The sequence below is a fragment of the Sminthopsis crassicaudata genome, chromosome 1, assembly GCF_048593235.1.
Source record: "Sminthopsis crassicaudata isolate SCR6 chromosome 1, ASM4859323v1, whole genome shotgun sequence".
Classification (NCBI taxonomy): Eukaryota; Metazoa; Chordata; class Mammalia; order Dasyuromorphia; family Dasyuridae; genus Sminthopsis; species Sminthopsis crassicaudata.
In genome coordinates, this window is record NC_133617.1 from 399,896,762 (window position 1) to 399,968,850 (window position 72,089).

The window sequence follows — 72,089 nt, forward strand, 5'->3', positions numbered from 1 at the left end:
AGTGTGTTTAATTTGGAAGTTGTATCTTTCTTTTACAGGTAAAAATATGATCATCACTATCATCATTGTGATAATAGTTTATATTTATGTAATTGAACTTTCTACTTAGAAAGCACTTTTTGTGTGTGTGTGTGTGTGTGTGTGTGTGTGTGTGTGTGTGTGTGTGTGTGTGTTTTCAGGTAATCAAACCAACCAACAATTTTGTGAGGTAGGTGGTACAAGTTCTATCATCTCCATTTACAATTAAGGAAACAGAAGTTGAAAAAAATGGTTACTTGTCCAAAGTCATCCTGCTAATATGTCTGGGAATTGAACCCAGGTACCTCAGATCTACTAAGAATGTGCTTAGTCGCTGTATTATAAAAACCCAGATCTGAGGAATGCCAAACTTAGAAACACCCTAACTGGAAGAAATGACAGTATAGTTATATATTTGCAACTTTAAAATGTCAAGAACTCATGAAATGAAAGCATTTCAAAAGCCCTATTTCCTCTTTATACATAGCAGGTGAATGAGTCAGGTGTATCTGTGTGCATTATTGCACATAAATAGCACATGTGGCTATTTAAAATGTTGAATGTCTTCCTTCATAAGTGAAGTTCTTGATCAGAGGAATTCCCTACTCCTTTGGATGAGCTTTATAGGTCAGTGAGCCTTTGGGGCATCTGATAGCCATGTTGGACAGTGATAATATGCCTATCACATGTTCCCTGATATCCAAATGATCAGAAAATTTCCTTGCACTCAGCAAATCTTGTCCTTAGAAGTTATCTTTATACTTTCAAGTGCCTTATAGAAAGAGTTAGGTGACTTACAGAGAATAGGACAATTTAATCATTCCTCCTCTGATCTTTCTGATAGGGGAATGGTTTTTTAGATGCAAAGTCCTCCTATTGCTTGTGGTTTATCTTTGACATGAAAGTAACTTTATTGGCTTGAAAAGAAAGAAAAGCAGCATGCTCATAAGACATGGTTATTCTACAAACACTTTCAGGAAACTTTTTTTCTTTTTTAATATCATGGGCCTATTTATTACTGAACCAATCAACTCTATTTATAAAAAACCAAAAAGGCAGGAACAGTCTCTTCAACAAGTTTTTGGGTTTTAAAAAAAATGTCTGTACCTTTACCAAAAGCTTCCAGAATGGGAGGGCATTGGCATTTACTTATCAGAGTTTGTAGTATGCTAAGGTGTTTGAACTTAGTATGGAATAAGTTGCTACTTCATTACGCTGGCAATTCCTTATAAACTTAGCTTGGGTTTTGGCCTGTCCCTGTTTCTTCTTTGAGTTGTACTTGATTTTAATGTCATGCAAATCTTATTTTGCTTTAGCTTCTCAAGAAATCTCTTGATTCTGAAAATTTTGTGGGAAGGGTGGTCATCTCAACCCTTGTTTTACAATGGCTAGATACACTAAAAAGTTGGTTTTGCTTTTTTCACACAGTCCTTTTATGTGCTCTCCAAAGTCCTAGGTCTCCAAGGCCGCATCAGTGGATAATAGATTTTATAAGGCAATGTGAGCAGAGAGCAAATACTAAAGGATTCTACTATGCAGGAAAATATATGTGTGTTGAGTTTATTTCTTAATTGATTGATGGAAGTTAAAAGTCTTAGAAGAAGGCCTCCAACATGTTATGTAGATCTACTATAGAGCATTTCTAGGTGGCACATAGCCCTAGAATTTGATTGTGTTTCCTTTCTGACAATTAAACTTGCTAAGTACAGAGAGGTTTATCACTAGTAAACTGATAGTTTGGTGATGATTTTTTTTTTTGGCTATGACAATCTATGAAACAAACAAAAAAAAATGTAAAATGACCCTTAGTAATTCCCCTTTTGCTTCTGCAAGGATGATATCAGAACGGTGAAAAAGATGACAGAAGGTGTAAGAACTACCCAATTCTGAGATAGACTGTGACCTGGCATTGGTGCTCTAAATGCAATTTCATTGTCCAAGGACTAATAAATAGACTATTGGAAGAACTGAATGATATCCATCTTCATATTCTTGATATAAATGAAACTAGAAGAAGTAAAAGGTTGCAAATAAATGAAAGGAAGGCATACTGGCTCTCTTCTGAGAGAAGACAGGAACTGATAAAAGTTAGTTTCTCTATCTGCCTCAAACAAGACATTTCACTACATGAAATATATGATCATCTTCAATTATAGTGCTTATAAAATAAGTATTTGCAAAAGACCACTATGAAAATAATTTCAGCTTATGCTCCAACATTGAATGCTAATGTGCTAAAGATGAAAGGGTAGAGAAAAATCTATGAAAAGCTTCAAAAAGCTCTCCAGTTTAAAACAACTATGATACTTGTGACTGTGTTAGTACCCTGGATATCTTAGAATCAGCTGGAGTCAGGATAAGCAAAAGTCTTTATTCTTGGTCTTTTGGGGTCACTGTCAGGGGATTAGATATAGGAATATACACACCTCCTTCCTCTCTCTCCACTGCCCAAGAATGATCCTACTTGTCTTACTCTACCCTCTGATTTCTCTCCCCCTTCTCTGTCCACACCCACAGATTGAGCCAGCACAAAGTTGTAGAGTAAGGTCATCCTCCAAGCATATGCTAATAGAGTATTGTCCAATTGGTAATTAGCCTTAAATGCTAGGTTGTCCAAGTGCTCAGAGTTTCAGCCCTTTATAATACTTAGTGAGGTCAAAGATTTATTATCAAGAATAATTTTAGAAAAGAAAATCAGAAGTCACTGGACATATTGAGCTCTAAATCACATCATAAAAATGAAATCAAATGTATATATTTTGATCCATAATTTAAAAATCAATAAGCATTATGTTTTTTCCCCTTTTTCATCTCTTCACTCATTGAAAAAGAAAACCCTCATAAAAATATGCACAGTTAAGCAAAACAAATGTTCACAATGACTACGTCAAAAATACATGAATCATTCTCCATCTTGAATCCATCATCTCTGTCAAGATGTGGGTAGAAATGTTTTATCACCTGTCTAGAAATATGGTTGATGATTTCATTAATGGAGTTCTTAAATTCTTTAATAGTTGTTTGGAAATGACTCATTTCTGTAATTTTACTAAATTGATAAGTCATTACTGAAATAGCTGTCTGTGAACACTAAAACTATCAGTTTGTTGAATCAAAGATCAAAATTAGTACAAAACAAGAATAAGAGAAAAATATGGCATGTATTTCAATCCTGATCTATTCAAACAAATAATTGATAATGAAAAATGGTTAATAGATGAAAGAAGAACCATTATTAAGAGTTATATACAAAGCTCTGTGCTAAGTGGTGGGAATACAAATAGAAAAGCAAGATATATTTTTTTTCCAAAGGAGCTTACATAGGTTTCAGCTTCATTTATGGTTCCAAGGTTCTTAGGGTGTAGCAGCAAAGTAGTTAATAATATCTTTTCTATAATGTTCCACTGATGGCATGAGAGCAGTTTCTGATGCTGAGTTATCTTACAATGCTGTGGACTTAAGTGGCAAGAACTTTCTTTTTGGGATCTTTGGTAACACTTGCAAAAGCATTTTCCACAAGGGCTGCATCTCCACAAGGGCTACTTCTCTGAATGATGGCTGTAAGGGCTGACCTAGATATATAATTACTTTTGAAGCTACTGGGCTTACCTGTCTATTAGTTATAGATATTCAGCCATAAATGTTATTGTTTGTAAGGAAGGTGAGATTCTTCTCCACAGTGACTTTTCCCTTTATTAATGACAGCAGGGTTTGAGCTGGAATCTGGACCCACTGTTCTTTCCTAAGTTATTGAGTTCAGGGTCCTGGGTCCTCTTCCTCAGGATTGAAAAGGATGCCACAATCAGGGTGGTGATGAGTTTGATTTACCTAGTATATGCTGCCTCTGTCTCTCTTTTAGGATGCTTTGTTGCTTCAGCTAGGATGACTTGCTACAAGTTGGTGAAAATGGCTGATTGCTTCTCCATGAGAGTTGCTTCTCTGAATAATGGCTGTGAGGAATAGTTATGAGGGCAGAGTTTGAAACAGGACTGGTGATCTGGGGCACATTACTATTCCCAAGTCAGACTCTAGGCTGTTTCCATTCAGATTTCAGAGGCAGTGACAGTCAAGATGGCAGTAGTGGTTTAATTCAATCGTAGCAGCTGCCAGCTCTCTCTCAGGAAGAGAGAATAGTAATTTCACATACAAGTTTAATCAAAGTAAGTCAATGGTCATAATAAGATCAAAAGAGTAAAAGAATATAATTTAAGTGTACATGTAAGCCCCCAAGATTCACCCGTCAGTGTGTGCTTACAGAGAAGCTACCCAGTGCTTGAGACACTAATGGGTCAGCATCTACTCAAACTGTAGTTCATAATCCTCCTCTGATATGTTTCCTCTTACAAATCATCCGGAAGACACAATATTTCAAAACAAAAGACATTTATATCAAATAGCAAAGCAAATAAGTCATGATAACATGAAGTACATCTCCTACAAATTACCACATCATCGGTGAAAGACGCATGGACACACATAGAATGCTTGGGGCCAACATACCACCAGAGAATGAACATGGAGAGTACAAATACAGAATACGCATGGCCAGGGAATAAGCACGAAGGAGCACATACCAAGAATCCATATGGCTTGAATATTTATGTAGCTCCAGGAACTCATCCCTTCAAAAACCAAGCTCCCAGCATCTTCTGTCCATGTGTTGGGCTGTTCTCTGCCAGATAGGTCACCTCTGTTGTGTGTATCACCTCTGCTAGTTGTAGCTTGCTAAGTAGCTAAGCTACTATCATAGCTAGGAGTTAGCTGTTCCTTCTGTTATCATCAGGATGTATGGCTATGCGCCAGAGCTACAGTGGGTTTTTTTGTTTGTTTTTAACAGCATAATTGAAGACAACAAGATATCACATGTGGTTAGATTACAATTGTAACCATTTCTGATGTGGATTCAAAGTCTATGGTCCCAGACCACAATCTGACATCCCGTTAGGAACTTTCTGTAACTCTTGCTGACTCCCTGTTAGGGTTCTCAAAGAACCCTGCTTAAGAACAATGATAATTGCACAATAGTTATATGAAGGTTGAAACATCAAAGTAGACTTCTAACCATTTCTCTATTCTATCCCATAACTGTTCTCCTAAGAACCTTTTTGATTGGCATGCAAGTAAAGTTAGATTAAGCTAGATTGAAGATAGTAGAGTTCTATATCCCTAAGCTCTTTGGTCCCCATTTCCTTATTATGCATATCTAGCACAAACAAAATCTTCTGGTTCCCTTTTTATCAACCTCTATTCAATACCTTATGAAATAGACAATAAGAAGCATGGAGGAATTGTAGTGGAAAGAGTATAAGATTTTAGAGTCATAGAGCCTGAGTTTGAATTTTAGCTTTGCCATTTACTACCTGTATGTCTTAGGATATCCCCTGTCTTGAGCCTCAGTTTTTTCAAGTTTTTTTTTTTTTTTTTTTTAAGAACTGCATTTGATTTCTAGGATTTCTGCCAGGCCTAGAGATAGGATGCTATGTACATTCGAAAACCCTGATCCCTATGATCAAAGTCTTCTGACCATGGTATTATCTCTGTAAACCACAATCCCAACAGAAATATCTGGGTACACTGGGATAGCAATATTCACCATAACTTCAGTAATTGGTCCTTATGATTAAAAGGCTAGCAAGGTAGGACTCCATACTCAGAAGACCCAAACTCAAAAATTAGTGACAACTGGCTGACATGAATTAGAGTAAAAGTAACTGGATATGAGTGAAACATAGAGAAAAGGGCCTTATCTAGGGAAGGGGGGGAATTGGAACACAAGGTTTTGAAAGGATTAATGCTGAAAAAGTATCCATGCATATGTTTTGAAAATAAAAAGCTTTAGGAGCAGCTAGGTGTCACTGTGGATAGAGCACCAGCTCAGAAATCAGGAGTACCTGAGTTCAAATTTGGTCTCAGATACTTAACATTTCCTGGCTGTATGACCCTGGGCAAGTTATTTAACCCCAATTGCCTCAGGAAAAAAAAAAAGCTTTAATAAAAAAAAAAGAAAAAAAGGGAAGAGGGCCTTGAAGAGATCATTTAACAATCATTGATACAAATCAAATTTAGCCATGACTAGTTCCTTTTCATTTCCACTCAGGATTGAAGAAATGGGATTAAGCAGAAACAAAATTAAGCTATTCACAAATGAAAAATTTTGCAATATTGAACAAGTGCTGTGTATGCAGTTACCTTGATACCATTGCTTTCCATTCAGGAGATGGCTAATAAGGAACATAATTGTGCATCTTCTAAAAGAAGATGAGGATGGATTGGGGATGTAGGATTAACTCCAACATCTGGTTTAAAAGCTTAGGACCTTGGGAGCCAAGATGATGGAATAGAGGAAGCAACCCAGATGACCTTTTGGACCTCTCAGCCCATAAGTGATAAAGGAGTTAGACAACTGATCAGAAAGAGATTGAAGAACCTTTGCTAGCACTGGGTACAGCTGGCACTAATTGGTGACTTTATTGCTAACATGCAGCTCTTAGTTACAGTTCCAGAGCAAAGAAGAGCATTTGTACTTGCGACTGCAAGAAGGTAGGGAACCTGGGTACATTTCTAGATCCAGGAGGAACACCAGTGCCTGTAACTGCAGGAGAGCAAAGCTCCTTTCTGGGTAAAGGTAAAAAGACCAGAGTATAGACTAGGAGATCCGTGACTACACTTCTTGCTGGATCACACCACTTTGGAAGCACAGAAAACTTTCATACCCCTAGAACTAGCTCTGAAAGCAGCAGCACACAAAGGACTAAAGTTTGAGGCAGTGTCTTCCCACCCTCAACTAAGCTGAGCCTAACTTTAGCATACATGTCAAAGTAAAGACATAGGTTGGGAAAATGAGCAAACCATAAAATAACTTGATCGTGAAAATCTACTTCAGTGACAGAGAAGACCAACACACAAACTCAGAATGAAAACAGTTACAAGCGAAGCCTCAAATAAAAATGCTAATTGATCCCAAGCTCAAGAAAAATTTCTGTAAGAGTTAAGGAAAAAGATAAGAACAACAGAGGACAAATTGGGAAAAGAAATGAGCAATGCAAGGAAATTCTGAAAAGAGCACTTACAGCTTGGTAAAAGAGGCATAAAAAATACTGAAGAAAACAACAGAATTAAAACAAAACAAAACAAACAAACAAACAAAAAAAAAAAAACAACAGATGTAGCCTAATGAAAAGAGGCAAAAAAATTCACTGAAGAACTCCCTAAAAAGAATTGGTCTGTGGTGATTCAAGGCAATGTCAATAGATTGCCTGCATTTCTGCATCCAGAGAGAACTATGGAGACTGAATATGGATTGAAACATAGTATTTCATATTTTTATTTTTTCCTCCTTTTTTGTTCCAATTTTTCTTGTACCAAGAGGTTAAATATGGAAATATTCTTAAAAGAAATGCATATATTTAACCAATCTTTACATATATATGAAAAAATAAAATACTATTTTAAAAAACTGGTCAAATGAAAGAGATACATTGAAGAAAATCCTTACAAATTAGAATTGGGCATGTAAAAGTTAATGATTGACTTCAAGAAAAAAAATAAAACAGAATCAAAAGAATGAAAAACAAATAGAAGAAAATGTGAAATATATCTGAACTGGAAAGATCAATCAAGGAGTGATCATTTAAGAATTATTGGACTACTTGAAAGCCAAGATTAAAAAAAACCTAGACATCATATTTCAAGAAATTATAAAGGAAAACTGCTCCAATATTTTATATCCAAACAGTAAAATGGAAATGAAAGAATTCACTGATCACCTCCTGTAAGGGGTCACCAAAATGAAACTCCCAGGAACATGTAGCCATATTCCAGAGCTCCCAGGTCAAGGAGAAAATATTACAAACAGCCAGGAAAAAAACAATCTACAGTCAGGATTACACAAGATTTAGCAATTTCCACATTAAAAAAGTAGAGGACTGGCAGTATTATTCAAGAGGGAAAAGAAGTTAGGATTACAACCCAAGAATGATCTATTCAGCATAATTGAGCATACTCCTTTAAGGTAAAAAAATGGCTAGTTAATGAAATAAATGATTTTCAAGCATTTCTGATGGGAATACCAGAACTGAATAGAAAATTTGACATTTAAACAGAAAGATTCAAGAGAAGGAGGAAAAGGTAAATATGAAAGAATAGTCATTAAGGATTCAATAAAGTGGAACTGTTTACATTTCTATGGGAGAAGATGAACTTTTATCATTATTAGTGCAGTTAGGAATGTACATAGATAGAGGACATGAGTATGAGTCAGGTTACGATGAGATGATCTAAAAAAGGGGGGAGAAAAGAAGAGGGATGTATTGAGAGAAAGTGGAAGGGAGAGGTAGAAGGGAGAAATTTTATTCCTTAAATTAGGCATGCAAGGAAAACTTAAATAGTGAAGGAGAAAATGGGGGTGGGGTGGGGATGATAGTGGGCAATGCTTGAATCTCACTCTCATTGGAATTTGTTCAGAGAGGGAAGAATGCACATATATACTCTCTCTTCCCCTGATACTAGAATCTATCTTAGCCAATAGGGAAAAATGAGGGGAAGGAGATAAGAGATATTGGTGGAGCAAATGGCAAAAGGGAGAGTAGGTTTAAGGGAGGTAGTGGTAAGAAGCAATTTTTGAAGAGGGACAGCATAAAGAGAGAGAAAGGGATAAACAGAATTATCTGGGATAGAGAAAATATGATTATACAGTAATCATAACTAAATGGAGGGGCAGCTAGATGGCAAAGAGGAAAGCCTCAAGCCCTAGACTTAAGAAGACCTGAGTTCAAATTTGGCCTTAGACTCCAGTTATATGACCCAGTGCAAGTCCCTTAACTTTGCCTCCCTTCCTAAATGTGAATGGAATGAATTAACCTATAAAGCAGAAGTAGATAGCAGACAGGATTAGAAAAATCAGAATTCAACATGTTTACAAGAAACATTTATAGTAAACACCTTTACTAGAAAGACAGACAGATGAGTAAAACCTTTGTTTGGAGTTGGAGTGAAAAAGCAAAGGTAACAATCATGATCTCAAACAAAGCAAAACCAAAAATAGATCTAATTAAGAGATAAAAAGGAAATCACATTTTGGTAAAAGGCACCACATGACAATGAAGTAATATTAAAAAATTGTTCCTAGAGTATATGGTAAGCTGCCAAATTTATAAAAGACCGACCCATTTCCTGATAAGAATAGTCAGTTTTTAAATCCAAGCTATTTATACTCAAATGAAAACATGCCCTAAATTACTGTCAGTTAGAGAAATGCAAATGAAACAATTCTGAGATACTACTTCATACTTATCAGAAATAATATATGCTGGGTGGGGATGAGGGAATGAATACAGGTATACTAATAAACTTGGTAGAGGTGTGAACTGACCAATCTGGAGAACAACTTTAATTTGTACTTACCATTTAACCCAGAAATACCACCACTAGATCTCTAGTAAGGAGATCAAATAAAAAAAAGGGAGTGGGGGCTATAGATAACCCCCCCCCCCCACAACAACAACAACAAAACATTTAGAGCAGTTCTTTTTGGTTTGGCAAAGAATTGAAAATAGAAGGGATGCTTATCAACTAGGGAATGGCTAAACAAGTGCCTTATGTTGTGATGGAATACTATTATGCTATAATAAATGATCAAAGAAAAGGTTTGGAAAAACATGTTCAGACATATAAGAACTGATGCAAAACAAAGTGATAAGAACCAGGAAATTAGTGCATACATTAACAGCCATGTTATAATGATGATCAACTGTAAAAGAATTGGCTGCTCTGATCAATACAATGATCCAAGACAATTTCAAAGGATTGATTCATGATGAAAAAAGGCTATATACTTCCAGAGAGACAGAGAGAGAGAGAGAGAGAGAGAGAGAGAGAGAGAGAGAGAGAGAGAGAGAGAGAATAAATGAACTGAGTGCAAATTGAAATTTAATTTACCTTGAAAATATTGTGAGTTCTGTTCCAGACCACTGCAATAAAGCAAGTTACATTAATTTTTTTGTTTCCCAGTGCATATATAAATTATGTTTATACTATATTGCAGTCTATTAAGTGTGCAATAGTATTGTCTAAAACTCCAATAAATGTATCTTAATTTAAAAAATTTATTACTTAAAAAATGGTAACTATCACCTGAGCCTTCAGTGAATCATAATCTTTTGCTAGTCAAGAAAAAATCTTGCCTCCATGTTGATATTTGTTGAATAATCATATGATGGTTGATGAAGGTGGCAGTGATTATGGCAATTTCTTAAAATAAGACAAAAAGGAAGTTGTTTATATAGATTGACATCTTTTTACTTAGAGGCCATTGTACAATTAGGTGTCCCAATTTCAATATTGTTGTGTTTAAGGGAATTTTTATAGCCCAAGGAGAGGTATAGAGATGAGGAACAGCTGGTTGGTGGAAGAGTCAGAACACAAAAATTTATTAAGTTCATCATCTCATGTAGATAATTGCAATAGTAACAACAAAGATCACTGATCACCTTGGCAAATATAATGATAATGAAAAAGTTTTAAACATTTTAAGAATTGCCATATGACACAGTTGGAAAAATGATCTTGCTAGAGGATTGCAACAAACCTTCCAATCTCTGAGAAAGATGACATCTGCAGAATATAATAAAGCGAATAAAATTAAGTCAGCCTGTATAGTTTTCTCACTTTTTTTTTTTTTGCTCTTTTTGTGATATATTAATATGGAAATGTGTTATTATTCTTGCAGATGTTATGGGCCAGAACTTGAGACAAGGTAATGTGCTTAGTTCACACCTTTAAAAGGAGTTTATACACCTTTAAAGCAGTTCATACACCTTTAAAGGCGTTAACACCTTTAAAGGAGTTTGCTCATTGGTTCTGTAAGGAGTTCCCACAAGCCCATTCTCTGGGCGGATTTAAGGAGCCAACATTGAGTGGGGGAGTGAGTCTGGAGTGAGTCAAGGGGAGAACTTCCGGGAAGCTCGAGGAATGATTATGTTCCTTATGTGTTATTCAGTGCATTCGCAAGTCTAGCAGATTCACCAGTTTAAAGGAAAAGCCTGCTCATGAACTTCCGGGAGATTCACAACTAGGATTGAATTCTGGGAAACCCACAATCCCACACTTGGAGGCAGAGTCTGATTCATTCCCACCTCTACCTTCGTGCTGGCTGGAGGCTTTGGATTCAGAGGGAGCTGGAGACTGAAGCTGGCTGGAGACATTCTGACAGGAAAAGATTCAAGACTTTGAAGGACCCAATATAGGATCTGGACTTTTAACTCCTGGCTGCATTTTGGGGATTACTGATACTGGAACTAAAACTAAGGCTGCCTCCCCAGAAGCTCCCCACAAGAGCTCCTCCCAGAGAACGATCATAATTTAGAGAAAAATAGAACATTATAGTAATGTTTTGCATTATTTCACATATATAATTGATATATAGCTTTGCCTTTTCTGTGGATGGGAGAGGGGTTTTGGGGAGGGAGAGAATTTGGAACTCAATATTTAAAAAAGAAATATTGAGAATAAATAACAAAAAAAACTCCATAAAAATCTCAGGACCCCTGGTTGAGCTTATTGAATGTGACAAAGTATACAGACTCTTTGCCCATTTCCTTTTGTCTGCCTGGAAACTCACGTGAACTCTGAGCTCCAATTTGTCTGTTCCCTTACCCAAGGAATAAGTGACCTCCTTGACTATACAACCTTTTCCTCACTTTTGGTCCTTCATATTGAGATTGTACAATTCTCCTCTAGCGCCACACAGCAAATCTGATGAGACCTCAGCTAGAAAGAACCACCTACTACAAGGGGACTAAAACATATTTAATAAGGAGTTGCTAATGGACATTGCAGGTGATTTCCTCCAGCTAGTCTTAGAATTCTGCTAAGTAGAAGGGAGTGAATATACACAGAAATAAAGATAAGAATCAGGGACAATAGGCCTTTACAATTGGACTGCAAAGCCATGAGGATGCAAATGCCTTTCTTTCCATGGTTATCTTTGTGTTGGGCTGATACACTTCCCACTTGGAGAAGGAATCCAGGTAGGCATGACTTGTATGTGTTCCCTTAATGTCTTGTGTGGCCATGACTTTTTCCACACTAGTGGTTAGCTGTCTGGAAGTCCTAGAAAGCCTAAGTACAATGTGAAAAAGGTGCTATGTTGAGAGGTTGGACAGATTTTTTTTAATCAATGAGAAACTGGAATTCCCTTATCTGATCATAACCTTCCATGCCACTTCTCTTTACACTTCACTCATGGGTGTCCTGGAACAAGCTTGAACTGGTTTTGAGAGCTGATGATTAAATTCTCAGTATGAGCATTTTATCAATGAAATTAGCAAATACTACAAATCAGGACCTGATGGTTTTGTTGACTATACAGACTTAAAGGGATGGAGAAAATATTAGTACAGATTGAATTTACAAGTACTACAATAAATTTTTGTCCCCAGAGTCAGATGTTAAAAATTTACCAACCTACCTTGGTTCACCCCTCTTAAATCTGTTCTTCACTCATCAAAACTTCCAGTAATAAAATTAAAGGAGCAATCATCTTAACAAAGAGAATACTTGATTAAAAAAAAAAAAAAAAGATTTTTTTGGTGGATGCAGGGCTACTTAAGAAGTTCCCTTCAAAAGTCAAATAAGGGTTTTTTTTGGAACAGGGCTTTGAGAACAGATGCTTTATAACTCTGGAGTTGTTTGAAAACTTAAGTGTGGCTAACATTCCAAATGCTTTCTAGCTCTACTTCATTCTAAAAAAGCTGTAATTCTTCCTTGAAAAACTCAACAAATAGAGGAAAGTGACTCTAGTGGCATTGAAACAAAGGAAGTTCTGTTCAAGAGACAGGAGATCCAAGGAGTAATGAGGCAGAGGACCTTAAGGAGGAGTTCATTTGGAACTTTGTTAACTCACTTAGCTTCATTCAAGGTAGTACTGAATCTTATGAACTATGTATACCCAGGGGATAGGATTTGTGGGTAATGAACCACAACTTTGTTCACTATCAAGTAGATGGGATAATGACAAAAAAATGAGAGGAGGTAAAAACATTCAAATATTACTCAAGAGCACTGAAACCAAAGATAAATGTAGAGATATAAAAAAGCAGTATGCAGACGATTTTTGAATAACTCAAATGTACCAGACCACAATTACAAAACAAGTGCTCTCTCATTCAGGTCTCAAAGACTTGTTCTACAAAAAACAAAACAAAACAAAACAAAATAACTTTTATCTGTCTCTTGAGGGGAACCTCTCAATTGGTCCTGAATCTATTCTTCTCCCTAAAAGTCAAATATTAGTTTTGCTGGCTAAGATGATGTTCATCCCAGGGTATTTTAAGAATAGACATATGTAAATGCTGGGTCTGTCAGTAATTTCTAAAAGATCACGGAGAAAAGGAGAAATGTCACAGAATTGACAAATTTGGGCAAATGATGCCAATTTTCAATAAAGCTTGCAAACTACAAGCTAATGAACTCCTTTGTCCCTTTGAAAAGTTGCAGTGAATGTATTACTAAAGTGGTTAACACACACCTTAAAAAAGAACAAGTCTTGCTAAGTTAACTTCTATTTTCTTTAACAAGGTTATTAGATTGAAGGGAAATGTTATATGTATAGTATTTAGATTTCAACAAAGCCTTTGACACAAGACCCTCATGCTATTTTTTGCAGTTAAAATGGGAGATAAGAGCTAGAAAATATCACCACTAAAGTGGACTCACGACTCACTGAATTCAAAACTAGTTACAGAATAGTTAAAAGTATCTTGTATTTGAAGTCAGAGGATTTGAGATCAAATACCTGTATAGTGTCACTAGTACTACCCATGTAAGCTCTTTGGGCTGGTATTTCCTAACCTGTAAAATTAGGAATTGGATTAAGTTAAGATCCTATAAATTACCAGATTCAAAGAGTAATTATTGGTATGTCAACTTGGAAAATTGGGAGACTACTACTGTGATCTGTGCTTGCTTCTTTGATGTTTGTTGATTATTTGATAGAGGGAATTCTCATTCAGGTATAAACTGAACTAATAATATATCTTGAGGTATCTCCTAATTCCAAGATTGTGGGAAACAAGGTGAAAAGATCTTTTAAAGGCAATTGAAAAGACACTAATAAAACTTTTATAAGAAGCTATTGCAATAAGTCTGGGCATGACTGCTTGGATGAGAGTGGTTAAGAAATGGAAAAAAAGGTTGAGACAGAAGAGCTAGCAACTGATTGGTTTCATGAGATAAAGCAGAAGTTTAAAGTTACAATCATGGGTGACTTGGAAAACGGTAGTAGTATTTAAGAGATCAAAGAGGTGGTTTAAGAAGGAAAGCCAAATCTTATATAACCTTATGTAAATGTGTATATATATACATACATATACATATTGATATTAATTGGACACTCAGCTCTAACTATTCAGTAGCAATTGGGTACTTATATCATTGCATACTGTTGACCTTAGGTTTTAGAAGACAAGAGTACAAATTCTGGCTGGACTTTCAAAATTTGAAAAGATCCGAGTTTTGCAGAGATTACAAAAAGTTTGTCTTGCAAATGATTAATCTGAAGTGCAGTGAGGGAAGCAATCCATAAAGTATATTTAAAACTTGGAAGGGCTAGGATCTCTAGGAAGGGAATTCCCATGGATCTTACATATACCTGAAGTTTCATGAGCAGGTCTCACGTTAAAAAAGTATTAAAAGGTATTAGCAGTATCCCTAACTGTAAGCACATTTACATACACATACATTTGTGTATATATATATGCACATACACATAAGCTAAAAATCATATATACCATTTATAGACTGAAAATCATACCTTTAAACTATAGTACTTATAGGTAGCATTTACCAAGTAGTTTCTACTCCTTTACATTCAATTTTGCATTTTCAATACTCTTAAAAAAAAAAAAAATCTGTTCACTACTACTTTTAGTAATAGACTGCACACTTTCAAAATTTTTGAAACTAATGTTGCTAGGGTCAACAGAAATTTCTCATAGGGCGGTTAATCTTTTGGTGATGAATCAGTTAAGATGGTTCTTGTTAGAATTTAGTCCTCAGTTTATAGCTGGATTCATACTCAAGTATTTGTAGGACCTGCTCCATCTTGTTCTGTGCAAGCACCTCCTTGGAGAACTCAGGCTTGGCCATAAGGTAAAAGAGGGGAAAAAAAAAAAAAAAGTTTTATAAAGTACTAATTTATGAAAGAACCCTTCACAATTGAAGAAATTTTTACATGAGAAAAGACAGATTGTAAAATTAAGGGAGAGAAGATAGTAACAGGGAAGGTGGGAGAGGTCAGATGTTTTAAAAGACCACAACATGCTCATCTTAAACCACATTATCTGACAAGTGTTCAAATTTATTTATTGGGGATTTTCCCCTTAGCAACGCTGCTACAATCATATTGAAACTTAATGGGGGGGGGGGGGAAATTCTTTATTAGCTTAATATGGCTATTTTAAAAACTTAAACATAACTTAGCATCTTACAGTCCTTTATTTATTATTCTGTTCCAATGTACAGAGATAACTAATCCCTTAAGGCTATATTTGAAAAGAATACTACAAGGTCTAAAAGGCCCTACACCAAGCTTTAATATCCTGGATGTACTACTTGAGAACCAACATAGTCAAAGGCATATATATATAAGTAAATTGGTTACTAGGTTGCAAATTTTGAAAACCTTCTAGCAAAATTTTCAAGTTCTCTGAAAAAGATTTCTATCACAAACATACCTAAGTTAACCCCAAATCCCAGGACTTAAAACTCAAAAAACTCATTTTCAAACTAGTTGCTATATATAATTTCTTTCTACATTATCGGAATTCACAGGAGAGAATAAGAACTGATAGCTATATACTTCCCTATCTATCTCCTCTACTCATAGAATCTAATTCAAATTTCTCATCCTAATTTCATCTCTTTTCCTTGGCATAAACCTTTTACTCCAAATTTATTTTCTTCATACTACTCTTCCCATCTAGAATATTTTTTTTTTACTCCTGAATTCTACCCTTTTAAATCCTCTTTGAATTAATTTTATTTGAACCAGTCCACACTGTGTGCTAAAGTGACATTTACATACTGGCATGCATTTTTTCCCACTGTTCTACCACAATGTGAAGTAACCTCTGGGGAGTAATAATAGCTATGCCATGGACATGTACTCTGGCAGATTGGAAAGATTACAGATGACTTTTAGAGGATGAAACTAGCTAATTAAAGGGTGGCCCACTGTTAGGGTATATTGGTCATGGCAATTCATAAAGACTACATTAAGGCATTAAAAAGGAAACCATCTGTTGGTAGAGGAGTGCCCACACCAAAGAAATCACGGACTTTTTGCTGAAGTACTTAAATTGTGTGCAACCAAAGAAAAAGTCAAATGACTTTTAGTGTTGTCATATTCCTACTATTAAGATTATTACATATCTAGGATTTCATTTCAGATAAAAATGCTATTGAATTTAAATATTAGGTGCTATTTTACCCTTTATCCATGGCATTGTACCTTAAGACTAGAATTGCAACCTCATTACATTAAAACCATTTTTATTTTTAATGAACAATGGATAGAGAAAGCTCTTTTCTTCATATCAGACTTACTAAAAGGAAAAACTTATGAATACACAGCCAGTTCAATGATGAAAATGTGATGACTGAATAAAGCAGTCATATTGTCTTTGTTATGATGTAAAATGGTGGTTGAAAAGCTTAGTTAAATATGGCAGATGTTCTGAACTTGGAAGTCAAAACAATGCACATATTTTGGTTTAGAACTTTATTGTCCTCCTAAAAGATGGAATAAAGATTTATTTTGTTGAGTGATAAGAGGTTTTTCTTTTTCATTTGCATTTTTACTACTAAAAGGACAATACATACACATTCAGGAAAAATGTTCTTGAAAATGATGAAAATCTATTGAAGGGTGCTTTTTGGGATTGGGTGATTTTTTGTTTTATGCAAATACAACACAATTGAAAAGTTTACTGAAAACTTTTATTGTAATCAAAAAGTGACATAACAGGGCTGTAATGAATTCTGCAAATCATTCTGCTGATATTTTAGAACGGATACCAGCTTTTCTGCCAGGCAATTAAAAAAATTCAAATGTGAAAATTTCACAGTACAGTAAACTCCACCCAAACTAATTAATGGTGGTTAAAAATAAGATGCCCCAGGCAAAACCTCTCATGTTACATGGTCACAACTCACAATTCTGTACAAAAAGTTCGTGTTATAAAGCTCTGATGTAAAAATCAAATAATCAAGCAGCAATATTTTAAGTGCAGCACAGGGTCTTCCATGTCATTATTTACAAAGCTTGAATCTGTTTACATTATAACAAAATTTAATACAGATGACTTAGTAATTAAGTCAATTTTTTAATCTGTCATTTTATACTGTGACAGATTTAACTTTTTGGTCATCCTTTTCCTTCTCCTTTTCTTTATCTTTGCTTTTCTTGGATTTTTTTTTCTTATGCTTGTGTTTTTGGCTCTTTTCCAATTCTAATTCAGTGCCTGTGTGTTTCTTATGTTTCTTATGTTTTTTATGTTTCTTGTGCTTCTTTTTTTCCTTTTTCTTTTTCTTCTTCTTGCTGTCCTGACTTTCTGCTGAGCTAGCGCTGCTGCTGTGGCTTCGTGTTTGGCTTCCAGAAGGGCTATGACTGCGACTTCGGCTAACACTAGGACTACTTTGACTCTGACTTCTTACACCTATTTGGGTAACTACTGTTGTATCCAGGGTCTCTTTAGCTTTTTCGGCCACCTTATCTTTCAGTTCCTTAGAATTTTTCCCCAAAGTTTCTTCTTCTTTTGCAGACACATTACTCTCACTGTCACTTTCATTATAGTCTGGTACAAAAGCAGCTTCATCAGTTTCTCTTGTTAAATCAGAAGAAAGTCTAGAAGAGTGGCTTAACTGGGGTTTAGGTTTGACAACAGTCTTATCATTCTGTCCAGTAACATGCTCTTTTTCAATTTGTGTATCTGGAGAGCTATGTCTACAAAATAATTTATTTCCACTTAACTCTTTCTCCTTATTAGTCTTTGTTTCTGATATATGCTTCTCTCGTTCTTTAACTGGGTTTTTGTCTACAGATTTATTGTCATCATTTGAACGTTTAGAATCGTGAGCAACTTTGTGATCATATGGTCTTCTGTCCTTTGAAGGACTAGAATTGCCTCTTTTTGATTCTCCTACTCCCTTTTTGGGCAAATCTGTCCTTTCATCCTTCAGTTTATTTTTCTGACCCAATGAAGATTCTGTTTTAGTTCGAGAAGGAGAATCTTTTCTTCTTGTTAAATCACTCCTTTCATCTCTCCGTTTGGAACCAGAGTGATCCCTATTATCATAGTCTACTTTTTTGTCTCTATTAGGGGTAAAGTCTTTACTTGAGGATCCACGCCCAGAATCATGCTTATCTGAAGTTCTAGTGTCTTTGGATGATTGAGAAAGACTTTTAAAGTTTCCTTGTTCATTTATACGATCTACACTAGTATCTTTTTCTGTCTGAATGCTGCTTTTCCTTTTTTCAGAGTTTTCCTTATCTGACACGGAATGATCCCGATCTTTGGTTTTTCCTTTTTCACTGGATGAACAAGTTTTTGAACTTTTGGCCTCATGCTGTACACCTTCATGGCTTACTTCTTTTGGGGGCTTCTGAATTTTCTCTGATGGCTCGCTTTCTTTTTCAGTATGTTTAACAGGATTTGATGGCTTAGTGCTAACATTCTTTATAACACTAGCAGGCTTTCCTACAGTGGACACAGCTTGTGTAGATTTTATATCTTCCTCTTCAGATTCAAAGTCATCTTTGTCCCACTTTGATTGAGGAACCTGAATCATAATAATAACATCTTCAGCAGGAGCTGTATTGTCATTATTATATTCTTCCATGGTCTTAATGACAGTTCGTTTTGTGTCTGTTTTTTCTTCAGACTTCCTTACAGGGCTGCCTCCGGTTGAGCTTGTACTAAAGGAAATTAAAACATTAATTGGTACCTAAAATTTAAACTCTTTTATAGAACAGTACATTTTCTTAAAACAAACAAACAAAAACAACAATACAAAAATATTTCATTTTATTCTTATGACAGCCCTGGGAATTAATTTCTATTATTATCCCCAGTTTTCAGATTAAAAAAACACAAAACTATGTTAAATGTCTTCGTCAGGGTAACAAAGCAACTAAGTATCTGAGGCTGGATTTGAATTTAGGTTTTGACTTTGGGTCATGCACTTATTTTTTTGAAAATATTTTTATAATTATATTTCAATACAATTGAAAGTACATTTTCTTTTAAAGATGACCAATGAAATATTTTTACTTAAAAGATTTATTTTGAAAATGTTTTATTGAGGAATATGCTGATAAGAGATACATAGAAATTAAATGTTAACTGATAATTAAATAATCCTATTTTATGTTCAACTCTGGAAGTACAGAGAATTTTTTCTTTTTCAGTAAAGTGTTTCATTGCTTTACTCTTGAGTAGGTGGCTGAGGCTATACCCCCATGGTTTTTATATGAATGGTAGGATTCCAATTAAATGAATATTAATAGCATTTGTTTTGATGTAAGGTAACTATGGACAGACAGGCCTCAATAATGATAGAAGAGATATATAATATTGCCCTGAACAATAACACTTTTACAATAACATCGATACACAATAAAGTGCTCTTATAACCATCATGAAATCCTGTTATGACAGTTTTTATTATATATATAATTCCTAAGGAACTAAAATATAATACTGATCCTTCTTGAATCATGCTTTCTCAGGTATCAAAGAATGATATTAGGCAAGATATTTCTTTACTCCATTAAACTGAAAAATTAGGTAACTGATCATTTTTATGCATGTGAACACAAAACACTGCCTAGATGTCTACTCCAAGATGTCTGTCATCGCTTCAACTTAAAACTATCAGTGGCAGGCACACTTGTAGCACCTAAATCCTTGATGGCTTTCTTCTACTTTCTAAGGCATATAAACCAATTCTTTTTTTTCCCCCGTATTAGTTGAAAAGCCAGATTTCTAAAAACAAATGTTTAAAAATGTTTTTGTTTTGTCTCACTGGGAACGTAGCCCAAACTATTTGACTTGTAAATTTCTAACTTTCCTGATGAGAAGTCATTAAGTTTCTGTTTAAGCACCTCCAATATTAGGAAATTACTACTTCCTGAAATTTTACTTTTGACCACTATCCATTAACAAGCTTTACTTTATGCTAAAGTTAGATTGGCTTCCCTATACCTTTCACTGTTTTATTGGTCTTGGTTCTGTTTTTAAAGATCAAGCAGAAAAATCTTTTCCCATAGGTAAATCACTCAGATGCTACATGGAAATCAAGAAAATATTAAATTGATCCACAAAATATTTGCATTTCCAAACCTGTTTCCCAGAGATACTACTAAAGTGAACCGGGCCAAAATTATCAAAAGTTCTCTATTAGTAGAATTTGTACAAATTAAATTGAATTGTATTACAGAATTGCAGTAATGAAAAAAAAAAAAAAAAATTTACCTGGTATAATCCACAAGAGTCGAGCTAGATCCTTCAGTGGTCGTTACTTTTCTTCTTACTTTCCCTTTAACTTTTTCTTGTTTAATTTTACTGGAAGTTGGCTCCAATTTTTCAGTGAGTTCTTTTGTACTGGGCAGGTTTTCGCCACTTCCAATTTTTTTCCCTGTTTCTCTGTTGAGTTTTATCTTTTTGGCTGGGGCAGTTAACACAGTTTTGTCTTTTTCTGGGGTCCTATCTGTTTTCTCAACATCTGGCTCAATTTTACGCTTTGGTGATGGCTTCATCATTTCAGCAACTTCTGGTTTAGAGTTTTTCAATGACAAAATCTCATGTTCTTTGTCTACACCCTTTTCTTCAGCTTTTCTTTTTCTTTTTTCTGGCTTGGCATCAGCTGGCTTACTTTTCTCATTAGTCTTTTTTGATTTTTCCTCCTTGTTAGCTAGTTTTTCTTGTTTGGCATCTTTTGAATATTCCTTTTTAGCTTTTTCCTCCTTGACGGATTTAGTTTCTTGATGTTCCTTTGTCATCTTGGGGTGAGCTTTTCTGGGTGTACTAATGGCCTTTTCATCTTTTTGGGAGGAGGATTTAGTACTCTCTGTCTTTGGCACCTCCTCTTTGGCTTTTTTGGATGGTGGTTCAGATCTTGGAGACTTTTCACGTTCTACGTCCACTTTTTCCTGGGATGCTTTGACAGGTTTTGCAGTGCTCTCTTTTTTGGAACTAGTAGTTCCTTCATTTTTACGTTTAGTTTTGTCACCTTTTGCTTTTGGTTTGTCTTTTTCTTTCTTTTCCTTTTCTGATACGGGTTTAAAAGTGATCGATTCTGCCTCCATTGGTTCATCTCTAACAGGAGTGGCATCATCTCTACTGGGGAGAATGAACAGGGAGTCTGTTTTAATTTCTTCTCCACCTACAGGTTCTCTTTGTTTTCTAGAACTCTCCAATAACTCTGTGTTAGGAAAGCCTTCATTTTCTTCCCCCTTCCTTCTCTTTCGATGTTTCTTATGTTTGTTTCCCTTTCCATCTCCTGGTGGATTTTCACTCTCCTTCTCTTTTGACTTGGCATTATCCTTCATGGTGTGACCATCTCTTGCCGAAAGCTTTTCTGGGTAACTACCACCTATGTTGCGACTTCGGTGACCTTGTACATTGGAATAATCCTCCCTGCGACCTCGAGCAAAGGGAGAATTCTCTCTTCTGTTGCCCAATGGTCCAAATCTCTCTGGAGAAAAATTCTCCCTATTTGCTGGAGGTCTAGGCTGTGCTCCAGCAGCATAACCTTTGTAATATTTTTCATACCACTCTCTGTAATTTCTTTCCCATTCTCTGTAACGTTCTTTTTCAAATGGGTCTCTAAAGTCAACATTCCTACCATAGTAAGCTTTTATATCATATGGTGGTGGAACTTCTCTGTATCTGTTGAAGTATTCACGTTCTGTTTCTCCTTGAGGTATATTTCGTTTATTAGGAGATTGCCCTCTAAAAACTGGAGGAGACCTTGATCGTGAATGGTATCGCCGATACGGGGGTGACCTTGACCTGGAGCGGTGATATCCATGAGACCTGGATCTTGAACGGTAATTTCGACTTTTTCCTCTACCTCTTCTGGGATATGGAGGTGATCGTGAATAAGAACGAGAGTGTGAACGACTAAAGGATCGAGAATAGGAACGTGAACGTGAGGAACCAGATCTTGACTTAGAATAAGTATATGAACTTCTTGAATAAGAGGAGCCACTATATGGGGATTTAGATCTGAAAATAAAACAAAACCCAGGATTGAGGAATATAAATCAAATGTAGTCATTCCAACTTCTAGTAACACTCTATTCAGTTTTCTGCTTTTTCTATTATCTATCTTATTTCAGTTTATCTAAAGAGATAGTGACATCTACTGGCATGTGGATGATAAACCACAAGAGTGGTCCACAGAAACAATTTGTTCAAGGGAGGCAAATTTCAACCAAATGGAATATATATAGTGCACTAAGCAGTAACATGCTGTGATGTACCTAGAGAAGGATATAAATTTTAGCAGTACACAAGACTGATAACTCTACTTAGCTTTATTCTCCATTTGAACATTTGTGACAATACTCCAATGATATAGCTAAATGAATAAAGTACAAAATATGTAATACCTAGTGCTAACTTCTAAAAACAATAAAATCACAATCAATTATAAATTTTAAAGATAAAATTCCTTTAACTAAACTTCTAGGGGAATGCTAACTCTACCTTGCTATTAATATGAAACAATTTAAATATACTATAGCTTCATAATTACTCATGTTAATGTTTCAGCAAAAAGCCAAAACTTTTATGTTGAAATACTGCTCAAAGATTTAACCTACTTCACCATATATATTCAAACTTCTACAAGGAACAACTCTATGGAAGAGTTATTCAATTCCTGTAAATCTCTTATTCTGGAAAATAGGATTTACAATGAATATTTAAATGAATCAATAGATGACAAGAAATGTTAGTTTTACATTTCTATCACTCTAGACTGAATTATAAAGACAAAAGTACAATCTTGCATTCAGATATTTCATTGAATATTCAGTTCCATTAAAAAAAAAAAATCTCCTATCTTGTGTCCTGCTAGATTACTTTTTATTCTATCATGAATGCTTACAAAACACTAACCTTGAAAATGAGCGCCTACGCTCCTTTTGAATCTTTTTGTATTCCATCAATTCCTTAGCAAAATCATTTGTAAACTCATCTAGTTTGGACTTTTTCTTTTCCCTAGTAAAATAAAGTTAAAGAGTAAACGTTAACAAAAACTGTGTAAGAACTAACAAGACAAATATAATTAGATCATGAAGCAAATGAATGAAATAGTCAAGTTTTTCATTTTAAAACAGTGACTAGGAATCCCTATTAAGTTTCTTGGATGCCTTGTTTTAAATCTTTATGTGGTTTACCTTTTTTTCTAAAGAGTATATACTAGAAAATGTTTTCACAAGCACCCATTTTAATATATACTTATCATCATTAAAAAAAAAAACTATAACTGTAAATTAACTACTCACTCCTCTTTTAGTCGTCTTTGCTCTCTGTAGAACTCTTCCCTGGATAAGGGTGGAGCTTGTGTTGTTGGGATAGTATTTGAATGAGCTGTTTGAACTGCAGTTGATACCCAAGGTGTTGATAAATTTGCAGGAGCTGGAGGGAAACCTGGAGGAGGGACACTGTAGCCAGCAGGTGGTGGTTGCCCAGGTGGAAACTGTGGAGGAAACTGTGGTGGAGGAACACCTGGAGGGAGAGGAAGTGTGTGGGGAGGTGGTGGATACAAAGGAGGTGGTGGTACAGGTACAAAGACGGGTGTTGCTGGTAGTGACGGGCCTTGAGTCCTCTGTGAGCGTTCACCATGGTGTCGTCCTCGATTTATGCTTCTAAAGAAAAAAAATTTCTCTTAAGTCATGACTAGTTCACATTCACTTTTGGGAGCAAAATGTAAAATTCCCTATGTTTTTAGGAATGGAAAAAACCCATTCTTTAGATTTTAATACATAGATTCCATTCAGAGTTGAACAGATTTCTTTGTTACGAATTTACTCAGTAAATCCGATTTTGTTAGTACAATTAACATAGGAAAAAATATTTAACCTACTTGGGAAAATAAATGATCATAAAAGTGTGAGTTTGTTATAATAATTCAATTAATCAATAAGTGTTTTTTAAACACCTACTGGTGATACAAAGACAATAATGAAGCCCTGATCTCAAGACATCATTCTCTCTAGAAAGAAGAAAGTAAGTGTACCTATATACAAAATATAGGAGGCATATTAAGATTACAAGGTAATTTGAAGGGAGGTGAGAGGAAAGCATTATCAGCTAGAAGGATCAGAAATAGCATCACATAAGATAGCATTTGAGATTAGTCTTGAAGTAAAGTAAGAATTGTTAAGATGTAGATGTGAAAAAGGAATTCCAGGCAAGGAAGGGAAGTACAGTCAATGAGAAGTTAATAGAGATAGGATGTTGAATTTCTTGTATGAGGAATGGTAAGAAGGCCAGTTTGTGCTGACAATGTAACCTTTGATATCTTCTAATCCAATCCCTTTATTTTATAAATGAAGCAATTGAAGCCCAAAAAGGAAAACTGATTTGATTAAGGTCATTATATATGACTGGCAACAGCACTGGGACTTGACCAAGGCATTCTGGCTTCTGGTTCAATTTTCATTAAGGTAGATCTTGACAAAATCTCTGTCCACACAGTAATAATTTGAAAATAAAACTGGATGCTTATGAGTAATAAAAAAATTGTACATCTAAAATATCCAATGACATTTTAATGACTTGGATGAGGCATTAATATATTCAAAATAAGGGAGATCTAATTAAATTAAAGTTTATTTATATTAAATTTGATCAAACTAAACATTTACAATGAATACTCAATAAATATGTAACAGATTTAAGTTTATATGTTCAATTACCTAACTTAAAATGTATCTATTTGATGACAATTTCCTTGCAAATATACTTACGGTTCCCAACCAGGCCTACCACCAGCAGAACGAGCAGCATTTATTCTTACTGGACCTTTGAATAGATAAATAACAAAGTACACATTAATTGAAGCTAAAAATAGATGTTAAAAAATGGTTTTAAACTAATGTTACGTTACTCACCAGTTGTAGGTATCAACTGCCCATGCAAAAGGGACTGTCCAAGCAAAGAAGGTGTTCCAAGTACAGGCACCTGATAGCCCTTGTGAAAAATCAATAAGGGGACAGAACAGCATAAAACAAAAACAAAATTGTCAAATATTACTGAAAAAATCCTAATAGCTTTAAAAATTCTTTTAGTCAAACAAATTTACCTTTTCTTCCATTAGTGCACTAATTGCTATTGATGAAGAAGCTTTAGGATGGTCTGATACCAAGGCTGCAGCAGGTATAATTTTATTATCAGGATCACTGGAAAACATAACATTATTTGTGACAAAATGAAGATCAATAGTAGTGATTTAGATAACAATATGGTGAATGTAGTTTTATGTGTTCCTGTAAATACTATTTGCTCAGAAAAGGATGTTTTCCAGAAGTTATGCCAAAATAAAAATTTCTAGAAAATGAGGATGTCTTTCAATCTTAAATCAACAATTAGTACTGTGCAGAATAGTATGTATCAGTTAAGGGACTGACATCATTATTGTAGACAGCAGCAACATGTAGGAGGAAAAAAATTGGTTTGAGAATCACAAGATTTGAATTCTAGTCATGATTTTTGCCTAGTACTAGTTATATGACTTTAGAACAGTTAATTTCTCCTGGTCTGTTCACTTTTTTACATAAAATGCAGGTGTTTAGGTGATTCTAAAGTTCTTTTTATTTGAAAAAAAATCAACTTTTTAGTAGTAACTGACAAAGAAATATTTAAGTACAATATACTAAATTAAAATGCTCCTTGCAAAAGCTAGAGGTCATCTGAGATAGTAGGAGATTAACTTACTTAGATTGGTTCATTTGAAAATTACTAATGTAGACAAAAATATCTGACCTTGGGAAGAGAAAAATGCATATTTAAGAAATAGAAACTTGGAAATGGGGAGAAGAAAGTAAACAATGATTCAAAAATTCCTATCTGATAGATAAGTAAAGGGACAGACGTCATTGTCAACAATGGTGGAAAATCTAAATTGGAAAAATTTTCAAGAAGGAATGCAAAGAAGAAAGAGACTCATTTCTTGTCCCCCAGGACCTTACAATCTAGTAAACATGGATGCAAATATACGTGATGGTGAAAAAACAAAGAAACAGGATTATATTTCAATTTCATATGAAAAGGGGTCCCCCGCATCCCCCCCCCAAAAAAAAAACCCGGCTAGAACAGAAAAATTGGATGGAATAACCTTTAGACATTAAAAAGTAATTATATACCTCCATCCCTGGCTTAAGAGAGAAAAGCACTAGATTAGAATTCAAGACAATTCCATTCTATTGTTCTCATTGCTTTTCTAAGTCCATCAGGGAGAAAAGTTTAAGCTCTGAAATATAGTTCCTTAAGTACTTCAACTATATGTAACTTCAACCTTTTCTGAATTTCCATAGCATTTATTATCTGCACAATTAGCTTGATATTTATCATTAACTAAGAGATTATAAGTTCTTTTCATGTCTTGCTGTTTTATGGCTGTACTCCCTTTTGACTTCATTAGCAGTGTTTACATATACCAAAAAATAATAGTGAGCAATATGCAGCTCAACAAGGGAAGCAGAAACAAAGGCAAAGAAAAATAATTACATTAACATTTTTTAGTTGTTTCCTAATAATATATTAAACACAAACATTTACCGGAAAGGTCCATCAGGTTTTTCTGAATGGACAGATATAGACACTGTGGCAGTTATATCAGGAACTGGTGCTGGAGTAGAAGGCTGATTTATAGGTACAGCAGATGATAGGGAAGACTGATTAGGAGTCATGGATGATGATATAGAAGTAGCAGCATGAGTAGATGCAGATGTCACAGGAATCATTAAAGGGTCCTGTTGTCTTGAAATTGGAGGTCTCATTAGAGGTTGTAGGTTCCGCTGAATCAGTGGTCTTGGAGGTGGAATTGGAGGTGGTGGTGGTGGTATCTGCTTTCGAAGTCTTTTAGTATAGCCAGTTTCATTTTTGAAGTTATTAACAGCCTATAGAAACCAAAAAGTTCATGTTAAAAAACAAAATTTAGATTAAAACAAGCAGAATTTTCTTAGTAGTCAATGGAAAGATGTCCTTTTACACTGAAGAGAATACATAAGATATATATTTACCTGGCGTAAAAATTTGTTGGCAATTAAAGCATCAGGAGATACATCATTCTGATGACAAGTTGGACATGTATGTTCATCTGATTCTAGCAATGCTGTTCTTATACCTGTATTTCAAGACAATTTGAGTTATAGAAAGGATAACTGGTCTTAGGTTCATGATTATACCACTGACCTTACAAACCGTTTTTATAAATTCTATGTTGATAATTTCTTTATCTAATAATCCTATACAAGAGTACTAAATCAGTTTCTCCCTTTAGATTTTGTAGTCCAAACTCTTCATTCTAAGATTCAGGATGTCAAATATTTCAGAAGTAGAGTTGATATTAACCATTAGTGAAGATGGATGAATAGAAACAGTAAAGAAACAATAGGGTTGACAATAGAATTGACTATGACTAGTTCACTGCCTAACTCTATAAGGCTGTCAACAGTGACAAATTTTTTGGGGGGAGGAGGGGTGAAGTAGGGGGGAAGGGGAAGAAAATCACATTCACTATAACAAATGGATAGGCTAACATCACAAAACTTTTAAAACACTAATCCTTGATATAACTATTAAAACATTTACTACTTTAGAATACAGGATAAAGATACTAGATAATAACTTAGGAGTTAGTGCTAGAAGGGATATCTCAAGAGATCATCCAGTTCTGACTCCCAAATTTTATAAATATAGGAAACTAAGGCCAAAGGAGGTTCAAATGCCTAAGATTATATGGAGAATAAATGGTAGAACTAGGATTCAAACTCATATCTCAATATATAATATATCCAAATATAATATTCTATTACCTTAGAAAATTACCTTATCTATAGGATTAAAAAAAAAAAAAGACTATCATGAAAAAGAAACCCTGCAAAATAAGATAAAATTCTTCCCCTCTGGGGGGTAAAGAATAAAACAAGCAAGGAAATAATGGTGGGACACAACATGGTTGTGAGCTATTAGGAGAAAACAGGACCAAAAAGGAATCTGGGGATTATCTTGCAAAAAAATTTAAGAGGTTAAAAATCTGCTAAAAAGAGGAAACCAATTAGACAATTAGGCATATTCCTTACAATTATAAGAGAAATCTAGGAACTAAAGATAATAATAGTGCATTCAACTTTCCTGAGAAAAACATTAATGAAATTCTTACTTGCAAAACGTATTCTAAAATAAACTACAATGATTTTTGGAAATCACAGGATATTCTAGATCTAATCCAGAAATTAGTTGTTAATGAATAGAACTAGGTAATATTTACTCAAGACTTTCAAAATGACTCTAGGGTGAAAATGGGAATCATAGGTTAACTGTTGTCTTTTTCTTTGGCCACTGTGCTAGAAAACTGGCAGATTGCCACAATTCTTAAGCTGAAGAGAAAATGAATTAACTATATAGACCAGGAAGTTTTTTCCATATTGGATGAGTCAAAAGAAAAGGATCACAAAGAATATAATTTCTGAACAGTATTGGGCAAATAAGTCTATAGGGAAGGGGGAGCAAAAATCATGTTTTTAATATGGAAATCTCACCTAATTAATCTGCTAAAATACTTCAAGAAAGCAAATTAGTTTTCTGATTAGAAAGAAACAGGTCCATACAATTTAAGTAGTTTGAAATTAAGTAGTTTAATAAGGTTCCACAAAAAACCCCTCTTATTTTGAAGAAAACACTGAATCATCCTAATATAAAGATACTGTTTTTATTACAGACAAAAAATGGCTTAAGAGACAGTTAAAGCATAGGGAATAAATAGGTTACCTCTGACCTATGAAACCTAATTTATATCATTTCCCAGGTAGCATTGAGACTAAATCATAAATGGCACTATGGTATTTAGATAATAAAATTACAGGAAGAGACTTACAGAAGGGATGAATGATGGAAAAGACAGTCTGTGTTATAAACAGTAGGTAGTGGATATTTCTTCATTATAGTGTGGGGTAAGGGTAGGAAGGAAAAAGGGGTCTATGAAATATCTTGTTATGGGAAAAAGGTATTTTGGGATTAAAAATGAAGTGAATTAAAAACAAAGTATTGTTATAAATAACAGGTAAAAGAATTACCATCTCTGAAAGCTTAATTAAATTAATAGATAAGACTTGCAAGCTAATAAAAAGAAAACCAGGATGATATGTCATCACTTTTCCTTAACTTTTTAAAGTAGATAGCAGGAATAACCTACCAGGAAATACCTACAATATTGTCCAAGAATGGATAGGACTAGCTGAAACAAATGATAGGTTTGACATTATAAATTATTCTTACAAACCAGAATTCTCACTGGTTAAAATTATATCAAAAATGTTTTAGGCAAAACGGTGATATTATAACTGGTTCAAAACTATCACCACTGCAAAAATATACAAAAAGAAAATGGAAATCCAAAAGAATATAGTTAATACTCATGAAAGTAGATTTTACTTTGCCAAACACTTATCCACTTAACATAATTTCTTACCTTTGATAAAGGCCAGTATTTCACATTTCCGCATTTTTAGTTAACATATTCACTTGCAAAATCTGGGATACATAAAATGGCATGGGCATATCCCAATGAAACTATTTTGAAATATATACCACTTCTAGGTTTAACTGAACTTACATTCATCACAATAACTGTTTCCACAGCAAGGTATGACAACTGCATCAGTCATTATATCTTTGCAGATTAGACATAACAATTCATCTGGGATAGGGTCATCCTCTTCTGATGAAGAGGATGGTTCCTCTGGTAGGAAAGGTGGCTTTTCTTTCTTCCCTATGGCATATGCCTCTCTGAAATAAAAGAATTTAGACCTTTAAAAAGACTTTTGTCAGTAAGTTATAGCATTTCCCTAAAACATGCCACAAATTCCATTACAAAATGGAGAGCAAATGTAATACCAAGCAATGAATTACAGCCACTTGAGTCATTCAACAAAAGAGCAAGTTGGACAAATACCATATGTTCAAAATGATCAGGGAAGCAATTTCTTTAAGTAGCTCTTTGTAAAATATGCAAATGTTCTGGGGCAGTGATTAATGCTAGGTGAATCAAAATCATAATTTTTTTTGGGGGGGGGAGGGAAGAGAAACAATGACAATGACTTCAAAGATCCTTTAGTAATTTTCACAAATGAGTTAAAGTCCAGAGTTACTAAATTCCCATAAAGCTGTTAGTAATAAAATATAGATTAAGTCAAATCTCTGGAAACATAAATCAATCTATTATATTGTCAAGACTAATTTTTATTTATTTTCTTTGAATTTTTTTCTATAGCCTTTACCACGGCACCAATACCAGTCTTTTGTCAAGTTAACACAAAATAAAAACTATAATTAGTATTTATTTATATCACAATACACAAGAAGAGACAGTTTTAAGGGAAATATTTATATCATCACCATGCATATCTATTCATAGTAAGCAGCAGCAGATTTCAAGACAGGTCTACATTATGATCAGTGTTGAAAGAATGTATTCATCTATTCATAGTCAACATTATGGAATATTATTGCCTTATAATTGACTAAATGACTGGGATTTTGAACATGTGCTACAAAGAGATGAAATGACACTCCACCAGACATTCCTTGACAGTCTCATCTGGGTGTACAATGTGTTTAGTAGAAATGTATTATATTTAAATGTGCTACAGAAATGAAAACCCTTATGGTAAATTTTAAATGATCACCAAAAAGCCATTAGATTCCAAACATTGCTATTCCCTCCCCTGAAACCACCCTTCATTCCCTTGTACAAATCTAGCAAATTTGCAGAACAGGAATGTCAGGCCTTAAGTTTTTTAAAGAAATGCCTTTCCATTTCATTAAGGAACAGTGTGTAGCTCTCAATGCGGAAAATGAAAGAATCTGAGCTGTACGTATTGGTAGTAGGGTACCTTAGGTGTGTTATTTGTGTTGCAGCTGCTCCATAGACATCACCACGATTCCAGAAATAAGTATCAATTTGCTTATGCCCCATTGTTCCCAATTTGTGAAAGAGGAGTCTCCCACTGCCCAAGAGAGAGAAAAAAAAAAAAGAAAAAAAAAGAAGAGAAGAGGAGGAGAGGATAGAAAAAAGAAAGAAACAGAAGAGTCTGAGTTGCTTACCAGCGGTGTTAGTGGAGAGGGTGAAGGTTTCATTTAAAAATATTTTGGTCTCCCATCTCTCCCCAATATATCTGTTGTGTGTTTGGCACAAAGGGGTTTTGTATTTCAGCATTCAAGAGGGGTTTCAAAAGCAGAGGTTAATTATTAGTTGGGGTTCACAGGCAATGTTAATTTTTCCACCACAACTTATATTCTTTTAACCCATTTAAGTAAAATATAACTGAATCGGTCTGCTCTTAAAATATAGTGTCTGGACTGAAATAGCAATTTCAGCTCAAATTTGTTTGGAAATTTCTATATAATGTCTTTGAAGTAGAGACAGTATATGCTCAAGCTGCTTTGATATGAAACCACAAAAACACAGGACAGTGATTGATATAAAGTGGATGATATGGGTAAGTGAGCAGGGTACAAGTGGGAATGATAGGGGGGGGGGGTGAAATTGACAAGGGGAAAAAAAACAAACAAAAAACAAAAAAACCCAAAACAACTCCCCCCCCACTTCATTTAAAGCTCTACACAATCTAATTCTTATCTGTAGACTAAAACAAAACATTATTTTCAATGTTTTCTTTACTATGTTAGCTTTTTTTTACTCCACTTTAAATAGGTACATCATTTTCAATATCCTTTATTAGTTTACTCATTGAATTCTCATAACAACTATTTATTAAATGTATTATGTTAAGAAGTGTTTTTATTTCTATATATTAGCACCTCTCCCACCCAAAAAATATCTAGAGAACAAAGGTTAACTACATCCTCTATTTTTCTTATAATACATAATCTTTTACAGCCTTTCAGAGTTGTAAGATACCTTATAGCGAATTAAGGCCAGCCTCAATCTGATCTTTAAATTCCTTCTCTAACACATCCTTGAAAAGAGAAATCATCAAACCTTTACTTCAATATCTTCAAAGATGGTGAATTTGCTAACTGTCAGTAAGTCCAGTTGGCCAAACACATAAATATTAGGCAATATTTCTTTATATCTAACTTGTCTACGCCTCCTATAGATGCCCAGTCCCTTCTGTCTTTTAGGGAAAAGCAGAATAAATCTAATTCATTTTACACATGTGATAATTCAGAAGCCAAATGGGTTTAAAAAAAGGAATAAATAATCCATTAACACTACTGGAAAAAATATTTGAGATTACCAGATGACTAAATTAATTTTATGGATTTTGATAATAACTATCTTCTAACTTAAGAGTACATGACACTAAAACAAAGTAATTATCAATAATTTTTGGAAAAACAACCAATTTCACCTAATGCCTAAATTTCCTGAAGCTAAGATTTTACTTACTAATATATTTAACCCTATAACTAACATGAAATCTCCACATTTTAGCTGCATGATATTCAGCATACTTATCTTCTAATCCCTAATACATAACTTCAAACTCATTAGAACAAAACAATTATCTCAGATTTCAAGATGATCTGTAAATTCCCTCTTTCTCAAAAAAAAAAAAAAAAAAAAAAAAAAAAAAATTCCTAGAACAAAAATAAATCTAGGGGAACATGTGCAAGTATGTATGTGAATGAGGAAGAAGGGCAGGGAATGCCAGGAAAAGAAAAATTAGAAGACTACAAGGGAAGGGGCACCCACATGGACAATTTTTACAAAATCCCAAAACCCACTTAAAATTTGCTTAAAATGGAGCAGACTGCAGCCTCTCATCCTTATATAGAAATGCAACTTGTGGAGACCAGAGGTCTTAGCATACAATGTTCCCTAAGGGGTCTAAATAGCCAACTTACAAGCAACAAAACAGCATTGCACCCTGGGACCTATAGTCTCCACAGGTTACATTTTTTGCCCCACCTCTAACTTGAGTACTTACGCATCTATAGTTGGGATTGCATATTTTCCAGTGTTGGTAAGCATGGCACCTTTCATGTTAGGATCTTTCACTTCCATCATAAAACTTCTAGGAATTCCAGTACTCTTTTTAATCCTGGGAACCGATTCAAAGTTTTTATCCTAGTTAAAAAACACACACACACACACACACATACACACAAATGTTTTCATTTGTTAGTACGAAATACATAAGCAGCCAAACTTTATCTTTGCTAATGATGATCACTAAACATTTATATAATGCTTTATGGCATAACACTTCAAAAGTAGGAAGTGTAAGTTATCACTTAAACTTAAGGGAGATTAAAAAATTTGCTCAAACTCACACAGCTGGTTAAAACTGAAAGGTAAATTCGAATCTTTTCATTTTACTCTCAAAATGAAACTGTAAGTTAAAGATACTACTACCCCAGTGAAAAATATTTGCACAGTATTTTGGGCTAAGCAAAAATTGTTTCAATATGATAATGCTAGTACTTCTCCAGGCAGAAAAAAGATATCTCTGACTATAATATTCTTTAATGATCAATTATCTTATGAAGTTCTTGATTTACTCAAATTTAAAAGACTTCTTTATTGGTCTTTATATAATCTTACTTAAAAACACACCCACAAATATAAACTGACTTCAAAGTAAACATATTGTCTTTGAAAATTATGAGGCTGAATAGGAGAGCCTCTTGTCCAAGTTCTTAAATTTACAGATGAAGAAACTGAGACCTAGAAAGGTAAATTACTTGGCTCAAGGTCACACAAGTATCAACATAATTAGGATGCCCAATCCAGTACCTTTTTTGGTTATCAAATGCCTCCCTGGCATATCAATTTCAGTTGAATCACTATGGTTAATAGAATTAAAAAATAATGTTGATTACAATTTTATGTTCTTTTCACTGAAGTATTAATTCAAATAATATAAAAAAACTGGAAGCTTAAGCATGAGCAACAGAATGCATTATTTATACACTTCCTCACTAGGAAATACAAAAGAAAAAACCAGAATTTAAATAAAAAATCCACAGGTCAGGTCAGTAAAAAGGGTTGTAGTCTGATGAAATTTACTAGGGGCAATATAACATAATGAAGAGAGCAAAGGATTTGGGAATTGAAAAGTGGGGTTCAAATCCAGCCTCTCATACTCTGACTGGGCAATTCTGTTAACTCTTTTTGAGCCTGCTGCTTCTATCTGTAAAATAAGGTTAAATAACATCTGTAGTTAATTTCTTTAACAAGGTTGTCAAAAAGACCAAATGAAATGATATATATAAATTAAAGCCTTTTAAAAATATGAGAATGCTATTGCAAGATCAGTTACTGTTAGTTATCTGATAAGGTATGAAAATAGTACAGAATTAAGAATTTGAGGGCATGGGATTATTACTGAATTTTACTATTCACATTATTTTCTTCATGTAACTTGATTCCTTAAAAAGTTTTAAAAAATAAAAATGTCTGATAAAAGCAACCTTCTATTTGTTTCAATACAGCTCACAGATTTTTTTAAAAAGGTAAATTTTGAAATGATAAAAATATACAGCTATGTTAAATATATGTCTGTGTACTACTATGAATGGAAAGCAATTAACTCTAATTTACTGACTTTAAAAAACAGACCACTGACCTTACTGAGGCAGCTAGGTGATGGAAGTAGATAAAGGGTGTTGGGAATCACCTTCCTGAGTTCAAATCTGGCCTCAGATACTTCCTAACTGTGTGACTCTGGGCAAGTCACTTAACCCTGTTTGCCTCAGTTCCCTCATTTGTAAAATGAGCTGGAGAAAGAAATGGCAAACCACTCCAGTATCTTTGCTAAGAAAACCTCAAATAGTCTGGGAAAAGTCAGACACAAGTAAAAATGCCTGAACAACCTTATTGCCTCTCACTATATACTGGTGGATTACTTTTGGTTAACCACATGCGCCAAGTAAGTAAAACTGAAGCAAGTGAAGAAATTTAGAATTTCCAATTAATTATTTGGATTTGTGAGATATACAAAATCTTATCAGAGCTAAAATAATACCAAGGAATGTTTTCAGTGAAGAGGCAACATGGTAAAACAGAAAGAGTAGTATTACATTAGAAAACTAAAGACTTGGATTGTAGGCCCAGCTTGGGCTCTGTCTAGTCAGCCTGGTAAAGTCATATGACTTCTGACCCTCACACTTTCCTCATAGAGAAAATCTGGGAGTCAGATAAGAGTAAAATGTTGACATTCACACTTCTGGTTAATGTCAAAAAAAACAACAAAAAAAAAAACCCCCAAAAACAAAAACCAAAAAAACAAACATCAGCTTTGAAATTCTTTAAATTGTTTTAAGATTTCTGCATTTAGATATAATTTAGAAGACTAAAAACAAATGGCATGAGTTAAAAAGACTATGAAAAACTACCTTGGATTAAAAATTTTGACCAATTTTTTTCCCACTAGGAAAAATAATACACAAAAATTCAATTTCAATTGTAGTAAGAGCTAACATAATTGCACTCATATTTGGCTACATACAGTTCCAAGGAAATTTACCTAATAATCAGTGAAGACAAGGTTCACCAAAGAGTGGTTTTGAATCCCACTCTGTCACTTAACTATTCCCTATGTGACCTTGAGACAGTAATTTCTCTTCTCTGGGCTCCTGTTCTTATCTATAAATGGAAGAGACTATACCAGATGAGTTTAGATCTCCCACAACTTTAAGGGTATGATACTATGATCTGTAAATCCAGATAACAGATATCTTTAGACCTTTTAATTTGCTTGTTAGTGATTATAATGGGTTTAATATATTCATCCTCTTCATCCTCATTGTTAGTTGTAAAAATTAAGTCATTGATTTTTTTAAAGAAAGTAATTTGAATTTATAGTATTTGAATTAAACTTAAAAGACTGAAATTCTTACTAGTTATTCATTACCCTATACTGGGACCTATTTCATTTTATTATTCATGTATAATAAACGACAATAGTAATTAGTTTTCATACTACAGCAACATTTTTAGATTTTAAAAGATTGTTTATAAAATAAATATTTGTATGAGTCACAGGACTTACCCCATTTGTTGGGCAATTCTTTATGTAATGACCAGGTTTACCACAACGGAAACAGGTATAAGATGGTGGAGGAGGACCCAGAGGTTTCTTCATGTAACTGAAAGTTAAAAAATAAGATATAGACACACAGATGTTATGTTCTCTTACACACACACACACACACACACACACACACACACACACACACACACTTTTCTCTCTCTACAGCTTGACTATTTCCCCCCCTTTAAATACATAGAAAATCACCACCCATTTTACTATTGCAAAGGATCAACTTATGAACTTACTTGATTGGATCATATTCGTGGCCAGACTGTGACATCATTGCTTTAATTTTATCTTCTTCAGAAGCATTGGCTTCAGCCAGATTGGCAGTCTGTTTAACAGGTAATTATTTGACACACACATTAGAAATACATTTAAGTCCACACAGCCAAAGACAACACCACTCATCCAATCCTGTAAAGAGCAGCATCTAACTAAAGTTGCATCAAAAAAGCTACTTATATATACTCCTGAAGATGCTCTGGGGAGTTCCTTAAGCCATTACATGATGTTTGGGTGTCTTGTTTACTTGAGAAATACTTCTTGGGGGCACTCAAAAACCTTAGGCCCTGTTTGTACTTTATAATAAGACTTGTGTATCTTCTCTAAAACTTATGACTGATGTAAGGTGCAGAAAGAAAAAAAAAAACCCACTCTTTTGGATGTTCTAATCTTTAGATGAAATCTCAAATTCCATGTTATGACTATAATTAAATGGATTATAACTTCAAAATAGAAATCTGATAAGTTGTAGAAGGAACTAGAAATTTATAATTATGATTTTACATGGCTATAAGTTATGAGACAAATAATTATTCATAATTTTAATTTGTCTAAAACATGTCAAGCTACCTTTCAAATATTAATTTAGATTTACCATGTTAATTATTCATTATACACTAGTCCAGATACAAGCAGGGTCTAAGAGAGTGACTCCTAATCATTTGAATCTTCAAACATTTACTATCATTCAGATCAGCCATTCATTGGGTTTTACCTTATTACATTCATTCACAAAACAAGCAACCAGTTTCAATGTTTTATTGTCAATTTCATATACAATACTTTTCTTAACATTAACATAGCTTAGAATGACATTAACATTTACAGAAAATTTGATTACAGATGTTTAACAACTAATTTGTTTGAACCCAAACATTAGTTTACAAACAATAAAAAAAAAAGAAAAAGAAAAATGAAAAAAACAAAAAGTCCTCCCAAGCCTCCCCCTGCAAAACATTAGTAGGAATAAACCAAAACTCAAATATGGCATTTATAATACATAAGAATAAAACAGTAAACTGTTAAAGACATTGCCTCTATGCTAAACCACACTGCATTAAGAGGTTAAAGTAAGTAACAGTTTTAACCTGCTTTATGTTATGAGGTTATATGAATATTTATTATTCAAAAACAATAACTTAAAAGATGTTCACTATTAGGACAGTTTTCACATTTTTTTTGGAAAAAAAAAATGGACACAAGCTAAAACAAAACCAAGGACAAGATAGGGACAAGCACTAATGGAAAATTCATCTTTTCAGTCCACTTTCATGTTAATTTTGGTTTGCCAAAAGCATATAAGATTGTGAAAATTCTTGATAGTTGGAGGGGGAGAGAGGGTATGTTGAGAGAAGGGAAGAAGCTACAAGCTGGAAACCGTCTGATGTTACCCCTTCAAAGAAAACATCTATCTACTCTGAAATGAGTTTTACTTATTGAAAAGTTGATAACTATTTGTTCAGTGTAGTCAAGTCACTAGTGCTTTCCCAAACAAAAGATACACATTATTGAGCAGAATATGCAAGCAATCTTATAGCAAAACATGGCATATACAACATTTTCAAGAGTTGACATTTTTGCCCATATGCCAAACATATACATTGGTATATTCCTATAAACAATTAAATACACTTACACAATTTACATAGTCTGTGTTCAAACAAATTAGGTTGTTTAACTTGTCTACTGCAGACAGACTACAAGTCTATAATCAAAAACCAAACACCCCCCCCCCAAAACCCCTCTTCCGAAAAACAAAGAAACCAAGCAACTGAAACATTCGAAATATTGGCCATCAGGTCAATTCAGAAATCCAAGAAATAATCATGTGATTGTCCATGTATTAAGGAAAAGCTTCTATTTTGGCTGTTTAAATAAGTCCACATAATATACAGCCAAACAGGAAATTGCTCCAGAACTTTCTTAGTTTCCAATGTAAAATTAGAAAAAAAAAAAAAAAATGCATGAGGAAAAAACTGCTAAATGTAGCTTCATGTGCTTCTTCTTTCTGTCTTGAAGATGAGCAATACTCCAACATTATGTTGAGGCTGATAAGGTACTCCCCTATCTTCCCAAAATTGGAACTACTCTTTACAGGATAGTAAAAAATAAATGTACATTTTTTTTTTCGTATAAAATTAAGAATTCTCCCCCATTAAAAAAATTTGTACCAAATACAAAATTATTCATAATAAAATACAAGTGGTTCAAGAATATATATATATATATATGTATATATACCTTTGTAAGCTGGGCCAGAGAAATAGACGCAGAAGAGTCATCAATCTGTTCATAAAAAATTAAACACACATTCAAGTTCCACACTGAAAACATCTGCAAGTGATAATTAAGCCCCTAATGCTGTTTAAAAATCAAGTAATGGGCATTTCCTTAGAGTTTTCTTAAGAGCATGTTTTCTATTATATGCCATGTGAAGTTAAAGTGTAATTGATCCTATTTTATCCCTCTCATAAATGTGTCTATATATCCATGTAGATATATATCATACAGAAGATAACATGTGAGGGTTTCAATTACAGTAAAGAGATTGGGGATAGGAAAGAATATCAAATAGAAAAGTTTATAATAAAAAGTACTAGAAAAATCCCACACCTTTCAATCTTCTATCTTTAATTGGTGATGTTCATGATTGATTGCACACATCTTTATTTATAAGTGCATACTTTTACACTGTCACAACTGACAGCTTAAAAATAAAAGGTAGTCTAAGAACAGAACTGTTTTTAATATTTCAAGATTGTTCCCATCTAAATGTCCCTGTTATTGTGAATACATGTGCCTATTCTCCTGAGTCTAACAATAGCTTCTTGCTTTAAAAAGAAAAAAAATATATATTAAAAAAAAAAAAAAAAAAAAAAAAAAAGCAAAGCTATGTTAAGGCAAAGATTCCAAATGAAATGTGGGGGCAGAAGAGGGAGGAAAAATAAGGCATCCTGTAGAGAGGTGAGGAAAATAGTCACCATGAGGCATGAACCTTTTAATTTTCACCCTTGGAGGAAAAGTCGCAGTCATTAAGATTTTTACTCTCTCTAAGAAAGTTACCATACTGGCCAAATGGAATTAAGGGACCTTTACTCTAAAGTAATTAAATTTAAAAAAGAAAGAAAGAAAAAAAAAAAAAACCTTCAATATTCAACTACTTAAAGTGAGATTGTTAGTATCAAAATAGGAGGAAAAACTCATTTCCATGATATATGCTAAAGTTAACTTTGATATATGCTCTCTATAAGAATATGTATAAAATGACCTGCTTATGTGTAAAATATTATATAACTAAATTTCAGAGTAACTGATTTAAGATGCCAAAAAAAAAGAACTATGTAAGTTATCTGCCTAAAGCAAATATTCCAATGAGAAAATAGGATTAAATGGTTCTTTATTAAAAACTTTCAAATTTGACATCAGTTTTGGAGGAAATTTAAAGCATGGAACATTGTTAACCCCTATGTTCCATTTCTAATGGGAAAGTTTAAAAAAAAGAAAAAAAGGACAGCTTTTAAAAAATTGGTTCATATTGTCTCTGATTGGACCTATGCTGGCAAGACAAAATTTTGTGGATACTAACCTGATTTCCTTGGGAGGGAGGAAGGTTGTAAGGAATAATTTTCTTACCTCCAGAAGTTGTAAATAAAATGAGTGACTACTAATTTTAAGAATTAATATCTTGGTGTATTTTCCTACCCCCAATACATCTGAAGATAATGACTATCTTCTCCCTTTTATATCATAGCTCACCTTCATTCTAGTTTCCATTTTAGCCTCCCATTGAACACTACTAGGCATATGAAACTGTCTTCTCAATGAATTAGATAGGGTCTGGTTTATATGAAAAGAAACCCAAATTATTAAACAATGATTTATTTTAATGGAGGTGTTGTGACACCTAAGTAGACTGTAATCCACAAAAGCCAAATTTATATTAAATTAAATTACTTGGAACTTTAAAAAAACAAAAAAAAAACACAAAAAACCCAACTTAGTTTTCCACATACTTCAAAGGCTTTAAGAGTGGAAAATAAAAAAGTGATTAAAAAAAAAAAAGAAATCAAGTAGCTACTGTCAAAGTATTTGAGTTAATGAAGGCTACTGCTTAAAGTCCCCCCAAAAGTGACAATGATTCATGTTATAACCTCATTCTTGCTTTATATGTAAACTTCTGCTGAAATGAAAAGAACCCATCCGCTTTGCATCTAGTCAGTGGTCTTGATTCTGTGAGCATGGGTTTAAAATTAAGAGTATATACACCATTTTACTGGTTTGAGGAGACATTTGTTCTCAATTTTCAAGCCCTATAAAACTCATTTCTCACTGTTTAATATCTGCATAGACACAACTAGTTTTCATTATTAACATGGAAAGATGACTAAACAAAATAAAGGCAAGTTAGACAATTATCTCAAGTAAAGAATTGGCTTAAAGCATAAAGATGATATATTTGGTTTTCACCAACTAGATAGATGAAGTCAGTCTATGGTACTTATGCCTTAAATTTCGTGTATGTCTTCCATCCATGTAATTCTTAGTCTAAGAAAGTTAGACAGAAACTTTTAATAGTTGTGCCCAATGAATACATAGTTATGTACTCTATGTATGGTCCAAACTAGTTAAGCTTTAACATCAGAAAATATACCTCAAGTATACAATGAGAATAAAAAAGTTACCTAATACTAACTCCATTTTTAGGTCACTTTTACTTTTACTTATTGTTAAATGGCTATTCCTTAAAGAATGCTGCATTTTTAATAAAACAAATGAAAACCTAAAAAATTGCTCAAAATAAACTACTTAAAAGTGTAATACAGACATGCCAGGGAACACACGAGGCTAAAAGAATGTTAACTTTATTTATGAACATGTGATTGTGTTTATACACATGCTAGTAAACAAAAAAAGGAAAAGAATTCTGTTTTCAAGAAATAAAAGATTCATCTGAATTAGTTCATTTACTGTAAATGTGGTTTATACAAATGCATTACATTAACTACTACAGTCACCGGGACAGTTAAGCTAATTTGTGCTAGCATTTGGATACATACTGATGCATTAAAAATCAATTTTAAACCAGTCACCAGCAAAAACAGAAATTTGGACAGTTTTACAGATTTATGCTTCAAAATAAAAAACCAAAAAAAGGAAAAAAAAAGGAAAGAACCCTGAATATAGGAATTGTGAGCTTAGAATAAATATGTTTAGTTCCATGAGAACTAAAGGCTATATTCTTTACAGAATACAAGCCCAAAGCTCATAAACCTTTAAGTTAAAATATATTGAGAACAACAATGATATTATGGTTAGTGTAATGACTCATACACCATTCTAGATGAAGATCAGTAATCCTTAAAATGGATAAATAAAATAGCAAGGAACCTGTTCTGTACAATGAATATGAGAAGTAGAACATCTAGAGAACCAGTTACTATAGCCTTGTATTTTGTTTGAATCAGATCAAGTTACTTTTCACAACTCAAAGAATATTGCTGCCTTTTTTTACCCAAGCTGTTGTCAAACTGGTGGCATAAACTTTAAAAGTAAAATTTAACCTGTGATATAGCTAATCTAAAAAAATGTTAACCAGGTTAAGAAAAACCACTGCTGACAAAATTACTACAGCTGGGAAACCCATCTACAATTATGTAGTACCTTAATGTCTTACACCTCCAAACCTCTATCCCCACCTCCCATTCCCCATCAAAAAAGTAACAGATTTTCGAAATCTGGATATTTAAAATCTACTTGCTTACTTCAGTGGGAGATCCAAATAATTAAAACTTCAGAAAACTACTTTGAATACCCAGTAAAACCATTAACCATTTCAAGACCTCTTTGAACTAGGGGCACAATTTCAAAGGTTTATTTCATAGCACAGTTTTAAACAAAGAAAAAGAGCTCAAATTTCCAAATGCAGAAGATGAATAATTTAACTGCATCAAATGCTCCTGGAGAGCTCTTTGCATGAGTGTTTAAGTTCTAGATTAGGAAGAAACATCAAACTTTTTAACAATATAAAACTTCACAGAAGTTTCTATCGCATTTTTCAAGCCATTTGGCAGGCAGAAAAAAAAATCTAACAAAAACTAAGTGATACAACGTGAAAATGGCAAGGTATACACTCCAAACATTTTTTATTGCAAAAAACAAGAAGCACACAACAGCCTATACATACATACAAAATACTAACTATAGACAGACAGATGTAGAACATGGGCATCATGTTCATTAGTGCAAACCTTAAACCTACATGATCTAAAAAGGATCATACATTATCTGTACAACACAGAGTCATACAGGAAGTAAATCTATCATATTCAATATGAAATACAGTGCTTTTCCTGGCACAAATTATCAATTTCTACAATAGAAGTGTGCAACTTATGGTATAAATATAATATCAACTAAACTGTAAGCAAATACATTGTATTTACAAGATGTACTGCAGTGGGAAAAATGAAAAGTTCTAAAACGGATTCACATTTCACTGCTACATTAAATGTTTTAAAATTAAATGCAATGTGTAGAAAAAGTGTGAGATTGTGTTTTTACATACTGCTTTTGAGGTTCCACTCACTGGTTCAGTTCGACTTCTAAAAAACAAAACAAGCCCTGTTAGAATATCCAATGGATTTTTTTTTCAATGTTACAATTTCATGAACATCTGTGCTGATAAAATCTTAAAAAATATATATATATATTGCACATATTGAAAATAAAAGTTCTCCTATGATGCTACGAGTAATAGTCGTCTACTAAACTTTGCAGTTACAAATACACCATCTAATTTGATTAGATGTCTTCAACCTTTGTGAAATTAAGGTATGCATTAAATGTAAAGAAAAAAGTTTTGCTTCGAAATTATAATGCAGTTGTACCTTGCTTTAAAATTTTTTTTTATTGTACACAGAAGACTATAATTCCAATATTGTTTTTAAAACTATAATAAAAATCTGCTATAGTATGGAAGCCTGTGTTTGACACTTTAATACACTGAAGAATCCAGTATTAGTTTTTGCTTAGTTTTTCCTAAATAAAGCTTGATTTTCAAAAAAAAAAAATTTTTTTAAAGCAGGGCACACCTGTAAAAATTTAGGTTTGGGTCCCCTCAACTGCTAATGCTGCACATATTCTTAAATTGGCAACAAGCATTCAGGCCCATACTTGTTTCCTGTTTAATTTTCCAAAACAGTGACCAAGAAATAAATAGCTAAATTAAGCTAAAATTCTAAACTAGAAATGAGAGCATACACAGTTGGACAAAGTATTTCAGTTAAAAAGAATGCGTAAAATGTGTTTTACTGAGAGCTGGATAGAACACTGGAAGAGAGATCAAGAGTACGCATAAGCCCAAGCAGAAATTCCTTTAAAGAAACCCACACACCAGGGGGGTATACTAAACATAAACCTTACATGTTCAGTCTTATTTTAAAAATTTAAGCTATGTTGACTATAAAGTAGTGTTAGAATATCACCTGAAAGGAGTTTCTAGGATTGTGCGCGATTTGGAAGTCCTGTGACAAAAGAAAGTTTTCATTTTCCAATATTTGCTTAACAAAAAAATTCAGAAGCATTTTTACAGATGTTAGAATTTTTACTACAAATGAAATCTTATGTTCCATAAAAATTGTTTTGCATGTTATATTTAGTGAAATGACATGCAAGTTTTAGTTTTAAAGGTATCTGCTCGTTTGCCAACTTAAAAGTTTCCCTGAGGGTCGATGTAGACTGCATTATTTACTCTGAAACAATGTTTTGTCTTCTAGGAGAAGAAAAAAAAAAAAATCAAATAAGTCCTGAAGTTCATTGGTCATTTATACCATATATTACAGTATGGTAATTAGTTTTCTACTTGCAATCTCTCAAAAATGTGATTTTGCCACCAAAAAAGATCAAAATAGATAATATCTATGAGGCACTTGGCAAGCTTTAAATCACGAGCTATGTGTCAGTTTATTATCAGGCAACATATACTAATGTACAATGCTAGGTCCTGAACACTTTTGGACTGTGCTTGGTTGCTATAAATAGAAGATAGTGTCATGCCTTTTATTCTAAAATGATCTCCAATTGTAAAAGATCTGGACCTAATCTTTTAAGAGGAGTTTCTAAGAAATGCAATTAGATTATGTGTTAAAGCTCTAAAAATGTTTTTTATTTGCTTTGCCTTACTCTTGCTCATTGTCAGTGTCTTATTTCCAAAATTATCAAGTTCGACTGAGTTTATTTCACTGAAACATTTTGGTCAACAATTTATAACAAAACAAAAAGCACTCCACTTTCAAAGTAGAAACCCTTATTTGCCATTCATGTATTTCTGAATCCTTTCTAGGTCATTATCATTCTGCTGCCAGTTATGCAAACAGCACCAAATTACCTAATGGCTATTCTGCTCTCTCTTCTGAATTTTGTGAATTCTAAACTGTTGTTCCCATGTTTTATTTACTCCATCTAACCATAGCCCTTACTGGTATGGGGAGTAAGGAATGAAACAAATGCTTGGGACTCTTAGCAAATTATATAATTACCAGCATAAATCTCTTGAACTTTTCCATGTTATTGGGAAAATCCCACTTTTTTAACTGTGAAAGCAGAAAACATGTACTATAACACATAGGGCCTGTGATTCCAATAAGTTTTATGCCAAAGACAGTTTTGAATCAATAGTAGGGGGAGTTAGTGCATACATGGGAACACAAAGCAAAATGGATGTGGGGGACAAAAAGACAATTTTCATTAAAACGCGAAAAATCTTTCTTAAAATTTAAACCAGTAATCTTTAGAGGGTTTGAACAAAATTTTCTATAGTTATTAAATACTAATTAGGACCAAAAAAGGGCAACCTATTTAACAAGGGGGAAAAAACCCTTGGAAATTGATACTAACTTATCTGTTTAGTAATGGGACAGTAAGAAAGGAAAACAACTATTACTTAACTTTAGGTATGCTCTCTCTCAACCCCATGACACTACCAAAATATTCTATTACGTAAATATACAAGATCTGATAGCTACTTACATAACATATGTCTTGCTTGTAGACTTAACACCTCCAATAGGAATTCTTCTTACAATAACTGATGAATTCTTGGGAATCAGGGCATTGTCATCTGTGTATTCTGAAAGCAAAATAGGAATTTTTTTAAAACCCCATTTTTTGATTTTGAGATTTTGACATATCATGAACCATTCGGCCAAAAAATAAATAAATAAAATAAAAAAGAAAGCACTCTTATTATTCAAAAGTTTTAAAATCTGATTTACCTAGTATATAGATAATAAATGAAAATTATTCTATGCCTTGAAATCTTAATATATTCTCAAGGCTGGGTATGGTGGTATATACTTGTAGTCCCTACTACTAGGATGGCTGAGGCTTGGTGAATCACTTTTACTCAGGAATTCTGGGATATATAGTAAGGCTAAAATACGCCTATAGGGGTGGGGGTGAGCCATTAGACTGACTGAGGAAAAGCTGAGTTGTCAAAATTTCTATGTTGATCAGCAGGGAGACCAATCTATGAACTGTTGGTAGCTGTTCTAATTTCAGCCTGGTGAGACCTATTTTTCTTTCTTTCCTCTTAAATCTTAATTATTTTCCACATTACCAAATATTTAAAAACTAAATGATTGTTTCCTTTGACTTAAGTCAAACTACCTTGTATGCCAAGATTTGTGAAACTGTTTCACACACATATATGTCTGGGTGTGTGTGTATATGTGCATTATGGATATATGTCTATATACATGCTCTATAGGAGTTAACCAGAGACTCCTATATCAAAGAGTCAGCTTTTGCTTCTTGACTGGCAGTTCCACATGTGTAGTAGTCTAGTTAGGATCTTTATCTGAGGGAGGTAATATGTCTTCCAATTTCTAGTCCAGATTATTAATATTGAACATACTGGAGTTTCTGAAACATGTAATTTATAAGAACTGTGCCCATCTTTCTATTACAAAGTGCTATTTACAACTTTGGTATGATTGATGCCTAAGCCTGAAAATATTTTAAATTATTTTTCTAGTTTAAAAAATCAAGATGCTATTCAATCAAGTCAATATACAGATTTTAAAATCTAAAAATTGGATATCAGGACACTAAACATCTAAATTATATGCTTTTCCCTTTGTTAATTTGTTTATTGTTTTATTTGTCCTACTAAATGGAGGAAATTGACTCAAAACATTCATTTTGGCTACTTAAACAACTAGCTATAATGAAAGATTTGAGGAGGAGGCAGGAGATATATAAAGCAATTTTTAAAACCAATTTTCAGGATATTGATTTATATACTTTCCCTTAAGTCTATGATCAATTCAACATTTTTGAGTGTCTACTATATGCAAAAAGTTCTGTGCTAAAGGACATAAAGACAACAATGAAAGTCACTGTTCCCAAGGCACATAATTAAGTTCTACTGATCAAAAAATAAATATAAGCTTGACTTTAAGTAATGAGGTTTACTTAGAATCACTGAAATTCATTATGTAGACCTATTTAGGAATATTAGGATAGATCATAAGACATCTGAATTTAATTTTACTTATGTTAGCTGCCACAAATATATAGTTCTAATCTGAGAAATCACACCACTTCCATAATTATTAACTTAGTAACTTGATATTTAAATTATTTTACTCAATGCTTTAAACTGAAATTTAAGAACTAAAATTTGTCAATTAACTTGGAATATGGGTAGAAATATATTGAGTCACAATCTGAAAGGTGAAGTAACAAGTCTAGCCACATGATCAACTATCTTCACTTCTATGATCCTAAGATTAGGAATTTATTCATAAATCCTAAAGTCCCTACAAAGGGAAGTCTGGGGTTAGAGAAGTGGTGGCAAAACCTGATAAAAGCTTTGGCACTTCCAATAAGGGATTTTATAGTAATTTCTCTCTTTTCCAAATCTTACACCTGAATTTTATTATAGTAAGTCAGATGTACTCTCGTATTAGCTAATAAAAGATTTATTATGTTCATACTGATCATGTGACATAATTATAGAAATCTGCCATAAATAATAGTAAGTATAATTTCATGTCAATTCCAAGCAAAGGTTATATAGATGGTTAACTGCAATCATGCTTGAAGACAGACAGATGGGTTATTTTCCATTCAAGAAATGTCATATTGGGGAAATTGAACAAGTAGAATCGAAGGCTAATAATTTCACTAACAACTTTAGTCACTGATCATCACAATTAACTTTCCTTATCTCTGCTCCCATTCTATTCAATGTAGACTTTAGGGTTTATATAATAGAGAGCTTGCAAAAATCACTATTACAATAACTATTGGAATGAGAAAATTCTTTCTTGAAGATCAGTATTAACATAAGAAACCTAGGCTTAATGTTAAAAGAACCAGATTTAAATTCTAACTCTGTTATTAGGTCTCTTCTAATGCTAATGTTCCATTAATTTTTCAATCTCATACGTTAAAATAACATTACTAAAATTCATTATGATTTCAAACTGTTGTTTGAAATCTACTTAAATTTTTTTTTGGAGGTGGGATAGGGCAAGAGGAATCCTAAAAATAGACCTTAGTATCAACATATCTGGCAGGAAGTTCCTGGATGCCTCCCTCATCACTCAAGTTGCTTCTCCTAATTGAAGTCCAAGCCAAAGTGTAAATTTGAATGGCATAGTATTATGTAATAGACTATGCAAGCATACACCAAAATTAAATATTCAATTGTATCTAAATCACTAGTACTTCAAAGAATTGATGATATATATATATATATATATACACACACACACATATATATATATATATATAAATATAAACACAAAAAACTTTATAAACATCATATGCCTATTCTGTGCTTGTAACTTTAGGAGGTTGGTTTCATACTTGACATTTCATAGTAACAAGGAAGAATCAATTTAAAAATTGACTATTTCAAAACTAGAACTGAGTTTTATTTTAGATCTAAAAAAGATCTAGACTCAAGCAGCTATTTTGCCTCAAACAGAGCAAAAATATTAACTTCACGAGTTTATAACTTATTTCTTTTTTTTTCCTCTCCAAGGAACAGTGGGGGGAGGAAGGCAAAGAGAACAGAAAGCAAAATTTTCAAATGTGCCCATATATATGTTGTTTGTATCTCATGCCTTTTTTCTCCTTAGAGCTCACAGGTTCTCAAAATAGCTTTGTTTGGATTCTAGGTCATAACACAGGAAGCACTATTACCTTGGTCAAGCCATCATTCTTATGTTTGCCACAATTTCCTCATTTGCAAAATAAGAAGCTTGGGCTAACTGAATTAAGGTTGCTTATAGTTTTTTCTAATTGTCTTACAGAAATACAGTGTCTTCCAATGCCCTGCACATTCTTAAAACATCTCCAAAGAAAAAAGTATATCCTTTCCTGGATTACTTCTTTATTAACTGAGATAAACAACATATTAATTTGCATTCTGTCTTTCAATGAGTAAACAGCTCCACAATTCTGAAATTGTTTTAAACACATGACTGACTGATCTGGAAACAATATAATTCATTTAAAAAAAAAAATCCACCAACGGAAAACATTTTAAAAGTATGATTTGTATTGCTGCTCAAAATTTTCTTTTGAAGGCTATATATAACCACTATTGATAAACTGTGAAAAAAGGAATTGACCACAATTTTTCTACTTTCCTGATGAAACTTGCTAAATAGATATAAGCCTTTTAGAACTTTTCAAGAGGGTGGAGGAGACTCTCTATCCCTTGAAGAACTTAAAATAAAAAGCAAATTGTTTCATAGGACATGATTTTCCCACATGATTCAGATCTTTTTTTCTTGGGAAAAGTAGCCTAGATTAGGTAAAAAATAAATTGAACAAAAGTCCATCTGAGACTTACTATGCTATATGACCAAGGATAAATTATAGTTCTTAAGAGTTTGTGATTTTGGGTTTTTTTAAATTATTTTTGATGACTAGGTTTTGTCATTGGTTTTTCTTTGTAATACAATATATTTTATGCATTTAAAAACTTTTTTTTTGGGAGGGGGGCGGTGGGGAAGGTCCACCCATGATAGGCTCCTCAGTTTATCTGTAAAGTGGGGATAAAAATACTTACCTCACACATCACTGTTGTGAGGAAAGCACCTTGCAAACCTTAAAGTGCTAATAAAATGCAAGTTATTAGGAACTATTTACAAAATCTAACTAAATTTTTTTTTAAATGCTTCAAAGACCAATTAGGCAGCCACATGACTAAGTGGATAAAATGCTAGGCCTGTAGTCAAGAAGACCTAAGTTCAAATCTGACCTCATACTCTTAATAGCTGTGACTCTAGGAAAGTCACTTAATTTTGTTTGCCTTCATCTGTTGAAGGAAAAGACAACCCATTCCAATATCTTTGTTGAGAAAAGTCCTTGGACAGTCCACAGGATCACCATAGGTCAGACATGACTTAACAACAAACACTAATTGGGCATCTAGTCTGTTGGACAAGAATAGTTGCTTCAAACTGTGTGCTATTTTCAATGCTATCTTTAAGGTGCTGCTTACACAATACCCTTTAACAAAATGTATTGAAAATAAATTCAAAATTTGTGATGGGTGACTAAATAATGAAGTTTCATCTTAACCCAAATAAGAAAAAGTTGCATTGTGAATTTAAGATTTAATTTTCTAAATTAACTTTTTGAATAATTGGTCTTATCAGCATTATCTGGATTACCCATGCCTTCTGAACTATTCTTAATTCTTTCAAAAGCACTCAATATTTGAATATTTGTATATTATTTTAAAAAGTAATCCATTGTGAAATATAACTTTACTTTTGTTTTGTCTTCATGCAAACCAGAGATGTAGATTTTATTTCCATTCAAAATATGTATGGCACACTGTTTTGCTAATTGACAGACCAATGGCATTCCATTCTGCAAACTTAAAAAGCCAAAAATCCCTAATTCACTTATTTAAGTGGGCTCCCAACGTACACTTAACAATTGCACTAGCCTCAGTGAATTATTACTTAGTAATACATTTAAAATATTACTTAAGATTAAACAACAATAAAAAACACCAATTCTTAGAGGCATAGCAAATATGCCAAATGAGGGAGATTCTCAGTGCAATCCAGCGTTAACTTAGTGTGAATTTTAAACAAATGACAGCCCTTAAGGATTTTCTACGTATTGGAAGTTATATCTTTTAGCTTTGAAACCTGTTTTGGCTGTTCCAGTTAAAAATGGAACTCTGCTTTAGCACTAAAGAACTCGAGGTGAGATATTATCAGTGTACTGGTTTTACAGAAAGTCAGTATTTAGAACCTAATTAGAGTCTCAAGATAAAATTGGCACAATTCTCTTTAACTTACAAAAGTTCACAATGAAAGTCACTTTTTTTTATGTTAAAAGACCTTTTAGCAAGTTTACATTGCTGTTAAAATAATTTGGGCCACTATTAGGTTAAATCTATTATCCAAAGAGTTTGAATACCCAAAATAGAGTTTTGCAAACTATATATAACAATGTGGGCTATTATAACTTACCAATGTGAGAATTTGTCAAATGCCTTGTATACTATCTTCCTACAAATAAATATTCATTTAAGCATGCTACATATCCAAATATATTATTTATCCCAATGAAAAAATACAAAGAACACACGGGAAATTATGAAACTTAAAAGTTAGGAAACTTAAGGTTCTCAAGGGCTATTTGTAAAGGTTAAGATTACAAACCACTTTCAAATTGTATTCTCATTTGCTTCTTTTTGAGTTGTTCAAATTGATGGCCAGAATAAGGATTTTGGATCTGTGAGCTTTAATTATCTGTATCTAGTAACCAAAATAAAATTAATTTGATTATAGTTATATCCACAGTGCCTGCCACATAGGAGGTACTTAACAAATGATTGGTGACATTTAATTTTATGAAGAAATCACAAATAAGGGCTTTTAAAACTTTACACTCCTCATACAACTTGTTCACATTAGCATAGTGATGGAAGACAAAACTTTCTTTTCCTATTGAATACTCTAAATCTTGTTTAATATGGGGACTGATATTATGAACTGCAATCAATTAAAAACAAAAATTAAACCTTAAAGCAGAGTAGTTTTGGATAAGACAAGCAAAAAGTGAATTTTTCTTAGTATAAAAATACCTATGTTTTGCAATGGGACAAAATTCTCCTTTACTTAAAACATTCTGACTGTAACCATTGCAAAGTTGTGCTCTTAACTAAGATTGTCATTGGTGTTTAGGAAGGCAAGATACATACATTGGAGATATGAAACCTACCATATTATAATTAAGATCAATTAAAAGGTATTTTGAAGGAAATGAATTTGGCAACATTTCTCAGAATAACAATATTTTTAAAAATAACATAGAAAAATTTATTTTCAGCATCTTTACCCAGAAAATCCCAACAAAAAGATTATTTTGATGTAGAAAAACTTGTAGAAACTCAAAAATCTGAAAAAAATTATACAAGGAAATTCAAACACCTTAAAAAAAAATCTTCCCACACTAAATGTGACTTAAAACAAAACATCTATTTCATCTTCTTTGAATCTATTATCATTTAAGTTGATGATTGTTTTAAAACTTTCAAACTGTCCATTCAAAGCTAAAAGCTTTCAAAAAGGAAAAAATCTTTAATTTATGCCAATATAGAAACTTCTGGCTGCTTTGTAACAAGTTCAAAAATCACAAAAAGCCATTTAAATCTACTGAATAATTTCAAAAGCAGCACTCAGAATTCTGATGATCAAATTTTAAGGAGAATTGTATACAACTTAACACCTCGTGATCATTGATTAGGGATTCTTAAAACACATAAAAACACAAGTATTTCCAATTCCAATACTGAAGAATGGGTGGAAGAAATTCCTAAAAATCAGTTAATAAGGAGAACCTAGCTACAAAGCATATTATTTTGGGAGAGGGGGCTGGGGAGGAGAAAAAGTCAGTTTACAAAAAAAAAAAAAAAAAAAAAGGACTGAGGAACCCTACCATCTTTATTAATCAGAGGGAACCTGAAGCAATTGGTCATCAAAAAACAAAACAAAACAAAAAACTTTTAACAGAACTTGCAGTTAAAGCATTTTTCACCAAGACTAAGGTCTCCCCCCCCCCCTCCCTCTCCATTTAGTGCAAGTGTTAAGGAGCTCCAAATGGCCAAGAGGCAGCACATAGCCTAAAAGGGCAGATCCCCAAAGCAACAAGTTGTATAACAACACAGGAGCTAAGCTATCATTCATTTATTTCAGTTAATCTGCAAGGGAAGAGGAAATAAAGAGATCCAGAACTGGTTTAACCCTAATATTTTCTAGTCATATTTTACTTTTAAGAGATTCTAAGATTTTGAGGCTTACAAAAAAATAACTTTCACAACACATAAACCCTCTGCAAAACAAAATTACAGAGTTCCCCAATCGAAAACAAATATTTAATGGACGCCTGCGGGGCTCATACCTTCTTTCGTTTGTGCATTGGTGATCTGTAGATCGCAGTCAGCAGCCTTGAGTTTCTCTCTCCCCATGATTTGCTTCTTCAAATCACACAGGGAGATGTGCAGTCCATCAAAGGTAACGGTATCATAGTTGAGTTTGGAGGAAAATTTATAATGCACACAGGACATGGTGCCAAAAGTTCCCTAAGGCTCAGCGATGAGACGTGACACTCTGAATTATATGTATATTTATAAACTTAAGAGATATGTACACACAAAAACACTCAGAAACTGAGGGAACCTTAGGCCTTATTGCCCCCCCGACCACGAGTGGGGTTCTGAACCGAGAACCCCCCCCACCCAAAATACTCAAATCACTTCATGGAGAGACGGGAGCGGGAGGGTATGGGGGAAGGGAATTTGGAGGGAGGGCCTGGGTGGGGAGGAGGGAGAGGAGGGAAAGGAGAGGAAAGGGATCCAACGGGTATAAGCCGTACAATGTCACCCAGCGGGGCCCCCCTCGCTCATGCTAAGGGATTGCAGGAGACAGGCAAGCGGGCGGCGCAATCAGCAGCAGTCCAGGGAAACAGTTCGAGTCCCCCCAGAGGGATCAGGGGTCCATCGCGCCGCCACCTCCCCTCTGTCTCTTTCCGACAACGAGGGCGACCCCAGGCCCCGGGAGGAGGGGAGGACGGGGCAGAGTCCGCCAAGGCCACAGGCCTCCTGTTTGCCTGCCTGTCTGTCTGTCTCCTCCTGGGGCGGCCGCCTGGCCGAGCTCGGCTCCCGGCGACTGCAGCTTTCTTCCCGATCGGCGTCAGGTCCCGGGCCCGGGCCCCCGCCCCGGTCCCCTTTCCCCCCTCCTCCTCCCCGTACACGGAGTCCCGCTGGGAGGAGACACGAGCACCCCGCAAACCTAGGGGAAGCGGGGCAGAGAGGCCTCCCTGACGGGGTCGCCGCCGCCTCCGGCTCCTTCTCCCCCTCGGCCGCGGAGACCGCCGCCGCCTCCTCACAGACAAAGCTGGGACTAGGCCGCACTAGGCCCGGGGCCTCGCCTCACCCCAGCCCCGAGCCAGCACAGGGACGCTGTGCGGGCCCCCGGCCGCCGCGGCCACCTTCCTCCTCTTCCTCTTCCGCTTCCCTGGGCCGGGAACGCCAGAAACCTCGGGCTCCGAAATCGACGATGGCGACGTCTCCTTCCTCAGCCGGTTAGCCCTTCAGCAGCGACAACTCCGGCCAGTCACTATGGCGGCCGCTGCTCTACTCAGCCTGAGCGCCCCAGTGCGGGGTCTCTTAAGCAGGGGCTGCACGGGCTCCGCGCGGAAGGCGGGGACAGGGAAAGGGGGCGGAGCTTCGTCGCGTCACAAAGCTCGCTGTCCCCTGCCACGTGACCCGGCGCATTATGACAAGCGAGGGCAGAACCTGTTTGGAAAAAGGAAGAGACCATCTGGCTTGAAGTGGGGTGGAAAAGGGGGAAAGGGGAGTGGCTCATTTGCGGGAAAGGGGGGTGTTGGGGAAGTGAAAGAGAAAGATACGTTCATTGGTGAACGCGAACAAAACCCGAGGGGCTTCTAGCGGCCACCCTGGTGGGGAAGGACGACTGCAGTTACGGCTGCGCAATCTATCGGGAATCAGTGCTTGCTGTTCCTTGTGTCCAGGACCCAGGGGTCACGCTCTCCGTGGGGCTTGTGGAGGAAGATCACTGCAGTGTGTGCCAGCTCCTCCTGCAGCAGTGTGGGGCAGAGCGCACCTAGGGATCCCAGGCTCACGCAGCCTCAGCGCGGGGCTGAACGCTGCTCCCCAGGATGCCCGCTACTTCAGTTGTTTTAGGTTTAGTTTAAGATGCTAATTTGGGGATAGAAAGAAAAACTAAGCCAAACTCATAACTTAAAAAACAAGCAAACAAACAAGACTTCCGGTCTTCAAGGCGGTTATGTTCTATAGAATAACTTCTGGAGTCAAGAAGACCTGAGACATTTGACCTGTGTGACCCCGGAAAATTCACTGAACCTCAATTTCCTCGTCTGTAAAATGGGTATATTAGCCTTCCAAGGTGGTTTTGAAGAGGAGATTTTTTTTTTTTTTTTTTTTTTTTTTTTTTTTTGTTCGAGCTGCGGTGCTTTTTGGTTTGCAAAGTGGTTTACAAATATCTTCTCATTTTGTCCCTGGTATTACTCCTATTTTACAAAATGAGGAATTGAAGTTGGAGAGGTTAATTAAGCAATGTTGCCTAGGGTCACACTAGCAGTACAGCTCCATTCTCACTCAGCTCAGATTGAGGAAGGCAGAGTACTCTTATCCAGTAAAGGCTCCAGAGAACAATGGAGTGGCTTCAAGTCTCACCCTTAAATTAGGTCTGTACAATTCAGATGCAGAAATTGAAACTATATCCACTCATATGAAAGAGTGTTCCAAATCATTGATCAGAGAAATGCAAATTAAGACAACTCTGAGATACCACTACACACCTGTCAGATTGGCTAAGATGACAGGAACAAACAATGATGAATGTTGGAGGGGCTGTGGGAAAACTGGGACATTAATACATTGTTGGTGGAGTTGTGAAAGAATCCAACCATTCTGGAGAGCAATTTGGAACTATGCTCAAAAAGTTATCAAGCTGTGCATACCCTTTGATCCAGCAGTGCTACTACTGGGCTTATATCCCAGGGAGGGACCTGTATGTGCCAAAATATTTGTGGCAGCTCTTTTCGTAGTGGCTAGAAACTGGAAAATGATTGGATGCCCATCAGTTGGAGAATGGTTGGGTAAATTGTGGTATATGAAGGTTATGGAATATTATTGCTCTGTAAGAAATGACCAGCAGGAGGAATACAGAGAGGCTTGGAGAGACTTACATCAACTGATGCTGAGTGAAACGAGCAGAACCAGAAGATCACTATACACTTCAACAACAATACTGTATGAGGATGTATTCTGATGGACGTGATTCTCCTCAACAACGAGATGATTCAAACCAGTGCCACCTTGTTCAGTAATGAAGAAAGCCATCTACACCCAGAGAGAGAACTGTGGGAAATGAGTGTGGACCACAACCTAGCATTTCCACTCTTTCTGTTGTTATTTGCTTGCACTTTTGTTTTACTTCCCAGATTATTCTTATCTTCTTTCTAAATCTGACTTTTCTTGTGCAGCAAGATAACTGTATAAGTATGTACACATATATTGGATTTAACATATACTTTAATATATATATATATATATATATCATATATTGGACTGCCTGCCATCTGGGGGAGGGGATGGGGGCAAGAAGGGGAAAATTCAGAACAGAAGTTTTTGCAATTATTACCCATGTATATGCTTTGTAAATAAAAAGCTATAATAAACAAACAAATAAATAAGGTCTGTAATCTTTTTTATCCTTTTGACTCCTTGTTCTCCCGGCCCATACCCAATCTTTGTCAGATCTTGAACTCGACATTCTTCAATAATACTCTCACATCAGTCCTCATCTTGAGTCACTGCATCAAAGAAGCATCAAGAATGACTCTCAGCATGAAGATGAAGTTGAAGTCACTTTTTATAGAAATGGGGGGAACTTAGAGAAGGTGGCATTTTTGAGCATTTGAGGTTCAGAAGAGGCAGTTGCGGACATCAATATGGAGACGAATAGCAGGGTGTTCAGAACTGAAAGCGATACAAATTTTTGGAGTCAAGTATATGGGGATGATAAACTAATGAGAGTGAAAGCAACTAGTAATGCATCGGGAGGAAGAGGTTACAGATAGACTTATGGGACAAAAAGATAAAAGATGATCTAGTGGAGGAAATTGAGAAGATATGGGCAGACAAGTTGGAAGAGAAACGGGAGAACAATGACACAAAAGACAAGGAAGGACCCCAGGAGGAGAGGGTGGATCACATTAAAGAACCAAAAAAAAGTCCATTGGATTTAATAATTAAAAATGGTTAATAACTTTGGAGAGAGAGATTTCAATCGGTGGTGGGGTTGGAAGCATATTACAAACAGTTTAAAATGAGAATGAAGTAGGGATGAAGTGGATGTCATTCTAGGAGAAGAGAGGTTGTTCAAGGGGGGAAAATAATAGTAGTATGCCCTATTAGAAGTTGTTGTTATTGTTAATTTTTAAGGATAGAGGAGAATGATAACTCTTGTAGCCGAGTGCTATAGGTAAGGAGGGATTAACTGATGAAAAGGAATTATCAAACATATAGAATTTCAGAACACATTAGAACGCTTGGCCTTAACAAGACAGAGGACCCATGTCTTCCTCAAAGAATGTATTAAGGGAGGAGAAAATAGGGGTGATATAACAGAATTCTGAGATGTACAGAAAAAGAGAGAGCTCATGAGAGGCCTTGACTTCTTCAATAAAACAGGAGGCAAGATTCACTGCTAAGAGGAAATGACCTGGAGATAGATGAGATGGTTTGGAATATGAACCAAAGAATGTAATAGGAAAAAAAGAAAGGATTCCTGTGCCAAAATAAGAGCCCCGTTGAGATTACATAATATAAACTTTTGGTGAGATTACATGATATAAACTTTTGGTGAGATTACATGATATAAACTTTTGGTGAGATTACATGATATAAAACTTTTGGTGAGATTGCATGATATAAACTTTTGGTGAGATTACATGATATAAACTTTTGGTGAGATTGCATGATATAAACTTTTGGTGAGATTGCATGATATAAACTTTTGGTGAGATTGCATGATATAAACTTTTGGTGAGATTGCATGATATAAACTTTTGGTGAGATTGCATGATATAAACTTTTGGTGAGATTGCATGATATAAACTTTTGGTGAGATTGCATGATATAAACTTTTGGTGAGATTGCATGATATAAACTTTTGGTGAGATTGCATGATATAAACTTTTGGTGAGATTGCATGATATAAACTTTTGGTGAGATTGCATGATATAAACTTTTGGTGAGATTGCATGATATAAACTTTTGGTGAGATTGCATGATATAAACTTTTGGTGAGATTGCATGATATAAACTTTTGGTGAGATTGCATGATATAAACTTTTGGTGAGATTGCATGATATAAACTTTTGTTGAGATTGCATGATATAAACTTTTGGTGAGATTGCATGATATAAACTTTTGGTGAGATTACATGATATAAACTTTTGGTGAGATTACATGATATAAACTTATATTGCAGAATATAAGCTTTTCTCCAGTTCCTCAAATAGCGTGGGGTTGGGTGGATAGGATGTTGTATTTGGTGAGGAATTGAACTGATCAATTGTTGGATGGAGACAGCAAAGAGAGGAAAGGGAGGTCAGAGCAGGAGGGATGGAATAAAAGAAAAGAACAATAATAATCTAGGGGTGAGAAGATCACCATAACAAAGATTTTCTAGCTCTTGATATTTTCTAGCAATTGCTAGTTAGTGTAGGGAATTCCCAATGAGGAATTTTCTTAGACTAAGCAAATTACGTGGAGCTGCTTGAGGCCTGGAGAGATTGGGTAACCTGTCCAAAGTGACTCAGCCTAGAGCTGCCAGACAGGAGACTTGATCCCAGGCCTTCAACTCCAAGGCTGGCTCTGCAGCCATTATGCCATACACACAAATGTAGTCTTAGAATCCAGGATCATCCGTGCCATAATGAATCACTGGAATAAAACTTTTGAGGAGCTTTCTCTTGATCCCAAAACTAGAAAAAGTTGTGGGATAAAGTTGTTCTAAAGAGGAAGAAAGTTTGCATTTTCTTTTTTTAAAAGCTTACAAAAACCATAAAAATGATATATCAGAGCCAATAAATACTTACACAGTGCCCACAATACACCAGATACCATGTTAAGCTTTGGTATGACTTTCTAAAGAAAGTCATAAGTCAGTCTCTGCCTTCAAGTAGCTCACAATTTAAAAGGAGAAGACAACACATAAAAAAAGCTCAAAGGGCTAAGTGGATGGTAGTATGGATGGGCATGATGAAGTCTTGCAGCCAGGGTGGGAAATAGTCTAAGTATCTATGAATTAAAGTTGATTTCCTCTTGCAGGATTGTGAGTTTTTGGAAACAGCCAGATGGGAAATTGTATATATTCAAATTTTCCTTTTTATATTATAGCATGAAATATTTTTGCAAATGAAATCATAGCTCTAGAGTGAGAAAGATCCCAGAGACCATTTAGTTCTCCTCCTTAATTTTATAGTTGAAGCTCAAAGGAAGGAAGTTAGGTAATTTGCTTGGGTCACCCAGGTAATGAATATCATTCAGTCAATCAATAAGCATTTATCAAGTACCTACTATTTTCCAGGCACTATACTAAGGGGTAGGGATACAAAAAAGGTCAAAAGACAATTCCTGTTCCCAAGAAACTCAGAGTTTAGTTAGGGAGGCAACAAGCAAATAAATATGAAAAACCAAGTTACATATATAGGATAAGTAGGAGATAATTAATAGAGGAGGACCAATATCACTGGATTAAATATTTTATAGAGAGAGGGGAAGATGTAAGGCATAAAAAGACTAGAAAGATAGGGGATTAGGACTAGATCATGAAAGATTTTGAACACCAAACAGAGGATTTTGTATTGGATACTTGAAGGGATAGTAAGCTCCTGGAGTTTAATGAGTATGGGGCGCATTGGACTGGCATTTAGAATTTTAACTTAGGTACTCTGATTAGAGCCAATCCTTGTTTCTTTATGTCATGATCATATTAAAGATTTAGAGTTGCAATGGACCTCAGCACTAAACTACTTCAATCTTCTTAATTTAGTGATCAGAAAATGAGACTCATTTTGAAAATGAGAACCCCATCTTTATGGGGTTTCAGAATGGTTCTATGAACAGAATCATGGTTTAGAGAAAATAAATTTAAAACATCATTCACTTGGTTCCACAGATATACACCTTTTCCTACCTTTCCATTTTTTTTTTTTAAAAGAGACTGCCTCTGCCTCTAATTTTAATTAGAAAAATAGAACTAATTAGGCATTTGTTTTCCAATATTTATTTAACATGTGTGTTTGGCCACATTTACAGCGAGAAAGATCATATAGTCCAAGTACCTCATTTAATAGTCCAGGAAAGTGACCTTTAGAGAGGAAAAATGAATAAATAGCTGAGATGGGATTTGAAAACCCCACCACCACCATCATCCTTTCTGTGGCACTATACTGCCTTATAGTGATCAAGAAGCAGTCTATTAAGTAAAATGATTGACTTTGTATGGAGTCATTATGGGAAGTCAGTATAGAGCCCAAGTTCTCCATCCAGCTGCCTTCTCTCTTAAACTTCAGTTTGAGTCACCAGTCTAGGGAATTTGCATATTGGAATGTACCCATCCAGCTTTGTGGTAGCAGTTCAACTTGGTGAGGAGTTCAGTGACATACTACTGAGAGGTTGATTTTGTGTGTGTGTATGTGTGTTTTGTTGGGACTAATGGGGGAGGAAAGCTTCAACATGAGTTATAGGTTATAATTATGCAATATGATTCCTTAGTAATTATTACTTAAATTATTTAAATGTACATGTGGTATGTAGAATGATTAGGGAGAATGGCATTTTGGAAATAAACAATTACAGTCCAAGGTGCTCCAGTCTAAGGGACCTAATGAAGCCAGAATATCCCATTTTAACAAAAGCCCATCAAAAAGCATTTAGTATGTTTTATCACCCTGTCTCTACCCACCACTGTTTTCTTTCAGTGCTATCCTTTAAATGTTTTTCTAATGTTATATGATCTGCCTTTTTAAAAATTATCATTCACTTTCCTAAATGTGGTTGTTCAGTTGTGTCCATGGATAATAATAACATGCTCACCTTTTCTGTCCTCCACTATTTCTTGAAGTCTGTGCAAGTTAATGTTCAGTATTTCCATGACACTAGCTATTCATTTTATCCTTGGCCATTCCCTATTCCTTTTGTCTTCTATCTTTCCTAATTTCATGGTTTTTTTTTTTCAAGTGAGTCCCATCTTCTCATTATGTAGCTAAAGAATTTAAGTTTTACTTTCAGTATCTGACCTTTTAGTGAATAGCCTGAATTTGAATATTGATTGATTTGATCTTCTTGCTGTCCAAGGAACTCTTTTTTATTTTTAAATTTTTACTTATTTGTATAATAATAGCCTTTTATTTTTCAAAATACATGCAAAGATGGTTTTCAACATTTACTCTTGCAAAACCTGGTGTTCCAAATTTTTCTCTCTTTCTTCCTCCCTTCCTTCTTCTCTCCTCCTTCCCTAGACAGCAAATAATTCAATATAGGTTAAACATGTGTAATTCTTCTAAACATATTTCCACATTTATCATACTGCACAAGAAAAATCAAATATAAAGGGGAAAACACAAGAAAGAAAAAAAAAACAAGCTATCAACAACAACAATGGTAAAAAATATTATGTAGTGATCCACATTCAATTCACATAGTTCTGTCTCTGAGTGCAGATGGCTCTTTCTATCATAAGACTATTGGAATTGCCAAAGAGACTCTCAAAAATCTTCTCCAGCACCGCAATTTAAAAATATTGATTCCATGGTACTCAGCTTTCCTTATAGTCCAACTCTCACACCCTATAAAAACACCATAGTTTTTATTATACTGACCTTTGTCGGGAATGTGATTTTTCTGCTTTTTTAGTGTGCTGCTCAGATTTGCCATAGCTTTCCATCTAAAGGAACAAAGATCTTTTAATTTCATGGCTTTAGTTTTTATCTGCAATCATCTTTGAGCCCAAGAATATAAAATTGACACTTCTATTTCTTCCCCTTTAATATTTCCAGTAAATTGCCAAAATCTTAGTATTTTTGATGTTAAACTTCAAGCCAGATTTTACTCTTTCCTCTTTTACTCTCAACAAGTGGCTTCTTTACTTCCTTTTCACTTTCTGCCATCAGAATGGTCTCCTCTGAATATCTGAGATTATTGATGGTTTCTCTTAGCAACCTTAATACTAGCTTTTGATTCATGTAACCTGACATTCAAATGATGTATTGTGCATATGAATTAAATAAACAAGGTGACAACATAAAGCCTTGTTGTATTCCTTTTCCAATCTTAAGCCAATCAGTTGTTTCATGTTTGGTTTTAATTATTGCTTCTTGGCCCAAATACAAGTTCCTCAAAATGATGATCTGGTACTATCTTCTTTGAGGACTTGCCACATTTTGTTGTGATCAACATAGTCAAAAGCTTTAGTATAGCCAATAAAGCAGACATTTTCCTGGAATTCCTTGCTTTCTCCATAATACAGGGGATGTTGGCAATTTGGTCTTTAGTTCCTCTTCCTCTTTGAAAACTAGCTTGCTCTACTGGTAATTCTTAGTTCACATATATTGCTAAAACATATCTTGCAGAGTCTTAACCTTACTGACATGTAAAATGAGTGTAATTGTTTATTAATTTGAACAATTATTGGCATTGCCCTTCTTTAGAACTGATAATAAAACTGATCTTTTCCAATCCAGCGGCCAGTATTGAGTTTTTCAAATTTATTGGCATATTGAGTGCAGTACATCAAATCCTTTTAAGGTTTTAAATAGCTCTGCTGGAATTCTATCACCTCCATTACCCTAATACTAATTCTTCCTAATTAGCAATGCTACCTAAGTCCCATTTGATCTTCATTCTCCAGGATATCTGATTCTAAATCAGTGACCACACCATTGTGGTTATTGGTGATGTTAAAATCTTTTTTTGTATAATTCTTTTTGCATTCTGTCACTTTTCTTAATCTCTTTTTCTTCTAAGTCCCTACCATTTTTGTCTTTTATCATGCCCATTTTTGCATAAAACTTTCCTTGATATCTCTAATTTTCCTGAAAAGATCTCTTGTCTTTCCCATTCTATTATTTTATATTATTTTTTTGCATTGCTCAAATGAGAAAACCTTAATTTTCCTTGCTATTCTTTGGAGCTCAGCATTCAGTTCAGTATATCCTTTACCTTTTGCTTTTCTTCTTTCCTCAGCTATTTGTAACGTCTCATTAGTCATTTTGCTTTCTTGTGCTTCCATTTCTTTGGTGTTTTTGTTGTTGTTATTGTTGCTTCCTCTTATAAAATATTGTGAATCTCTGTGCATAACCCTTCAGGGACTCTACAGACATAATTCCTTAAATCTATTTGCCATCTTCACTTCATAATTTTTCACTTTATTCATTAAGTCATATCTATATGATCTGATGGTTTTCACTACTTTATCCAATTTAAATCTGAATTTTGCAATAAGAAACTCATGGTCTTAGGCATGTCATCTTCAGTTCTTGTTTTAATTGCTCACATAGAGCTTCTCCATTCTTTGCTGAAAAATGTATAATCAATCTGATTTCAATCTTAATTATCTGGTGATGTTCATGTGTAGAGTCAACCTTTTGGGTTGTTGAAAAGGAGTGTTTGCCATGACTAGGGAGTTATTTTGACAAAATTCTATTAATCTTTGCTCTGCTTCATTTTGTACTCCAAGGCCAAATTTGCATGTTATTTTAATTATGTTTTGATTTTTTTTTATTTTAGCATTTTAATTCTCTATGACAAGGATGAGGAATCTTTTTCTTCTGCCAGGGGCCATTTGGATACTTATAACATCATTTGCAGGCCATGCAAAATTATCAACTTATAGAGCTCAAACAGTGGGAGGTTATTGTAATTAGCTTTTGGCTTATCATAACATGTGGGTTACCTTAGCAAAAGATTTTTTGGGCTTTATAAGGCCCTTGGGGCAGACATTTTCCACCCTGTTCTATGATAATATAAATGCAATATTTTGGGGGATTCTATTTGTAGAAGATGTTCTAGCTCTTCATGGAATTGATCAACTTTGGCCTCTTCAGCCTCAGAGGTTGAAGAACAGACCGATATTACTGTGATATTGAACTATTTAAATGACTTGGTCAGGGTCATACAGCTTACTAATAAGTTGAACTTAGGAAGACAAATCTTCTTGACTTTCCTAAATAACCCTTTCCTGTCAAGGTCCGGACTAGCTCCTCTGAAGGGCTCAGAATAAGTCCTTGCCCCACATTGGGCGCCAAAATGTAAAGTTCTGTTTCTTGTTTCTTGGGAGGCTTCTGGAGCCTCCAGCCAGAGCAAAGGTAGAATCTCGAATCCTCTTCTTCCTGAATCCTGGCTCTGAATCTCTTATAGCTTCCCTGAAGTTCTCCCGGGAATTCTTGTTCTTCTCCCAGTCTAGACTCTCCTTCCAAACTGCCGTGCAAACTCAGTCTCTCTGGAAGCAGTCTTGGTGGACTGCTCCCAGAGAATGGGCTTGGGTATTCCAAAGGTGTAAACTCCTTTAAAGGTGTAAACTCCTTTCAGAAGACTAAAGGTGTAAACTCCTTTTAAAGATATGAACTAAAGGTGTGAATTCTGAGCTAGAGAATTGTTAAGTACTGACTTACTAGAAAGAACCTAACACTTTCCTATCTAATTCTTCCTGCAATGAAAAAAAAAAAGACTCACAAAACTACAATATACAACATTTCATGCTATATACAACTTTTTATACCTAATAGTCTCCTACCTGTTTATTGACAAGTGGAAAATATCTAGTAAAAATTAGCAGTTATTCTAATAAATCTGCTTTTACAATGAAGAAAGAAAAATTGGAACAAACAAAATCATCATAATCACAAAATTTTAACGAGATTGCTTCTTATACTTCCAAAGGACAAAACTCAGGTCATAGGATTTAACACTTTGTCAGATGAAGAAATTGAGTCTGGGAGGTGTGTGTTAAATCTCTTTTCCCATCTCACACAGGTAATAAATAGGAAAACTTAGATTGAAACCCAAGTTTTCTGATATCAAATCCAGGAATCTTTCTATAAACATATACAGCTTGACATGATCACTATAATCCTTTGGTGTCATAGAAAAATAGAACAATTATGAACCAATATATTGTCAGATTACTTCCCCTAGGATTTCTCTTCTGGACTAAAATTATGGATTTCAAACAAGAAGTAGTGTTTTCATGATACCTAAACATGTGGAATTAAAAGATATCCTGAAGATGGTATTTTTATATTTTAGGTGACCATTTTTAATAAAGGAACAGCCACAAAATAGTTATATAAGTGTCTAAAGGTGTGAAAGACATACCTTTCAAAAGGGTGATAACACAGGATTTTGATTATTTTGGGTACTTTGCAGGGAAGAAGAGAAAGACTTCTTTTGATGGTCTGTGGATTGTTTCTATTTCAGAAACAAACTTTTGGAAATTAGACCTCATAGCTGTTTTGGCTATGGCATAGTGGCTGTGCCTTCTGAGAATCTACTTTATGAGATTTCCATGATGTTATTCTTTAAACAGTGAATCAAACAGTTGGACTATGGACCAAATCCTAAATAGGAAGAAGATAGATAATAGGTAAATAGATAAAAACCCATCTAACTTGGATGCTAAGTGGTAGTAATACACATAAGAGCCCCCCCTCCCTTACCAAAGACAATGATTACATTACAACATACAGATGGGGAAAGACAAATAAAACTCAAAAGAGAACTAGAAAGTATGTATATGGGGGGACTCCTGTTGTGTCAAGTCTGCTGGCAGGAAGGTGAAAAAGCCCAAATGGATCAGGAAGCAGAGAATGAGTGATATTGATATCTCTAAAGAAAGCCATTTAATTTTTTTTTTTTTAACAAACAGAAGAGAACAGAAGGAAATTCATAAGGAAGAACAAATAAGGATAGTTTTGAAAATAATGCATGGAATTTAGATGCTTAAAAAAAAGCACGAAAAAGAGTCATAGTTTCTTATTCAGTCTTCATTTCATGTTTTGAAATGCTATATTGAAATTGCTAGATTACATATTGAAATGCTAGAAATTCTTTAATACTCTTCTCTACTTTCTTCTCAGAGATTTTACTGAAAAGCTATGTTTGTTCTAACTTCCTGAAATCAGAACAGAATTTCTTTCTGACGTGTAGTTTTCACACTTTTCACACTTCATCTAAGATTTATAACTGTTCAATTGGTTCTTACTTAAACGAATCAGGGCTAAAATGGAGTGGGTCCTTTTTGATCTCAATGTAAAGTTTTTAGTTCAAAGCCCTTTTTCATGGTGCTCTCCTTATTGGTAGAGATTAGTTGGTGGAGAATCAGTGCTCCTTGTCTGGATGAGAAGTTGATGGGAATTAGTGAAAGCTGGGTATTGGTACCTCTATATATGAGCTGCTTCTTCTCCATGAATCTTTCTTTTTCTTCAGGGACATCTTTCTGGAGGGAATCTGAACCAGTGTCTTCTGTTTGCTAAAGCTTTGCCAACACTTCTCTCTTAAGAAGAATCTTAAGCGAATGTACTTTTAACCTTTAGGTGATATCCCTCTCCTGAATGAAACTCCTTTCAGTCCCTTGCAAAAATTTAGTTGGAGCAAACTTGAAATTAGTAACAAACTATTCAAGTTATGACAATGTACATTTTTTTATTATAGCTTTTTATTTACAAGATCTATGCATGGGTAATTTTTCAGCATTGACAATTGCAAAACCTTTTGTTCCAACTTTTCCCCTCCTTCCCCTCACCCTGTGGTGACTGCCATTGGGTTCTGGCGACAAAGAGGGCTGCTACAAACACTCTTGCACATACAGGTCCCTTTCCCTTCTTTAAAATCTCTTTGGGATATAAGCGTAGTAGTAACACTGCTGGATCAAAGGGTATGCACAGTTTGATAATTTTTTGAGCATAGTTCCAAAGCATTCTCCAGAATGGCTGGATGTATTCACAATTCCACCAACAATGTATCATTCTGGATACCTTAGAATCAGCTGGAGTCAGGATAAGCAAAAATCTTTTTTCTAGGTCTTCCTAAGCATATTCTTATAGAGTATTTTCCAATCGGTCAAGTGCTCAATTGTCCCACCTCAGTGCATTGACTCAAGAGTTTCAGCCCCTTACACCACCCCTTCTCCCAGATGGCAGGTTGACCAATACATGTTAAATATGTTAAAGTATAAGTTAAATACAATATATGTATACATGTCCAAACAGTTGTTTTGCTGTACAAAAAGAACTGGACTTTGAAATAGTGTACAATTAGTCTGTGAAGGAAATAAAAAATGCAGGTGGACAAAAATAGAGGGATTGGGAATTCTATGTAGTGGTTCACAGTCATCTTCCAGAGTTCTTTTGCTGGGTGTAGCTGGTTCAGTTCATTACTGCTCTATTGGAGCTGATTTGGTTCATCTCATTGTTGGAGAGGGCCACGTCCATCAGAATTGATCATCATACAGTATTGTTGTTGAAGTATACAATGATCTCCTGGTCCTGCTCATTTCACTCAGCATTAATTCATGTAAGTCTCTCCAGGCCTTTCTGAAATCATCCTGTTGGTCATTTCTTACAGAACAATAATATTCCATAACATTCATATACCACCACTTTTTCAGCCATTCCCCAACTGATGGGCATCCATGTATTTTCCAGTTTCTGGCCAATACAAAGAGGGCTGCCACAAACATTTTGGCACATACAGGTCCCTTTCTGTTAGGATTACCAGGTGAGAATTCAGGTTGTCTGAACAGTGACAAGGTGAGAACTCAGGTTGACTTGACAGTTCTCTGGCTCAGACCTTTGGTTCAGGCCTTTAAAGGGAGTTTACACCTTAGGAATTCTAAGAGGAGCAAGCTCATTGGTTGTAAGTAATTCCCACAAGCCCCTGGGAATACCCACAAGTCCATTCTCTGGGAGGATAAAAAGAGGCAACATTGAGCCTGGAGAGCAGTCTGGATTGGGGAAGGACAAGAGGTGGAGGAGATTCAGAGCCAGGATTCAGGAAGAAGAGGCTGGCTGGAGGCTCCAGAAGCCTCCCAAGAAACCTGCTCATAGAGGAAAAGATTATATAGAAAAGAAACCTCCTCCTAGAGAAGGATTATAACTGAGAGACGATCAGAACTTTACACCTTTCCCTCCTTTATGATTTCCTTGGGATATAAGCCCAGTAGTAAAACTGCTGGATCAAAGGGTATGCACAGTTTGATAACTTTTTGAGCATAGTTCCAAATTGCTCTCCAGAATGGCTGGATGTATTCACAATTCCACCAACAATGTATCAGTATATGACAATATACATTAATAATATAAGTAACAGACATGGTATACAGAACATTACCTGAAATGGTACCCCAATAACAACATGCCTAACTATATGCAGAACACAGCACACACATATATCTATAATATGCTACAATTAACTATAAAAATAACAATAACATTATCTACAGGATTATGTAAAATACATTTTAAACATAAGCATTAACATTACACACTAATAGATATAACAAAACATAATTAAGTGCACATAACAGCAAAATAAACAAATTTACTCAGAGTAATTCACATGTGTAACAACAAGCAAATGAGGTTCAGGCAAAATCCATTTCATTTGGGCAATCTCTATTACTGTTGGTTCAGATACCTGTGTAACTCTATATTTAGGTTTATCTGAAACATTGTAACTTACCCTATTGGCCAGTCTGATGAATCTAGTTCTCTTGTTAGTAACTCTCTCTGCTGCTATACTTCTGCCAGTCTTTGGTATGGGCTGACCATCACAGATTTACATAAATACAAACTGAAATACAAAATAATAATAATAATAGTACATTATTAACTACTAATATTAGTGAATGAATAAATAATGCAAAATAATAAATACAAAATACAAAAAAAAAGATTTGAGAGGGAAGGCAGTTAAAATGTAGAAAAGGTTGCTTGAGCTGAAAACTAAAAGAAGATGGGTTACGTTTAAGGAGGGAATGCATTCAGCAGTTTGTGGGGGAGTATAGGCAAAGGAGATGAGAGATAGAATGTTGAATAAGGAACAGAAAGAAAACTAGTTTTGTGAAAGGCTTTAGATAAATAACACCTTTATTAAGCACCTACTAAAGCTAAACAGAGGAGTTTGTGTGTTCAGTCAACAAGCACTTATGAAGCAACTACTATATACCAGGAATGTACAAATTAGGAAGTTATACAAGTTTTTACAAGTAGGAAAAAAAAAGTTTCTGTCCTCAGGAGTTTGCCATTTAAGTGAGAGAAGATGACACATAAGGGGAGAGGTGTGCTGAAAAGTGGTGGTGGGATGCTTAAGATGAATAAATATTGAATATGGAACTGACAGAAGCAGATTTAATGAATGAATGAAAAGTATTTACGAAGTGCTTACTAATAATTATTGTGATAAGCAGTGAGGATACAAAAACAATCAAATAAACCTGGAAGATCATGAGCATCTGATCCGTGGAGTCTAATCAGCAAGCAGGTATTTTCTGACAGAGCCCAAACCTCTTCTCCTGGATCTGGCTTTAACTTCCAGATCTTTGGTGTTTGAAGAGAAAAGTATTTTCCATTATCACAAGATAAATAGTAGGTGGGGGCCCAGTCAACTGGTACTTCCCCAGTTCCCTGGCAAACAAGTTCCTCCCTTCTTTCTCATACTGGTGATTCACAATTGCAGTAGATGAGGCATAAGCCTCCTGAGGCAGCTCCTCCCCTAGCCACCACTCCCACTTCTGTCACACCTATTCATTTCAGCTTAGCCTTTCTCCTCTGGCCCCTATCTTCTTCTGTCTTTCTTTTCCATCTTTTTTTCTGGCATCTCCTAAACCCTTCTCCATTCTATTATCAACAATCTTCCTTTAATCTTAAGTTTCTTCCTTTCTTGCTCTTTTTATCTTTCTCCATTCCTTTTAAAAGATGCTGAATCCCAGACGCCATTTTAGATTCTAGGGCCTTCATCTCCAAAGTCTTTCAACACACTGGGCGGGAAAGAGATCTCTTACTCACCGGGTTGAGGGTGCCTCACTTGTGGGAAGGGAGGAGGTTTCTCTGTTCAGATTGGACACAGTTGGGATAAGGGTAAACCCCTGCCTGGGACTATGATTCTAAGAAGAATATGAGTGCCATATATATTCTCAGAGGGCTAGAGAACTGAAGTCTACCTTGTGTAGAAGAAAGGAGAAAGGGAGGATGTCAGTGCTTTTTGTCTCTTTTTGTTATCTGAATCCTTTACCCCTGCAGTAGATTGTATCCCACAGGAAAAGAAGGTGCAAAATGCAGGCTCCGAGGCAAAAAACCATAACAACTTGACCTGGAGAAGAGAGAGGAAGGAAGATAACCAGGCATTTCTATCTATTTTTGCTTTCTCTTTTCTTCCTCTTCTTTCCCTTTTCCTTCCTTCCTTCCTTTTCCCCTTGCCTTGTCTTGCCTTCCTTTCCTTTCTCTTCCCTTCCTTCCCTCCCTTCTTTCTTCCTACTTTCCCTCCTCCTCTATTCCTATACCTGTAATTTCTGATCTCTATCTTCTATCTCTTCTTTCTCCTCCTCCTGACTAATGGGAGGAAACTTTACTTTCATGGAGCATACAACAAACTTAAGCACATGTTGCTAATATGATGAAGTTTCATGGCTGTCATTAATGTTTAATTTCATTTATATAGTTCCAGAGGCTGAAAGGAGCTCAGAGGATATCTGATTCAATCCTTTGATTTTGCAAGTGAGGAAACTGAGGTAGAGAGATAAAAAGTGACTTGACTAAATGTTAAGAACTAGGATCTGAATCCAGGTGCTTTCTTGATCCCTTTTATTTTTAATGCCTTTTTTCTATTATTCTGTATATATATATATTTTAACACAGTTGTTTGTGTATTGGCTTCTTCATTAGACTGCAAATTCTTGGAGATCAGATATTGCTTTTTGCCTTTTTTTGTTTTTCCAGCATTCAGCACAGTGCCTTGCACATAGCTGATGCTTAATACATACTTTCTGACTGATTAATTTTGATTACCCATCCAAGACTCTTTCTATTGCATCATTGTGTCTTCCATTAGAAGAAGATCCTGGAACCTTTGACCTATATTGCCCTTCAGGCTACTGATGAAAATAGATCTAATCGTAACTACAACTGAGATTACTTTTGACTTGTTGGTTAATTTTCTGGCAGGGAATACTGGTTGCTCTAGGATTTTGTTTTTAATTTAAAGGCAACATGATGCTGTGGATCCAGTGAAAAATTTGTTATTGGAGGAGCTAAGTTTGAATTCAGGTTCTATGTGCTATGTAAACAAGCCACAACTTTTCCATGTCTCTGTTTCCTTCTCTGTGTAAGTTGTAGTAGTACAATGGAAAGATCAATCAATTTGAGGTCAAGGAACTTGGCTTTAAATTCTGCCTCTTCTTCCTGGGTAAGTTTGGACAATTTGCTTAAACTTTTTGGGTCAATGTTACCTTGACTATAAAATGAGGGGAGTTGGACTATATGACCTTAAAGTTTCTTTTCTGTTCTAAATTTAAAACCTTAATAATTGAATGGTCTGAATGACATTTTTCTAGTTGATTGAGATGGATTTGAAGGCCTTGTTACAAGAAAATTGTTCTATTTTCTGCTCTATTACCCTTAGACCCATTGAGACTGTTACTTTTTCCTTATTAATTTTTTCCAGTTAATGAGCATTTTCTAATCCTCTCCCCTCTCCCTGGAAAGCAAAATTCTTGTAACAAACATGCTTCATCAAACAAAAAAGGTTCCCATGTTGTCCATGTACAAGAATGTGAATCTCATTCCACATAATGAGTCCATTACCTACCTCTCTGTTAGCATATGGGTAGCATGTTACATTCTCAGCAGATATTAAATTCATCTGATAGGACTTGGCCTTTTTGCTCTGGTCTAGTTCTATTTAAGATATTTACAAATTATTTGGTAGTTGTTTTCCCAAGACCTTCTTAGACAAACATTTTATAATCAGATACTGATATCTGTCATCTTTCCTTTTAAAAATTCTAGCTCTTGAATATGCAGAAAAGTGGAAAGGAATGGATTGCTTATTAGGATAGTATAAAAAAAAAGCAATTTAAAATTTCTTGAAGAAAAAATTTCCGACAAAGTCCAAAATTTTCTTAGACCATTAGGTTAAGCCAACTATTAGAAATTCTTTAGATATTTCTTCTCTTTATTCCCAAAGCACTTTGTAGCTTTATGTCACCCACAATAACATTTCTTATAGGAACCTTTTTTTCTTAAACCATATTAGAAAGTAAGGTCTTTTAACAGAGAA

At 34.7% G+C, this 72,089-nt stretch overlaps 1 protein-coding gene across 6 annotated transcripts; it reads right to left on the bottom strand.

The window, feature by feature from the left end:
- Positions 1-17,279: 17,279 nt before the first annotated feature.
- Positions 17,280-53,316, bottom strand: RBBP6 (RB binding protein 6, ubiquitin ligase). Of its 6 annotated transcripts, XM_074280017.1 has the most exons (19): positions 53,102-53,316; positions 45,686-45,785; positions 44,143-44,181; positions 43,224-43,260; positions 38,900-38,944; positions 36,619-36,707; positions 36,332-36,428; positions 33,266-33,405; positions 31,205-31,318; positions 29,926-30,098; positions 27,332-27,435; positions 26,868-27,208; positions 25,393-25,489; positions 25,202-25,280; positions 25,058-25,112; positions 23,591-23,953; positions 23,202-23,303; positions 20,550-22,304; positions 17,280-18,991 (listed from the first exon to the last, which is right to left on the bottom strand). In XM_074280017.1, exons 1-19 carry the CDS (start codon positions 53,265-53,267, stop codon positions 17,413-17,415), a joined length of 5,475 nt encoding a protein of 1,824 aa, XP_074136118.1. In that variant the 5' UTR covers positions 53,268-53,316; the 3' UTR covers positions 17,280-17,412. The 6 variants fall into 6 exon arrangements, with proteins under 6 accessions (XP_074136118.1, XP_074136119.1, XP_074136121.1 ...); XM_074280018.1 differs by lacking the exon at positions 44,143-44,181; XM_074280020.1 differs by lacking the exon at positions 31,205-31,318.
- Positions 53,317-72,089: the final 18,773 nt, after the last annotated feature.

Coding starts and splice junctions, on each gene's coding strand:
- RBBP6 (XM_074280017.1), bottom strand. CDS start 53,267: ATGTCCTGTGTGCATTATAAATTTTCCTCCAAACTCAACTATGATACC. Junction 27,209..27,331: donor CCAACAAATTTTTACGCCAG/GTAAATATATAT, acceptor TGGTTTCTATAG/GCTGTTAATAACTTCAAAAA. Junction 25,113..25,201: donor GCAGTTGATACCTACAACTG/GTGAGTAACGTA, acceptor ATCTATTCAAAG/GTCCAGTAAGAATAAATGCT.